Raw genomic sequence first — 72,089 nt, 5'->3', positions numbered from 1 at the left:
AGGCACCTGGAACAGTTCTTTGCTCAAAAAGATAAGTTTGGGGAAGATGGAATTACGAAGTTGCCTGAAAAATGGCAGAAGGTAGTGGAACAAAAGGGTGAATACGTTGTTCAATAAAGCTCTTGGTGAAAATGAAAAATGTGTCTTTTATTTTAACTTAAAAACCGAAAGCACTTTTTTGCCCACCCATAAAAGCAGGAGACTGGGACTTGGGGTGGGGCAGGGATATAAGTTATGAACTTCACGTGGTTGACTTTGACACACAGGGAAGCGGAGGCTGTAAATCAAGGTAGAGGCCCTCACTACCCCTCACCACAAAGAACTCAGCAATCGGAAGCCAGATGTGCAAGAATTAAATGGTACAGTATCTCCCCTACATATGAACCTTCTAGCTGGGAACTGTCAAAGATGCTAACGTGCGTTCCCATGTCCACTCACGTAAGTTAGTTCAGGAATCTGGCGTACATTGTCGCGTGTGTGCATCCTCTACAAGTGGTTGTGCTTCTGTGTACTTTATAGAGTACAGAAGTACAGTATCTTTATTTTGAGGTCGATCTGCAAGAGGATGACTTCATTGAGCTCCTTGCTGTGCGACACGAGGAACTGATGGAATTGGAGGCCCAGAGAAAGAACAAAGAGAGGAAGAAGTAACTGAAGAACTGAGGAGAGTCACGACGCAGGAAATGGCAAGGGGATTTTCTTTATTTGAGGAGGCACTGTTAGCTTTCGAGGCACAGGACCTGAACGTAGAACGGTACACAAAGGTTGCAGCAGCCGTTCAGAATGCAATCCAGTGCTACAGTGTCGTCTGTAATGAGAAAGAAGAGCTACTACCCAGACATCACTGGATCATTTTTTTTTCAAGGTAGAATTGAATCCAGCAAAGAACCAAACCTTGCCATCATGTCAGGCGTGAGTGAAATTGCAGCTTGTCCTCCCGTCTCCTATTGCTGACGATCCTTCAGCTCTACCGTCTCCCACCTCCTCTCCCTCCTCCAGTCAGTAACCCTTCTTGCCTGTTCACTCGATGCCAGTCCCTGTATGCCAGCTGTTGTACGCACTACTGTCCTTTTCAAAGTACTGGACTGTGAGATTTTAAATGTTTTATTTTTTGTGTTTGTTTTTGTATGTATTATTTGTGTGAACAGTATTGTAAACCTATTACAGTACAGTACTATGTAGCTGATGGTGTTAGTTGAGTACCTAGGCTAACTTTGTTGGACTTATGAACGAATTGGATTTAGAAACATGCTCTCGGAACGGAACTCGTTTGTATGTAGGGGACTTACTGTAGTTGGGAAGGGAAATTAAGAGATTTGAAATACATCGTGTGAGTTCTAAAAGAAGGGATTACTCAAGAGAAAACCCACAAACTGGCCAGAAACTTCAAAATCTTGCAAGAAAAGAATTTCAAAAGCCATTCTTCAAGAGAAGAGACAGTTTGCATGGGAGATGAATTTTCTGCTAGGACATAGGAAGATTCTTTTTTTTTTTAAATAAAATTTAAAATTTATTTATTTATTTTTGGCTGCATTGGGTCTTCGTTGCTGCGTGCAGGCTTTCTCTAGTTGCGGTGAGCGGGGGCTACTCCTCGTTGTGTGCGTGGGCTTATCGTTGCGGTAGCTTCTCTTGTTGCGGAGCACAGGCTCCAGACGTGCAGGCTCAGTAGTTGTGGCGCACGGGCCTAGTTGCTCCACAGCATGTGGGATCCTCCCAGACCAGGACTCGAACCTGTGTCTCCTGCATTGGCAGGCAGATTCTTAACCACTGTGCCAAGGAAGATTCTTACGGGGAGATTTCTGTCATTATAAATTATGGACTTGGATTGATTTGTAATCCAAAGAAGCCAAAACCACAGTCTTTTTCTTTATCATTTTTTAAACTTACTATTTCTAACCTTTAGTTACATAAATCTCTGCTATTATTTACATCTGAAAATAGCAGTGTGGATTTAGAAGGCAATATATGTTCCCAAACCATAGCTTTGGTTTGGGAATATTATTGTATAATGGAATTTGTAATGCTGCAAAGATCATGCTGGTTCTGGGACATCCTAGAGTTTTCTAAGGTTTGTGGGTGTGGAGCTGGTACTGGGATAATCCTTTATGTCCTTTAACTCTCTGGATTCTTGAAAGAGTAGGACAAATGATAGATGTATGTTGGAGCCACTTTGGGTACTAGCGGAGTGCAGCTTCTGACCCAGGTTGGAGAAGATAACTGGGCACCGTGCAGGGACTAGAGTGAAAAGACTCAATGCATAGTTGGGATGTTTAATATCCTTTGTGTGAAAAGACATAAGACTATTTGGGAAACTTAATTTATCTGTGGCAACGAAAGATTTACTTGAAAATGGAAGGGGTTTATATTATTAAATTTTATAGGATTAGCTGCAAATTTCAGGGTATTTTAAAGCTGATACTGATTATCTGGTTCCCATTAGATAACTTTCTGGCAAGTTTGGGTGGACATAATGAATCTAAGTCAAGAGATAATTTGATAATTTTTATTTTTATTATTTCCTCAGTGTATCTTGTGACATAGGGAAAACTGATTTGAAGTAACTTTCTCACCCTCAGGGGCTTCTGGAGTTGTAAGAACAGAGACATTCATAATGGTCTTCAGGGGCCAAACTGCTTTTCTCATTGATCCTGGGAGTGGTAGAAAGAATCAGAGTTGAGCCGTCATGGACATGTGGCCAGAGCTTTCCTGATACACAGGCTGCAGTTGCAGCCCGGCTCATCACACGTCCAGCCAATCAAGCTATTTGGGTAAATAATAAATGAATAAAAATGTTGGCTTCGGGAATTCCCTGACTGTCCAGTGATTAGGACTCAGTGCTTTCACTGCAGTGCCTGGTTGGGGAACTAAGATCCTGCAAGCTGTGTGGTGCTGCCAAAAAAATAAGAAGTTGGCTTCTAAGGGTTCTGTTAATTTCCCCAGTTTACATTGGGGAACCTTTAGGGATGTTAAGTAACTTACATGCCCAAGGTCATATAGCTAATAAGTGATGGAGGTAGGATTCAAATCTAGGTCCCTATATAGGTCTATTTATCCAGAGCCTGTGCTTTTAACCACTCCTCTGTTCTGCCTCTGTCTTATTTGAATCATTTCTTCAGGCAAAGTTGACCATCCCTTTTCTATGCTGTCTAGTATATCTACTTAGTACGTCTCACGTCTTTCCCACCTGTTCATGAATTCCTTGGAAGCAAAGCTCCTAGTAATCACTGTACCTAACACAATGCGTGGCACAAAGCAGGTATGCAATAAATGTGTAATGCATGGGTGGCTATTATAATTCTTCTCTCCAGACTCTTTTATCTAGCTACTTACACATGTCCACTAACTTGTTTAGTAGGTATCTCGGCCACGTCCAAACCCCATCCTTCTCATGTTTCTGGAAAGTTATGCTTTACCTAAGTCTTGCCATCTTAGTCAATGGTACTTACTTCCTCCCATTTACTCAGGCCAAGACCTTAGAGTGTTCTTTAACTTTTTTCTTACTCAATTCTCACATCCACGGGTAAATCCCGTTCATTCTACTTTAAATGTATCATTTGGACCCTACCACCTGCTCATCACCTTCACTGCAATTATTCTCATCCAAACTATGCTCATTTTTCACCTGGATAATTTTATTACCCTGCCAAGTGATCTCCCCTCTTCCATCTTTGCTTCCCTACAATCCATCCTCGCCTATCAGCATGTTTTTTGTTTTTTGTTTTTTTTTTTTTTTGCGGTACACGGGCCTCTCACTGTTGTGGCCTCTCCCGTTGCGGAGCACAGGCTCCGGACGCGCAGGCTCAGTGGCCATGGCTCACGGGCCCAGCCGCTCTGCGGCATGTGGGATCCTCCCGGACCGGGGCACGAACTCGTGTCCCCTGCATCGGCAGGCGGACTCTCAACCACTGTGCAACCGGGGAAGCCCGATCAGCATGTTTTTATAGTTGTAGTGAGATCGTATATCAATCCCTTGAACAATAGCCTCACTGTCTTATTTAGAATAGAAGCCCAAGTTGTCCCAACGGCTTATGAAGCCCTACGTGACTTGCCCCTCCGCATTATCCCCCCAATCGCATCTCCTGTACTTTCTCCCTCACTCTCTCTGCCCCAGGCTCACAGGTCTCCTTGCTCTTCTCAAATATGCCAAACAGAAGCTTGTCTCGGGGACTTTGCACTTGCTATTCACTCTAGAATGTTCTTCCCTGTATATATGCATGACTCGCTCCCCCAGCTCTTTTAAGTCTTTGTTCAAATGTCACCTTCTCAGTGGATCCTTCCTGGATTACTTCCTCCCCTATCCGTGGAACTCTCTATACTTTCCCTTACTAATGTTTCTTCTTGGCATTTGTCACCTTTTAGTATGCTCCATAAATTAAACAATAATTTATTTTGTTTACTGTTTGTCTTTCTTCACCATAATAGAAGCTCCTTGAAGGTAGGGATCTTTATCTCTTTTGTTTACCGCTATTTCCCTAACATCTAGAACGGTATCAGCTACATGATTATAAGTATTTATTAAATACTTTCTGAGTGTATGAAATAAAAGGTAAGGAAACTCATCATGGAGTTTGGGAACTGCATGTTCAGAACTTTTGGGTTTTGGTTATTTTATGTTTCCAATGACAAAAAAGAATTTATTTTTTTTCTTTTTTGGTTTTAAAGAAGTTTTATTTTTCTATTCATTTATTTGTTTTTAATTTTTATTGGAGTATAGTTGATTTACAATGTTGTGTTGGAAGTTTGGGGTTAGATTCACTCTACACATTTCCAGCTTCAACCGTCTATGGTTTTGTGACTCAGTGGTCTTCTGATCGATGTTCCCCCTGCTAAGTTATAGGCAGATTTTCACTGAGAAAATTCATCACAAGAATTATTTCTAGAGAGCAATAATCACTTATCTAGAGTGACCTTTTGTTGGTCAGTTTAGTAACAGAACTTTCTACAAGTAGCAATTATGTACAATTACTTTCCCTGTTCATGTAACAGTCTTCTCCATCATGAGAATAACTGATGGCATTCTTTTTTTTTTTTTTTAATTTTATTTTTGGCTGCGTTGGGTCTTTGTTGCTGCTCTTGGGCCTTTCTCTTGTTGTGGCGAGCTGCGCATGGGCTTTTTCTCCATTTGCGGTGAGCGGGGGCCACTCTTCGTTGCTGTGCGCAGGCTTCTCATTGCGGTGGCCTCTCTTGTTGCAGAGCACAGGCTCTAGGTGTGCAGGCCTCAGCAGTTGTGGCTCGCGGGCTTTAGAGCACAGGCTCAGTAGTTGTGGCACACAGGCTTAGTTGCTCCGTGGCATGTGGGATCTTCCCGGACCAGGGCTCGAACCCGTGTCCCGTGCGTTGGCAGGCAGATTCTCAACCACCGCGCCACCAGGGAAGCCCTGATTGAGTTCTTTACAGTTGTTTTGTCCTGACCCCAGGCAGTGGTTACTCTTCCACCACATCCTCTCCGAAGATTAAAGCCTGGTTGAAAAGCTGAAACCCCCAACCTGCTCTTCAAAAAAAAAAAAAAAAAAAAAAAATCAATAGGTATCTAAGGGGAGGTGAGGGTTGTGTCAGTTTAACACAATCCATCCTGACAAAATAAGTTAGAGTTTAGGTTTGAAGCTGTAGGGGCTTCAGTGGTTGGAGGAGGTTTGAGAAAAGCTATCGAGCTCTGTCTCATCTTCAAGCTTGCAGCTCTGTTAAGCTCAATCATCTAAGCTACCCTTCCATTGTACTCTCCCTGATAACACGTTAGATGGATCCTCAGATCTTCTCAGAAGTTCTTCTAGCTGTTGTCAACCACTCTCTCAACTCCCAAGCTTGAACCCTTTCCTGCCCTTTCTGAGCCTATTTCTCTATTTTCCCACCCCTCCTGTTTAGTTGATGGGAGTAGAACTTGCCACAGGAGAATGTGGAAACCACTGGTGATGGATTCCCTTCATTTTCCTTTCCCCAGTCTAAAAGCTGATCACATTTTGTACTCACCTGAACATGTTTTTTCCTTTTGTCTCAGAATATTTTTCAATGCAAATCCATGCACTGTCCTTTTGATCCCATTGTCTTAAAGATTTGCTTCTTCAATTATCCCCTTTTTTGTATTTTTAATGTCTCAGTCTCCTTTGCCCCTTCTCCTCAGCTTCTATGACTTGACAATATGTATAAATACACCTCCTAGCACAGTGTCTGGAAATTAGCAGGTGGTCAATAAATATGACTCTAATGCTTCAAGTTTCCCTTATCCTGAGAAAGGCTGACATCTTTTCTTGACACTGAACGTTCCCAAACTGCCACACTATTTTCTTTCCTTCTCAAGCTTCTTACAAAAACATCCTGTATTCCCAGTCTCTTCCTCCACTCCTTCTGCTCGTCCAATTTTCACCACATTTCATAATCAATCTAATTATGAAATCAAACGGGGACTTCCCTGGTGGTGCAGTCGTCGGGAGTCTGCCTGCCAATGCAGGGGACACAGGCTCGATCCCTTGTTGGGGAAGATCCCACATGCCGTGGAGCAACTAAACCCGTGCACCACAACTACTGAGCCTGTGCTCTAGAGCCTGCGAGCCACAACTACTGAGCCCACGTGCCACAACTACTGAAGCCCACACGCCTAGAGCCTGTGCTCTGCAACAAGAGAAGCCACCGCAATGAGAAGCCAGCGCACCACAACAAAGAGAGTAGCCCCCGCTCACCACAGCTAGAGAAAGCCCACGTGCAGCAATGAAGCTCAAACACAGCCAAAAGTAATAAATAAATTGATTAATTATTAAAAAAAAGGAATCAAACACTCTCTCTTAGTCTTCATCCAGCTTGACTCCTCTATGGCATTTGACAACACTGACCACTTTCTCCTTTTAAATTTTTCTTCTTTTTTGGATTGTTTTTTCTCTTCTGAGTCTCCTCTTTAATTCTTCTTCCTCACTTTTTGTTGGTGGGTAATCTTCTGCCTCCACCAGTTTTTCCTTAAATGTTGGAAAAGCCCAGATTTCTGTCCTTAGCAAGTTTTTCTTTTATTATTATTATTATTATGGCCGTGCCGCATGGCATGTGGGACCTTAGCTCCCCAACCAGGGATTGAACTCATGTCCCAGGCAGTGGAAGCGTGGACTCCTAACCTCTGGACCGCCAGGGAATTCCCAAGTTTTCCTTTTTAATGTGCACACCTTCTTTCTCATCCACACCCGTGCCCTGAACTTACACCTGTTTGCCCCAAAGCCATTTCTCCTTTCAGACCTTTTTATTCACAACAGATACGTTTCTACCTTCTGGATAAACTAGAACTGTCTCACACTCAATAAGACAAAACTGAGCACACCATCTTCCTCTCATGCTTTTTCTTTTCTTCCGCGTGTCTAACTTGAGTACTGCCGACTCTCACCTCGATCCCCACAGCTGTGTGTGTATGTTGTGTCTTCTTCATCTTTGCATCCTCTGCTTCATCCCCCAGCTCTTGGTACATTCAGTTTTGTTGAATGAATTAGTGATTAGCGAACAGAGTCACCACCTTCAATCTTATTCATTTCCCTGAAGTTTGCTCTTCTCAGGCTCAGTTCTTCCCATGGTGTGTTCGCGCTGCCTCGAGCGCAGTGATATATATAGTCTGTCTCATTCCCTCCTTGGCTATATCTATTCTTAGGGACGATTCATTTTAAAGAGTGCTTTATGCTTTATGTTCAGCCTTCCTGTGTTCTTTAAGGTATGTCTCGTGTGTATGCACACCCATATACATATGTGTGCATTTCTCTATTAACTTGATCATTAACTGGTATATTTAATCCACTTACACTTATAATTATTTATATATTTGGGTTTTTAGCTACCATCTATTTGTTATGTACTTGACCCACCTATTTTATATTCCTGTTTCTCTTTTATTGCCTTCACTTGCATTATTTTTCACTACTTCATTATTTTCCCTCTATTAAGATGTCAGCTGTACATTCTTTTATTATTCTTTTAGTGGCTACCCCAGAGTTCAACATATATCCTTGATTATTACCATCTAAAAAACCATAGTACTTCACCTTCCCAACAATGCTTGAACCTTGAATTATTTTACCTCCATCTACTCTCCCCATCTTACCTGCTATTATTGACGTGTATTTTCATTTCTTTTTCATTTTCTGCTTTATTCACTTGTATAACATTTTAATTATTTTATGAGCATGATTCTTTTCATAATAAAAAAATAAACATTCTAAAACCAACTCATTTACCAAGTTAACAACCCCTTTGCTTTCACTGGCTGTTTGCTTCTCTCTTCGGCTAAAGCAGTTTCTGAACAGAGAAGGGGAGTACTGGGGTGCCAGAGCAGGCCCAGCACAAGCTGCCTGGGCGTCCCTATTTACAGATGAAGAAATTGAGATCCAGAGAGGGTTGTAACACATGCCGAGGGCGCCTTCTCCTTGGGCAAGACTTCCTGGTCCTGAGTAGCTGCAGCTCGAGTCCTGACCTGGGGTTCGTGCTGACCCGCTGTGCAGCTCCCCTCTCTGGGCCTCAGATTCCCCCTGCACACTGGCAGGACCAGACTCAATAATGGACAGGCCCTACCACCTTGGACAGTCTTGGATTCCAGGTTCCAAAGACCTGTTCCTTTCTCAGAGGAGAAGGGGCTGATGTGACACCATCCCTCCCATGGCTGACCTCTGGATACCGAGGGCACGCATCTAGGACAGCATTTCATTTAATCCTCTCAATAGCTCGATGGGGTGCAGCTGGTGCTATCCTAAGTTACAGAGGAGGACACTGAGACTCAGAGAGGTTAAGTTACTGGCACAAGGTCACGCAGCTAGTGAGTGGGATAACTGGAATGCAGTCCTGGGGTGCAGCCAGGAGGTGGTGGCTGGGGAGGAAGGCTGAGAGCAGGTGCCACATCCCACACGTATGGTCTTGGGCAGGCCCACTCCCTCCACTCCTTCCAGAGGCAGCTCAGCCCATGGGTCCCTCTCCACAGGCCTGTGCTCATCTTTCCTGGAATGAGCTCATGTCTGTTCAGATTCTGTTTTGGGGAGAGGAAGGGGAGAACAAACAAGGAATTTGCTTTGAATGCCTATTTTTTTTAATTTTATTTTATTTATTTATTTATTTATACAGCAGGTTCTTATTAGTAATCTATTTTGTACATATTAGTGTATATATGTATATACACTATATACATATAGTGTATATGTATATACACTATAACAGATATAGTGTATATCTCCCAATTCATACCACCACCACCACCACCCGCCACTTTCCCCCCTTGGTGTCCATACATTTGTTCTCTACATCTGTGTCTCTATTTCTGCCCTGCAAACCAGTTCATTTGTACCATTTTTCTAGGTTCCACATATATAGGTTAATATACTATATTTGTTTTTCTCTTTTTGACTTACTTCACTCTGTATGACAGGCTCTAGATCCATCCACGTCTCTACAAATGACCCAATTTCATTCCTTTTTATGGCTGAGTAATATTCCATTGTATATATGTACCACATCTTCTTTATCCATTCGACTGTTGATGAGCATTTAGGTTGCTTCCATGACCTGGCTATTGTAAACAGTGCTGCAATGAACATTGGGGTGTGTGTGTTTTTTTGAATTATGGTTTTCTCAGGGTATATGCCCAGTAGTGAGTGGGATTGCTGGGCCATACGGTAGCTCTATTTTTAGTTTTTTAAGGAACCTCCATACTGTTCTCCATAGTAGCTGTATCAATTTACATTCCCACCAACAGTGCAAGAGGGTTCCCTTTTCTCCACACACTCTCCAGCATTTGTTGTTTGTAGATTTTCTGATGATGCCCATTCTAACTGGTGTGAGGTGATATCTCATTGTAGTTTTGATTTGCATTTCTCTAATAATTAGTGATGTTGAACAGCTTTTCATGTGCTTCTTGGCCATCTGTATATCTTCTTTGGAGAAATGTCTATTTAGGTCTTCTGCCCATTGTTGGATTTGGTTGTTTGTTTTTTTTCAATACTGAGCTGCATGAGCTTCTTGTATATTTTGGAGATGAATCCTTTGTCTGTTGATTCGTTTGCAAATATTTTCTCCCATTCTGAGGGTTGGCTTTTCGTTTTGTTTGTAGTTTCCTTTGCTTTGCAAAAGATTTTAAGTTTCATTGGTGTCATTTGTTTATTTTTGTTTTTATTTCCATTACTCTAGGAGGTGGATCAAAAAAGATCTTCCTCTGATTTGTGTCAAAGAGTGTTCTTCCTATGTTTTCCTCTAAGAGTTTTATAGTGTCCAGTCTTACATTTAGGTCTCTAATCCATTATGAGTTTACTTTTGTGAATGGTGTTAGGGAGTGTTCTAATTTCATTCTTTTTCATGTAGCTGTCCAGTTTCCAAGCACCAATTATTGAAGAGACTGTCTTTTCTCCACTGTATATCCTTGCTTCCTTTGTCATAGATTAGTTGACCTTAGGTGCATGTGTTTATCTCTGGGCTTTCTATCCTGTTCCATCGATCTATATTTCTGTTTTGGGTTTTTTTTTTTTTGCGGTACACGGGCCTCTCACTGTTGTGGTCTCTCTCGTTGTGGAGCACAGGCTCCAGACGCGCAGACTCAGCGGGCATGGCTCACGGGCCTAGCTGCTCTGCAGCTAGTGGGATCTTCCCAGACCGGGGCATGAACCTGTGTTCCCTGCATCAGCAGGTGGACTCTCAACTACTGCGCCACCAGGGAAGCCCTATATTTCTGTTTCTGTGCCAGTACCATACTGTCTTGATTACTGTAGTTTTGTAGTATAGTCTGAAGTCAGGGAGTCTGATTCCTCCAGCTCTGTTTTTTTTCCCTCAAGACTGCTTTGGCTATTCGGGGTCTTTGTGTCTCCATATAAATGTTAAGATTTTTTGTTCTAGTTCTGTAAAAAATGCCACTGGTAATTTGACAGGGATTGCATTGAATCTGTAGATTGCTTTGGGTAGTATAATCATTTTCACAATATTGATTCTTCCAATGCAAGCACATGGTTTATCTCTCCATCTGTTTGTGTCATCTTTGATTTCTTTCATCAGTGTCTTATAGTTTTCTCAGTACAGGTCTTTTACCTCCTCAGGTAGGTTTATTCCTAGGTATTTTATTCTTTCTGTAGCAATGGTGAATGGGATTGTTTCCTTAATTTCTCCTTCTGATCTTTCGTTGTTAGTGTATAGGAATGCAAGAGATTTCTGTGCATTAATTTTGTATCCTGCAACTTTACCAAATTCATTGATTAGCTCAAGTAGTTTTCTGGTGGCATCTTTAGGATTCTCTATGTATAGTATCATGTCATCTGCAAACAGTGACTGTTTTACTTCTTCTTTTCCAATGTGTATTCCTTCTGTTTCTTTTTCTGCCATGACTAGGACTTCCAAAACTATGTTGAATAATAGTGGTGAGTGGACCTCCTTGTCTTGTTCCTGATCTTAGAGGAAATGCTTTCAGTTTTTCACCATTGAGAATGATGTTTGCTGTCGGTTTGTCATATATGGCCTTTATTATGTTGAGGTAGTTTCCCTCTATGCCCACTTTATGGAGAGTTTTTATCATAAACCGGTGTTGAATTTTGTCAAAAGCTTTTTCTGCATCTATTGAGATGATCATATGGTTTTTATTCTTCAGTTTGTTAATATGGTGTATCACATTGATTGATTTGCATATATTGAAGAATCCTTGCATCCCTGGGATAAATCCCTTGATCATGGTGTATGATCCTTTTAATGTGTTGTTGGATTCTGTTTGCTAGTATTTTGTTGAGGGTTTTTGCATCTGCATTGATCAGTGTTATTGGTCTTTAATTTTCTTTTTTTTGTAGTATCTTTGCCTGGTTTTGGTATCAGTGTGATGGTGGCCTCAAAGAATGAGTTTGGAAGATTTCCTTCCTCTGCAATTTTTTGGAAGAGTTTGAGAAGGATGGGTGTTAGCTCTTCTCTAAACGTTTGATAGAATTCACCTGGGAAGCCATCTGGTCCTGGACTTTTGTTTCTTGGAAGATTTTAAATCACAGTTTCAATTTCATTACTTGTGATTGATATGTTCATATTTTCTGCTTCTTCCTGGTTCAGTCTTGGAAGGTTATACCTTTCTAAGAATTTGTCCACTTCTTCCAGGTTGTCCATTTTATTGGCATAGAGTTGCTTGTGGTATTCTCTTGTAATGCTTTGTATTTCTGCGGTGTCCGTTGTAACTTCTCCTTTTTCATTTCTAATTTTATTGATTTGAATCCTCTCCCTCTTTTTCTTGATGAGTCTGGCTAAAGGTTTATCAATTTTCTTTATCTTTTCAAAAAACCATCTTTTAGTTTTATTGATCCTTGCTATTGTTTTCTTTGTTTCTATTTCATTAATTTCTGCTCTGATCTTGATGATTTCTTTCCTTCTCTTTGTATTTTGTTTGTTCTTCTTTCTCTAGTTCCTTTAGGTGTAAGGTTAGATTGTTTACTTGAGATTTTTCTTGTTTCTTGAGGTAGTCTTGTATTGCTGTAAACTTCCCTCTTAGACCTGCTTTTGCTGCATCCATAGGTTTTGGATTGTCATGTTTTTGCTTTAATTTGTCTCTAGGTATTTTTTTATTTCTTCTTTGATTTCTTCAGTGATCCCTTGGTTATTTAGTAATGTATTGTTTAGCCTCCATGTGTTTGTGTTTTTTACCTTTTTTTCCCTGTAATTGATTTTTAATCTCATAGCATCATGGTCGGAAAAGCTGCTTGGTATGGTTTCAATTTTCTTAAATTTACTGAGGCTTGAATGTGACCCAAGATGTGATCTATCCTGGAGAATGTTTCGTGCGCACTTGAGAAGAAAGTGTAATGTTCTGTTTTTGGATGGAATGTCCTGTAAATGTCAATTAAATCTATCTGGTCTATTGTGTCATTTAAAGCTTGTGTTTCCTTATTAATTTTCTGTCTGGATGATCTTTTCATTCGTGTAGGTGAGGTGTTAAAGTCCCCCGTTATTATTGTGTACTGTCAATTTCCTCTTTTAGAGCTGTTAGCAGTTGCCGTATGTATTGAGGTGCTCCTATGTTGGGTGCATATATAATTATTATATCTTCTCTTGGATTGATCCCTTGATCATTATGTAGTGTCCTTCCTTGTCTCTCGTTAACATTCTTTATTTTATTTTTAAAAATATTTATTTATTTATTTTTGGCTGCATTGGGTCTTCATTGCTCTGCACGGGCTTTCTCTAGTTGTGGTGAGCAGGGGCTACTTTTTGTTCTGGTGCACAGGCTTTTCACTGTGGTGGCTTCTCTTGTTGCAGAGCCCAGGCTGTAGGTGTGCAGGCTTCAGTAGATGTGGCACTCAGGCTTCAGTAGTTGTGGCTCACGGGCTCTAGAGTGCAGGCTCAGTAGTTGTGGCACTCGGGCTTAGTTGCTCTGTGGCATGTGGGATCTTCCTGGACTAGGGCTCAAACCCATGTCCCCTGCACTGGCAGGCAGATTATTAACCACTGTGCTACCAGGGAAGCCCTATTCTTTATTTTAAAGTCTATTTTATCTGACATGAGTATTGCTACTCCAGCTTTCTTTTGATTTCCATTTGCATGGCATACCCTTTTCCATCCCCTCACTTTCAGTCTGTATGTCCCTAGGTCTGAAGTGGGTCTCTTGTAGACAGCATATATATGGGTCTTGTTTTTGTATCCATTCAGCAAGCCTGTGTCTTTTGGTTGGAGCATTTAATCCATTCATGTTTAAGGTAATTATCGATATGTATGTTCCTATTACCATTTTCTTAATTGTTATGGGTTTGTTTTTGTAGGTCCTTTTCTTCTCCTGTGTTAGAGACTTAGAGACGTTCCTTTAGCATGTTTTGTACAGCTGGTTTGGTGGTGCTGAATTCTCTTAGCTTTTGCTTGTCTGTAAAGCTTTTGATTTCTCCGTCTAATTTGAATGAGATCCTTGCTGGGTAGAGCAATCTTGGTTGTAGGTTCTTCCCTTTCATCTAATATATCATGCCACTGTCTTCTGGCTTGTAGAATTTCTGCTGAGAAATCGGCTGTTAACCTTATGGGAGTTCCCTTGTATGTTGTCATTTTTCCCTTGTTGCTTTCATTAATTTTTCTGTCTTTAATTTTTGTCAATTTGATTATTATGTGTCTCAGCATGTTTCTCCTTGGGTTTATCCTGCCTGAGACTCTCTGCACTTCCTGGACTTGGGTGGCTATTTCCTTTCCTATGTTAGGGAAGTTTTCAACTATAATCTCTTCAAATATTTTCTCGGGTCCTTTCTTTCCTCTCCTGGGACCCCTATAATGCAGAGGTTGTTGCATTTAATGTTGTCCCAGAGGTCTCTTAGGCTGTCTTCATTTCTTTTCATTCTTTTTTCTCTATTCTGTTCCACAGCAGTGAATTCCACTATTCTATCTTCCAGGTCACTTATCCGTTCTTCTGCCTCAGTTGTTCTGCTATTGATTCCTTCTAGTGTATTTTTCATTTCAGTTATTATATTGTTCACCTGTTTGTTCTTTATTCTAAATGTTTGTTATTTAATTCTTCTAGGTCTTTGTTAAACATTTCTTGCATCTTCTCAATCTTTACCTCCATTCTTTTTCCAAGGTCCTGGATCATCTTCACTATCATTATTCTGAATTCTTTTTCTGGAAAGTTTCCTATCTCCACTTCATTTAGTTGTTTTTCTGGGGGTTTATCTTGTTCCTTCAACTGGTACAAAGTCCTCTGCCTTTTCATTTTGTCTTTCTGTGAATGTGGGTTTCCTTCCACAGGCTGCAGAATTGTAGTTCTTGCTTTTGCTGTCTGCCCTCTGGTGGATGAGGCCATCTGTGTAGTTCAATTTTCAAAAGGCATTCTTTGTTTTATACCACTACTACTGATTTATATTTATCTACAGTTATCTTTCTGTAGCTTATTACTTACTGTATTTCTATATTTCTATCTCTTAATCAATATTGCCAAAGGTTTTAGCAGTCTTTTCAAAAAGCCAGGCTTTTTCCTTTGTTAATGTAATTTTTTGTCGTTACTTTCTGCAGTAGCTCCTTCCTATATTTTGTTATTTAAAACATTCCTAAGCTGATAATTTAGCTCATTGTTTTAAGCTTCCCCTTTTTTGTTATCCGCTCAGTAACATTTTCAGTGCATCCTATAAATATCGATATGCAGCATTTACATTTTGTTTTAGTTCTGAGCATTAGTGAATTTCCACATGATCTCTCCTTTGATGCAAGAGTTCTTTACATTGGGCTTCCCTGGTGGTGCAATGGTTTAAGAATCTGCCTGCCAATGCAGGGGACATGGGTTCGAGCCCTGGCCCGGGAAGATCCCACATGGTGCAGAGCAACTAATCTTGTGTGCCACAACTACTGAGCGTGTGCTCTAGAGCCCACAAGCCATAACTACTGAACCCCACGCACCTAGAAACTGTGCTCCGCGAGAGAAGCCACCACAATGAGAAGCCCACACCCAGCAACGAAGACCCAATGTAGCCAAAAATTAATTAAAATGAAAAGTTATTTATATGGACATTTAAAAAAATAAATTTATTTATTTATGGCTGCATTGGTTCTTTGTTGCTGCACACGGGCTTTCTCTAGTTGTGGCGAGTGGGGGGCTACTCCCCATTGCGATGTGCGGGCTTCCCACTGCAGTGGCCACCCTTGTTGTGGAGCACAGGCTCCAGGCACGTGGGCTTCAGTAATTGTGGCACATGGGCTCAGTAGTTGTGGCACATGGGCTTAGCCGCTCCGCGGCATGTGGGATCTTCCCGGACCAGGGCTCGAACCCGTGTCGCCTGCATTGGCAGGCAGAGTCTTAACCACTGCGCCACCAGGGAAGTCCCTATATGGACATTTTAAAGTCTCCAAACATATAACTTAAACTTTTTCTTGTGGATTTTCCAATAAAAAATATTGTAGTCAGAGAACTTAATCTATGTAATACTCACTTGGTATTTAAAACTTCATTACAGTATACATTAGCAATTATTTTGTTTTACATCCATTTCAGAATATGTATTCTATTACTGTGAAGCATGAATCTTTATTGCCCACAAGTTATTAAATTATGTTGTGTACATTTGTATCCTGAATTCACTAGATTCTGCTCTAGAGTTTGAGCCCTCAGTTCCAGATAATAAAAATATATTTTGCCTTTATTTCCTTCCATTTACTTCTCTTGGGACTCTGCAGTGGAGAAGAGGCTGGATATTACTTGGTTATTCCTAAACTAGTGGCCAAATGGTCTTAATATTATCATTTTAATTTCTTAACTTTGTTAGCAAATCACTTCATTTCCAACAATCTAGTAATTTTTTAAGTTGTCAATTCATTTAGACTACTTTATATCTTCCTCCAAATAATCTTTTAAAATCTTGCCTTTTTCTTCCTCTGAAACTTTTTTTTAGTAAGGTGTTAGGGAACACCAGGATTCATCTGTTCACAGAATTCTGAAGGAATGGTAGGGCATCCAGGGCTCCAGCATCCTGTGTTCAGCTGTACTGCTTCTTGCTCGTGCCAGGCTCTCATACTGGCCCTGCTGCTACAAACCATGGTTTTGCTCGTGTTTAGATTCAGGAGACAGCATATTCCTTCAGGAACCTTCAGAACCTCAGAAAATACAGTCATTTACAAGAGACCAGAGATTTAGTGTCAGCATGTGAAACTTTGCAGGAGGATCAGCAATAAAAGAACGATTCGAATTTTCAACACACTGCACTGTCTCTCAAACTTTCCTTTATGTATAATTCTCTTGACAGATTTTCACCTATTGCAATAATGCAGACAAATCAGTGAATTAAATGTAATTTGTTGTTACCTCCAGAATTTTATCAACTTCCATAAATGTTATAATCCAGGGGAAATTATTTTTTGATGCTGTGCCGTTTCACCCAGGACAAACTGTGCTTAAACCTTAGATCAGTGGCTCAGAAATGTATGTTAGGATAGTCTCTTCGGCAAACTCCAGACTCGGCTCTTACCTCAATTCCACCTATGGCTCTGCTAACCATGCCAAGCCTTCTCTATCTTCATGGAAAACTATCATGTCCTCCCAGATTTTTCTGTATGGATGATCTTTAGAAGTCTCAGGAACCTGAAGCTCTGGAGAGTGAATGGGTTAAATGGAAAGCCCTAGAAACCAGGGAACTTGGCTGCCCGTGTTACTTTCTAAAATTTCATGTGTGCATACTTCCAGAAGGACAATGGAGGGCTGGAGTTAAAACCAAACCAGTCAGCTGTAACATCATTACTGACCAGAACGAGAATCCCCTTGTTGAGCCGTTAAGCTTCGGCTTTGTCATCCCACCCGCATTCCTCTGGTGAACGCTGGCACACAACAGGTCGAGAAACAGAGCAGAAGAAACCAGCACAGAAGGCAGTCTCCCTTTTCATGCTTTAATCCCATACCCCGTGCTCCACTTTTGGAGGATGGTCTCCCCAGTCCTTGCCACTCCCACACAATCAGAGCAGGTGAGGTTCATAATTATTCAGCCTCACCTCCATGGAACCTTTACCAGGCAACAGAGATCCTTGGGCCATGAGAGTCTACTCCTTAGTCCTTAATTACATGAGAATGAAATCACGTAAGAAAAAGCAAACAACGCAAATACATGAAAGCCTTTACTCCTGGTAAATTCTTCAGGGTCCCAGGTTTCCCTGACATCAGAGAATGAGGCAGGGCGGATGGGGTGGGGTGTCAGGAGAACAGTCTGGATGGCCTTGGCCAGCAGCAACAGCTTTTGCTTAGTTTCCACAATTCGAGCTCAGATCTTCTCCAGCTCTCTTCATGTAAGTGAAGTGACCCCATCAATCAGGATTCTACCATCATGACAGTGCCTTTGTAAGCTGACACCACTTCCAAATCCCCTCACAAACTCATGGGAAGAGGGTCGGGTGGGCGGGCGTGTATATATGTGGAAATGTAAATGACTTCAACATGGTTTCAATTAGGCGTTACTGAATCCCTCAGCACCCAAATGCTACATCTCACAGATGTAGCACTAGGGACAAAACCGAGAGCCTGGCAGAACAGTAGGAGGGCTGGGCAGGGGCATTCTAAAAGGAAAAAACCCACAAGGAAAGAGGCTTCTGACTAGGCCCCCCTTTCAAGCTGCGTCTGGCACCTGGTGTCATTTTGACGATGGGGAAGGGAGCAGCCTGACAAGGTCCACATGAAGCCGCCTCGATGTTTTTGCCCGTCAACCACTACTCGCATCTCTCCCGAGAATCAAAGGAAAGTGCATGGTGAAGCAGTGTATCAGGGAGAGAGTTGTACAGTTAACCTGTGAAAGTGCAGCAGAGCCATCAGGATGTGGGTCTCCTGCCTTGAGTTCAGGGCTGTGTGCTTTAAGATCTGAGCCCAGGAAGGACAGAATCCTAAAGGCTGGTCCCTTACCAAACCTAAGGACCTGTCCTGGGCCACTTTAAACTTGAGGGCGTTAGGCGTCTTTAGGATAGTTAACAGCTTATTTGGGGGCAAATATAGTAAACACAACCTCTTAAGTCTTCTAATTCTCCTACTTCACACCTGTGAGGTCGAGGCAGGAGCACTCCAGTCACGGAGAGGCCTCAATTCAGGCGAACTTTGGAAAGAATATCTCCTCAAGGTGTAGAACATAGTTGAGAGGTTCTGCCCGGGTGGGGTGGGGGGGGGGGTGATCTAGTTGTGGGAAGAGGTTACTAACGCACATCTGGGCAGGTGAGGGAGACTCCCTAGAAAAGGTCTTCCCAGGCCGACAAGATGGCTTCTCCCAGACCACCCCTGGGAAAGAGTCGAAGGCAGGTGTCCGCACGTGGGGACCAGGCTAGGAGGTCTTTCCTGAGTGGGTCCTCTGGTGCCTGATTAAGTGGTAGCCTCTGCTGAAGCTCTTCCCGCAGGTCGGGCATGTGAACGGCTTCTCACCAGTGTGTGTTCTCTGATGCCTCACGAGGTGGTCTCTCCGACCGAAGCTCTTCCCACACTCGGTGCAGCGGCAGGGCCTCACTGAGGCGTGTCCCCTCAGGTGCTTGGCAAAGGCGGCACTGTGGTTGAAGCAGCGCCCACACTCGCTGCACAGATAGAGCTCCTCGGCCGCGTGCGTCTTCCGGTGGGCCAGGTACCGCCTGTGGTCACTGAAGTCCTCTCCACACTCTCCGCACAAGTAGGGTTTGCCTCCAAGGTGGATTCTTTGGTGTGTTGTGAGCACGGATTTCTGGCTGAAGCTTTTGCCACAAATAGTACAGAAGAAGGGTTTCTCTCCCGTATGTGTCCTCTGGTGCCTGACAAGGTCTGAAGTCCAGCGAAAGTGTTTTCCACAATCGTCACACCTATAGGGTTTCTCAACAGGTGGAGTTCTCTCAACCTGGACCAGAGGTGAGGTCTCATGCAGATTCTTCCGGTTTAGGGGATATTTATAAGGAGCGCTCATTTTGTGGACCTTTTGGTGCCTGGCGAGATGTGAGCTCCGTGTATAACTTTTCCCACACTCCATACATTTATAGGGTTTCTCTCCTGTGTGAGTTCTCAGGTGTCTAACAAGGTGGGAGTTACAAGTGAAACTTTTACCACATACAGTACAGTCATGATGTCTCCCTAACAGGGGGTGGACAGGCATAGTTTCCTGAAGATTCGTTAAACTATTAACTTGAGAAATATTTGTGCCAAATCTTCTTTCGTTAAGTCTGCCTGGATCACCCTCCAAGACTATTTCCCAATCTGGAGTCTGGTGAATTTCTGCATCTCCCAAGATAGACCTGTGTAGATCCTCCAAACTCAGATCTGCTTGCTCAGGACACTCCTCATCTTCACTCCTATCTCCTGTAGAAAGGGAGAGAGGAGAAAAGAGGAAATTATAGAGGTAATGATGCCTCACACACAATGGAGAGATTTTTTAACAGTTTTGGGAGGGCAAGACCGTAAAGAGAGAAACCCACGTTTCTTAAGTGTAGAGGTTGGGAAGAAGGAAATAACCAGTCAACTGAATGCCTGTCGTGTGCCAGGCACTTTCTTATACGCTCCCTCAGGCTGTCAACAGCCTTCGTGTGGACAAACATTATTATCCTCCTTTCACAAATATGGAGGTTGGGGATCAAGGGTTTACGTGAATGCTTAAAAAATGGTATAGCTGCAATTCCAAGAGTTCCCCTTTTTTGTCTGTCACCATTTTGCAGTACAGATCCCTCAAACCAATGATAGGCGTGAAGAGGGGAAAAGGATAGAAGAATTTGGCTTCAGAGGGAGAGAGTGCTGTCGGCTGACATGTTAGAAGAACCAGTGAGAGGGCTTCCCCAGAGGGACTGCCAGCTCGGGGGACAGATCCCCTTTGTCACTCCTCACCTGTGTAGGTGAAGCTCAGGATTTCTGGCTCTTGAGGCTCCTGCGCCTCTGGGATCTCTGGGATCAAAGGCTCTTCTTCTCCCATGTGGGAGATCTCGTCTAGTCTGGGGATTGGAAACGCTGCTCAAGAGAGGGAAAACAGGACATCACGATTGGTTCAACTGTTCCCCATGTCAAGAGCAGATCTTTTCTGTTTGGCAGATTGCAGAACAATCACATAGGCAGGTCAGTCCATCAAACCTCAGTCTCTTTAGCTGGAGCACCTCTGACGAGTACTGCCTATCTCTTGCCTTTCACCAGCAACTCAATAATCACACAGCCGTCAATGTTACCCTCTTTTCCCAGATTCAAGTAAGTAGATCGTCTCCAACCTTTATTGCTTGTTTCATAACTTATATGCTTACCTACTCACACTAAACTTAAACTCATACTAAAACTATAGTATTGCAGCTGTTTTCTTATTAGAGGTTTCCAACTACTTTCTAGGCATTTTCTCTTCCCTCTAACTTCGAAGGACACCATCTTCCTCGGCTGTCCTTCAGTGTCACTGGTGGGGTCGGCATAAGAGAAGTGTAGTACGTACAATCTAAGGTCTAAGACACCCTCAATTTCCAACAAGAAAAAGATCTCTGTGCTCAGAACACTCTAGAAACACTTGAAATTCCTTACACAAGGAGACCACAATTCCGCAGTCTTCTTCCAAGACATATTCCCCATAGAACTCTTTCTGTGTTGGATCCAGATCACTCCACTGGTCCTGGGAGAAGCATACAGCCACATCCTTGAAAGTTACCAATCCCTGAAACAACACAAAGATTCTACTAAAATGGCATGCTTTATGGAGCCTCATACTTTGTTCCTGGAATAAAGGTCATTGGTACAGGCAGAATCCATCCAGGAGACAAAGAAACTCAAATGCGACACTCGGTTCCCTTTCAGGACATCTGAGTTTCATCCTGTCGCTGCTTCCCAAGTTTCTGCTTTTGCAACTGGCCCGCTTCCTGCTCCCTCCAATCCCACTACTTTCCCTCAGCACTAGCCTATGTTCTTCTTTCTGAGGATATTGTTTAAAATACAAGAAAGGTCTTAGAAGTCACCATTCAACTCCCTATTTTACACGTTAGTGCACCTGCATTTCTGCAAAAATTCATCTTTTCCAGGAAGCTTTCCCTAACTGACCTTACCTAATCACACATCACTTACATAGTCTATACAGCATAAACAGGACTTTCTTCTTCAGCTAGACTACAATCTAAAAATAAGGATGGGGGGCTTCCCTGGTGGCGCAGTGGTTAAGAATCCGCCTGCCAATGCAGGGGACACGGGTTTGAGCCCCGGTCCAGGAAGATCCCACCTGCCACAGAGCAACTAAGCCCGTGCGCCACAATTACTAAGCCTGCACGCTAGAGCCCGCGAGCCACAACTACTGAAGCCCACGAGCCACAACTACTGAAGCCCGCGTGCCTAGAGCCCGTGCTCCACAACAAGAGAAGCCACCGCAATGAGAAGGCCCCGCACAGCAACGGAAGAGTAGCCCCCGCTCGCCGCAACTAGAGAAAGCCCACATGCAGCAACGAAGACCCAATGCAGCCAAAAAGAAATAAATTTATTTAAAAAAAATAAATAAATAAGGATGGGGACTTCCCTGGCGGTCCAGTGGTTAAGACTCCACACTCCCAATGTAGGGGGCATGGGTTCGATCCCTGGTCAGGGAACTAAGGTCCTGCATGCCACGCAGCGCGGCCAAAATAAACAAATAAATAAATCAAATAAAAATAAGGATGAATTCTATTCCTTTTTTCTCTAGCCACATAGCTTAGTTGTGGGGCTCTTGACCATGGTGAAGTCTTCATGAATGCCATGGCCTGACTGAATGCAGTCCCTGGAAGAGGATAGCACCCAAAATCAGAAATCGTTTTTGCAGGACAGTCAGTTATCCTTACAAATGACGATCAAGTTTATTCCTTAAAACCAAAAACAAACCCTCACTTGACAACTTCAAAGTTGTACTGGGGTGTTACCAAATAATCCCACTTTGTTAGTCCCTCTGCTTGGTGGCAAATCAAAAGGCTCTGGAGCCCGTAGATCCGACTGAGATGTTATAACTGATCTCATTAGCTGCAGTTCCTCCCCTTCCAGACACATGCAGAACTGAGAACTTAAACTGGTAAAGGAGAGTGGAAACTTGTGTCCCGTCTGACCTGTTCAGTGTATATGCCCAACGGTTCCTCAAATTCTCCATGGTATAGACAGAAACTAGGGTGCACCTGTGATAGAGCAGTAAGAAGGGCAACCATCTCTGGGTTTCCAGGGTTCCTCTCTTCAGGAAGGGCTGGGTCCTGGGGCACTGGAACCTCTAAGAAGAAAAGAAGGCAGAGATCAGCAGTGTGCAGGGCAGCCCTAAAACTGGCAAAGAGCTGAGCATCCCCCATGGTCTCTGGTGGGAAGGTGGGAGTCAAGACACAGGCCTAAGGGCGGCTTGAGTCATCCCAACGCCACCACCTGTAACACTACGGGAATGCCAGGAGAATAACCAACAAAAGTGCTATCCAAGGTAGCCCTGCTTACGGGTACTCTAGCTAGTACTGCCTCCTCTCAACACCCTGTACTCTGTGGCTTCCTCCCCTTATGATCTAGCCAGCCTCCTCGGTATGGGAGCAATATCCCCCTCCCCTCACTCTGCCACGATCCCCCCTTCCTGCTGAGGCTCCCACCGCTCTCCTGCAGGGGCTGGAACTCCAACTCCTGGCACAGGCTCTGCTCTTCTGGTGCCCCCAGATCTGGGCTCTGTGTGGTCTCCTCATGGGACTCCTCGGGGGTCAAGGTCTGTGCAGGATCCTGAAGCTCACTAGGTGACTCGGGCTCTGCTCCTGGATGCACTGTCTCCTCGGACAGGACTTCCTGGCCGTGAACATGGACAGTCACCTGGGAATAATTCCAACTTCCAGTCACCATGGAGTCAGGAGGAAAGTCTTGGTTGTCATCAGGGCTTATGTTAGGAGAAGCTGCCAACAGGAAAACTCCCAGAGGGACCCAGACGAGGAGGGGAAAGTCCAGTCCCACTGGGGCGTGCGAGGAGGAGCCGAGGTTATCCTCGCCAGGACAAGGGGGGACATTCAGATACTGCCCTGCTTTCTCATTTCCCTCAACCCTGCCTGTCACCAGGGCTATGAGGTCCCATCCTTCCCATCTTCGCCTACCCCACCTGCGGCTCGCCTTGCTGTGTGCTTCCCTGTCTGTCGTCCTGAAAGGGGGATCTGTCACTGAGGGGCTGAGAACCTCTGAGGAAGTCACGGAATTCTCCTCCCCAGGAAATGGAGGTTCAACATCCGAAGGGAAAACCAAAGCCGTATCACCTTGTGTGCTGAGGCCACAAAGATGGTCCCTAGGCAGGTGTTTCAAGAACCAGGAAGTCACACTCATACACACACAAACACACACACACTCCTCTGTCCCATGGAGCTTATGGATCTAGGTACAACCCAAGGGCAGAGCCAATTCAATTTATGGGGTAATTTACGTAAGCCCTACCCCTAAATCCATGCTCCCAGCAAATAGACCCCCTCCACATCACACAGATCAGGACTCCCCCTCCTCACCCACCGCCTTGGTCTCCTGGGTTGTTTCTGCAAACCCTCCACCAGCGTCACGGCCTCCTCGCCACTCTCTGGCCGCTGGCCCCGCACCCAGCTCTGCAGTTCTCCGGGCAGGACAGTAAGGAATTGTTCCAGCACAAGCAGCTCTAGGATCTGCTCCTTTGTCCTCCTCTCTGGCCTCAGCCACTGATGACACAGTTCTCGGAGTCGGATGAGAGCTTCCCGAGGGCTTGCTGCTTCCTGGTAGCGAAAGCGCCGGAAGTTCTGGTGCGACGTCTCAAGCACAGGGTCATCCCTCTGTAAGACAGACTCTGGCCTACAGGTGAAATCATCTTCCAATTTCACCATGAGAATCCCCTCTTCTTCCCAAAGATCCTGGTCCTCCGGTTCCAAGGCTGTAGCCATTGTCTGGCTCTGGGGTGGTCTCACACCATCGAGAGCTCACACAGTCGTTCCCCCCGTCTCAGCCTGGGCACCTCGAGGAGTTTCTCCCAAGGGACCTGGGTAGAGAAGTAAAGACAGACAACACTATGAGCGTGAAAGTATACACAGGAATAACAGTTCTGAGCTCAGTCATAATCCTGTACCCATAACACTCCCAAACTTAAATCCCCTTTCCCCTAATCTCCATAACATATGTTGTAAATAGATCTAGTTGGAATAGCATAAGCTATGCCTGAAGGTATGTTCTCCCACTCCTTTTCCTAGACAAGGTTCACACCCCATAGAAAAACAGAAAAACACTGCATTTCTGCATCATGAAATATGGGAACCTAAAAGGAAAATGGCTAGGAGAAAGGACAGTCATAACTGCCTGCTAAAAATGCGGTACTGACCACGATCTGTTTTACACACACACACACACACGCTGACATATATATTAGGATATATATTCTGAGAAGAGACACATTGACAGGGCTGAATTAGAGAAGGCTTTGTGGAGGTTCATTGCGAACTGAATCACACTCCGTATTCATTTATTCTGTAAACTGGGGACTCTCCGAGATTTGAGAGGATTGTATGCGATAACAGCAAAGAAAGCCACTTATACACAGTGGCTGGCACATAAGCACCCCCAAAAGCGATCCTCCTCCTAAGACATCTTTAACTGGAAGACCTACAGACCCTCAAAACTGAGTGCTCAAAACTAAATTCACGATTCCTACTCCCAAATCCACCCCTCTTCGTGTAATCCTCTTGGCTGAGATCATCACTTGTTAAGTAAACACTCAACGTTATCACCTTTGGATGCAACTTTGAATCTTACCCATTGCTTACAGCTCACTAAACCAATTGTACCTCTTAAGCCTCTAAATCTGTTTCCTCCTGATTTGGTTTGGGTCCCCATCTCTCGCCTGGACTACTGCCATAACTTCCTAACTGGGATCCCCGCAGTACTCAGCTATGAGCAAAACGCAACAGACTCAGCTGTGGAGCTTTTGTAAAACACAGCATCACACATCACTCTTCTGGATATTCTGAGTCAAGTCAACCTAGGGAACTGTATGTTTAGAAATGCTACATGTGGTTCTGATGTGCATCCTAGCTGAGAAACACTTAGTGCATGTAAGGTTAAGAGAGAGTCCTGGAGTCAGATTGCCAGGGTTTGAATCCTGGCTCTATTGTTTACTAGATATGGGGTCATGGTCAAGTTCTTATTCTCCTTATGCCTGTTTCCCCTTTACAGAATGGAGGTAAGGATGGAATCCATCTAATAGGGTTACTATGAGGAATACCTGTGAAGTGCCTAAAAGTGATGGGGCCCCAATGTTAACCATTATCTTTCTGAATAATAGTTCCAACTGCATCACTCAACATTTAAAAATGATTTCATACTGTTAGTAAGATCAGTTCCAAGATCCTTGGCATGGTACATGAAGCCCTTCACAACCAGCCTCAATTTATTTTTCAAGCCTCATATCCTCCCCTCTTCTCTGTATCACCTGCTATAATGAATGCATTGCTGACCTCCCTACAGTAGGGCGCCTTTCCAGGCCTCCAAGTCTGTAAAAGTCTGTTCCTTTTGTATGGAAAACTCCCACCACCAATGCTTCACGTGTGTTCCTACTTCTTCTCAACAGGTCCCCTCTTCTTCATTCCCAGGATTTACAGTTTCGGTCTTAATCAGTTCTCCTCTGGATTACTGCAGATGCCTCTAAATGTGAGCTATCTGTCTCCAGGTTTGTTACCTTCGTCACCATTCATCATATCACAAGAGTGACTGCTCTTGGCAAACCTGGTCCTGTCCCTTCCTTATTTAAGATCCTCAATCACTCCTGTCTTGGAAGTGAAATACAAACTTCTAAGTATTATGTATTAGGTTGACCTTCATCTTGGGTTTCTTTTTTTTTTTTTTAATATTTATTTTATTTACCTGGCCTCACCAGGTCTTAGTTGCAGCACACAGGATCTTTCAGTTGCAGCATGTGGGATCTAGTTCCCTGACCAGGGATCAAACCCGGGCCCCCTGCATTGGGAGCATGGAGTCTTAACCACTGGACCACCAGGGAAGCCCCTTCATCTTGTTATTCCTTTGCCTTCCTCTCCAATCCTTTCAAACACACACACACGTGCACATTGTGTGCATGTAAAGCACACAAAAGGTCTATGCTCTTTGGCTTCTGAACATGCCGTTCCTTCCAACTCTTTACCCTTCATTAGGTTAAACTTATTTATCTTTCAAGACGTAGATAGGTAAGGCTTCATGTCTCCTGAGATGCCTTCTTTGACCCCATTCTCCCTGCCCTTAGACCTGGTTAGAAATCACTTTGCTTCCCTAGCTATCTGGACACATCTGTATCTCAAAATCTGCCACATCACACAGTCATCGTTCATCTTTCCCCTGAAACCCCTTGAAGTAGGCGACTGTCCTTCAATCAATTTCCAATACCTATAACAAAGCACACAATAAATGCATCTAAATGAATAAGCCTCCACTTTGAAGTTTTCTTCCTACATTAACTGTAAGAATCAATCGTTTCCTCCATAAGTTTCTACTCTTTTTTATTCACCAAATCTTGTCAATCCTACCTTCTAAATCTTTCCAATTCATGCATCTCATCTCCACTGCCATTCCCCGAGTGAAGCCGTTATGACCCACTAAAAGGCGTTGATAGGACCTCTTAAAAAGTGACGATATCCTCGGCCCCTACGACTGCACTGGCACTTACATGTGGAACGAACCACTTGGTTCAGATTTTACCAGTGGACTTCCAGGTGCCACTGCCTCCAGACCACTCTCCACATGCAACCTGAGGGTTCTTCATTTTCTAATCTTTTTATGCTTCACTACAACTGCCTCAGGTCCACCTTCAAGGTCAACGATCCACTCTTAACAGCTGTAACATGCTGTCTAATGTGCTGTTGCCCATCAACCACCAAATTATTATTTAAATCTGTATCTCAAATCATTTTTCATTCAAGCTTATTTCATTTTTCCATTACCCGCAAACATTCACTACATAATCTCATGGTCTATAGTTCTGTAATTTACAGATCTTCCTGGGCTAATTTACCTTCTTACTACATCTGCTCTATCTCATGGTGGTTTGTTTTTGCAGGTGGTTTGTAATTTTTTTACGTTTTATGCCCATTTCCTTTGGGAGAGCCCTAGGTTATAAAAGTGAGCCCTTTGAATGAAATTTCCTTTGCTTCCATCCAAGTACTAGTGGTTTCAATATCTCAATTTCTCAGTCTTCCTGAATTATGCCGATAGGGTCTTACTTAGGCCTACCTAAGCCTGTGAGTGATTTCTGTCCCACCCAAGGCTATGGAGGCCTACAATTCCTTGCCCTTTTGCTTGATCAGTAGACAGATTTTCACGGAAGGAGTAGCTCTTCAAGGCTCCGGGCTGGCAGATACTCAACTCTATATCCCTCCCCCATCCCCACCAGTGCCCCATTTTCATATCTCCTTGTTGGAGTATAGGTATTAGAACCCCAAACTTTAGAAGTCCTTATTTTGGTTTGAAATCTCCTCGGGCTGTGGTGGAGTTAGACTGTGCTCACTCCTCCAGCTTTTATTTCTGGAACGTAGACATTTGCCTTTAGTTTGGGGGCAGGGAGGCAGGTGAGTGCAAGCATTTAAAAATGGGCAAGAGCCATATCCACATCAATACCACCTGCAGTGCTGCGGTAAGGTCTGAGTGGTGACCCTTCTAACATACAAAATCGGCCAATGGCTTCACACTGTCCACAGGGTAAAATCTAAACCCCTTACAATTTGATTCCCAAGGCCCTGCAAGACCTGGCCCCTGCCCACCTCTCTTCTCCAACGACTGCTACTGCATTGAAAGTTGCTGCTCAAATACACTGCTGTATCTCTTTTCTACGCCCTCACTAGGTGTTCCTGATGCTGTCGACTGCCTGAAATACCCTTTCTACCCCTTTTACTTGGTTAACTCTACTCATCCTTCAGATCTGCTTTCCCCAGATGCCTTCCCTGGTCCTCCCAGATTGTTTCCACAGGAACTTGGACCCTGTATCGCAGCACACACATATATCTACTTTTTGTGTGGTAAGAATTGTTCATCCTCCTGTTTAATTCACCAGACCATAAAGCTCCGGGGGCAGGGCCACACAGCACCCAGCTCAAGGCCTGTCACACAACAGGTTCTCAGGCAGAGACCACGGTAAGTCTTTTTAAGTCTTTCTCTGGAAGGACAGATCCAATATCTTATTAATTCTTATTCACTCATTTGTCCAGTTGTGTGCCAGACAAATGAATAAATAAGGGAAGAAAACACTTATTATTTGGATTGCGAGTAAAACAGAATACTCTTAGTGGTTCCTGAAGTGAGGAAAACACAACTCATCACAAGGACTCTTCAGGCTGCCTTGGGAGGATCCACATACAAGTCACACAAAGCTGTGCATTTGAAAAAAAAAAAAATCATTTTCCTTTGAAGATGTGAATCAACCTTAATATGCACAAAACCGGACATCAAGTAACTTAACACAAACACAACACTGATTATTTATCCAGACAAGCCCCCAACATCTGCAAGGCAGGAAAAGAAGATGGAATTGATGCTCAGGGTCTCTGGCTTAATGAAGGGATTTCTATTAACTTAAAAATGGGAGAACTTGCCCAGCGAAGCAGGCTAGGAACTCTCACTGTTTTCACGTAGCACAGTCCACGAGATGCCCTACTACAGATTCTATAAAGTATGCGCTGACAGAGGGTTCCTGCTCTTACAGGGCTTTGCTCGCCAAAGAAAAAAAGAATGTAACAGCATCACATAGAACCTGCTGCTTTAAAGTGCTCTTCAGAAATCACGGATTGAGATTTCCTTCGCTTGTTTTGTATTTACTTTGGCAGCCTCGGAAGATGAGATGGCGACAAAAGGTCAGCAACAGCGGAATGAGGGGCGGCAGAGTCGTCCTTGTTGGGGCAAGAGATGGGAAGGAAGAGAAGGCGGGCAGTGCTGTGAAAAGAGCACCAGATTAGGTATCCAAAGGTGTACGTTCCAGCCCACATCCCCACAAACCTGGAACCGCTCTAAGGGTTTCCTGAGACGAGGTACACAAGAGCCCTCGTAAAGGGTGAAGCCCTCTTCAGACAACAACTCTCCTCTCAGGGTTAGCTGAGACCTATGAGAGCTTGTGAACTAGAGCATGCTGTGCAAATGTCAGGTGTCAGTACTAGAGACAGAAAATGGGCTTTGCATTTTATTCCGCCATTTACGGGGTGGGTTACCCTGCAAGTCTGCCTTGCAATTCGTTGCCTTCTAACGCCTTCCCTCAGTGTCTGTCCTTGGAAGGGTTCCACAGTGACAGACAAAAACCCAACAACAGGATACTATAGAGAGACCGTGAGGCCAGGCCAGGAAGAGTGAAAGACCTGTTTCCAGAAGGCTCTAAAATAATGTCTGCACAGACGCTTCACAAGCCTCAGCCTGGGCTGGCCCCACCACCTAGCCTCTTCAGTGTTTCTAGGACGTCTGGGGCAGGACTGCGGAGGAGATGTGGGAAAGGCAAGACCTTTCTCCAGTCTGTGGTCCAGCTGTCTCTGTCCGTATCTGAGTGGGTCCCATGCCAGTTAAGGCCCTAACTCAACCCTAAAGACCAGAAAAGAAAACTGCACGCAGTGAAAAGATACCTGGGTTTCTATCTTAAAATGTTATTCCTACTTGGAGTGATCTTTCTGGACCCTAAATGACAAGGTCTGTAGTCTTACAGCATCTTCCTAAAGGAGAGATGGGATCTACTTACTGGCAAATAATTAATCTTCAGAAGAAAACAGTGATCAGAGAGGTTCGAATGATGATATTCAGCAGACATTTAAATTCTTTCCAGTCTCCCTTCTCCTCTTTGACTCTAACGCGGGCCCAGAGCCTGGAGATTTGAATCAATGATCGCTGGGACTAACCACACGCTTGCAACTGCTCCTCTCATTGCTCTAGAAAAAATAATCAGCTAATAAAAATTGTTAACTGCCCTTTTCTACTCCTGTAGTGTTCTTTAAAACTAAAGACTATCCACTGTGATCCTCCTACTGGAAAGATTCTTTCATTTTACTGTTACTTATCCTTATACAGACGTTTACCCATACTTTCCACGTAACGGTTAGGGGCTCTGGAGCCTTAGTCTGGATCCCTCCCCTCACCTATTAGCCAGGTGACACTCCCTAAGCCTCAGTCCAATCTCCAACATGTGGCAAATACTTCCTACATCATATGGTGGTCTTAAGGATCAATGAAGTAACACATTGAATCGCTCAGCACAGAGTTTGGTATATGGTAGATGCTCTATATATTCTGTTCTTTCCTTCAAATTGCTTTAAATCCTTTTGGGAAGAAGATTTACATGATAATCAAACAGTCCTTTATTTCATCATAATTCAAAACAAAATTTTTTTTAATGCACAGGGAAAATCTTGGTCTGTTTACTGTTACATCAAAAGTAAAATGTTAAGGGAGTTCCCTGGTGGTCCAGTGGTTAGGATTCGGCGCTTTCACTACTGTGGCCTTGGTTCAATCCCTGGTCGGGGAACTGGGATCCTGCAAGCTGCGTGGTGCAGACCCCCTAAAAAAAAGTAAAGTGTTAAACCAGGAGAGAATTCTTGCTTTGAAAGCACTTATAAGCTAAGATTAAACAAGATCCTTGGAACCAGATGGGATGAAAACTTAAAGATAGGTTTTCTTGCCTAAGACCAGAGTAGTGATACTTCTGTTTACCAATATCACAGTCCTGTCCCCTTCCTCTAACTGGGAAGAGGCAACCTGAGGCAAACCCAGTTAGTACAGGCATACCCCATTTCACTGCGATTCACCTTTATCACGCTTCATAGATAATGTGTTTTCTGTTTTGCTTTCTTTTACAGCTTAAAGGTTTGTGGCAACCCTGCAACAAGCAAGTCTATCAGTGCCATTTTTTCAACAGCATTTGCTCACTTGATGTAATCACATTTTGATAATTCTCACAATATTTCAAGCTTAATTATTACTATGTTTGTTATGGTGATCTGTGATTAGTGATCTTTGATGTTACTATTCTAATTGTTTTGGGGTGCCACAAACTGTGCCCATCTAAGATGGCAAACTTAATCAATAAATGTGTGCTTTCTGACTGCTCCACTGACCAGATGTTCCTCCGTCTCTCTGCCTCTTCTCGGGCCTCCCTATTCCCTGAGACATAACAATGTTGAAATTAAGACAATTAAAAACCCTACAAGGGCCATAAGTATTCAAGAGAAAGGAAGAATCGCATGTATCTTGCTGTAAATAAAAAACTAGAAATGATTAAGCTTGGTGAGGAGGGCATGTCGAAAGATGAGACAGGCTGAAAGCTAGGCCTCTTGCCCCAGGTGGACAAGGTGGAATGCAAAGGTAGGTTTCTTGAAGGAAATTGAAAGTGCTACTCCAGTGAATACACAAATGATAAGAAAGTGGGGAAAGTTTTAGTGGTTTAGATAGAAGCTCAAACCAGCCACAACAATCCTTTGAGCCAAAGCCTAATCCACAGCAAGGCCCTAACTCTCTTTAATTCTGTGAAGGCTGAGAGAGGTGAAGCAGCTGTAGAAGAAAAGTCTGAAGCTAACAGAGTTTGGTTCATGAGGTTTAAAGAAAGATGCCATCTCTGTAACAAAGTGCAAGATGAAGCAGCAAGCCCTGGTGCGGAAGCTGCAGCAAGTTATCCAGAGCTAGCTAATTCATGAAGGTGGCTAAAATAAACAACAGCCGTTCAATGCAGACAAAACAGTCTTCTACTAGAAGAAGATGCCATCTAGAACTTTCATAGCTAGAGAGAAGTCAGTGACTGGCTTCAAAGGACAGGCTGATTCTCTTGTTAGAAGCTAATGCAGCTGGTGACGTTACGTTGAAGCCAATGCTATTTACTATTCTGAAAATCCTAGGGCCCTCGAGAATTATGCTAAATCTACTCTGCCTATGCTCTATAAATGGAACAACAAAATCTGGATGACAGCACATCTGTTACAACATGGTTTGCTGAATACTTTAAGCCCACTGATGAGACCTGCTGCTCAGAAAAAAAAAATTTCTTTCAAAATATTACTGCTCATTGAACAAGGTACCTTGTCACCCAAGAGCTTTGATGGAGATGTACAATGAGATTAACGTTTTCATGCCTGTTCACACAACAGCCATTCTGTAGCCCATGGATCAAAGAGTGATTTCAACTTTCAAGTCTTATTATTTAAGAACTACATTTGGTAAGGCTAGAGCTGCCATAGACAGTGATTCCTCTGATGGATCTGGGCAAGGTAAACTGAAAACCTTCTGGAAAGGATTCACCATTCTAGATGCCATGAAGAATATTAGTGATTCATGGGAATAAGTCAAAACATCAACATTAACAGGAGTATGGAAGAAGCTGATTCCAACCCTCATGGATGACTTTGAGGGGTTCAAGACTTCAGTGAAGGAAGAAACTGCAGATGTGGTAGAAACAGCAAGAGAACTAGAGTAAGAAGTAGAGCCTGAAGATGGGACTGGGTTGCTACAATCTCATGATAAAAACTTCACAGATAAGGAGCTGCTTCTTATGGATGAGCAAAGAAAGTGGTTTCTTGAGACGGAATCTACTGGTGAAGACTGCTGAAATGACAACTGAGGATTTAGACTATTACATAAACTTAGTTGATAAATCAGCAGCAGGGTTGGACAGAACGGACTCAGTTTTGAAAGAAGTTCTACTGTGGGTACAACGCTATTAAACAGCACTGCGTGCCACAGAGAAACTCTTCATGAAAGGAAGAGTCAACTAATACCGCAAACTTCATTGCTGTCTTACTTTAAGAAATTTCCACAGTCACCCCAACCTTTAGCAACCACCACCCTTCAGTCAGCAGCCATCAACATCAAGGCTAGACCCTCCACCAGCTAAAAGATTATGATTCACTGAAGACTCAGATGAGGGTTTGCATTTTTTAGCAACAAGTATTTTTAAATTATATACATTTTATTTTTAAGACACAATGCTATTGCTTAATCAATCGACTCCAGTACAGTGTAAAGAGAACTTTACAGTACAGTGTAAACAATTTTTTGGAAAACCAAAAAATTCCTGTTTTTATTGCGATATTTCCTTTATTGCAGCAGTCTGGAGCTGAACCCGCAATATCTCCGAGGTCTGCCCATATACCCAAGAGGTCCTCTGAAAACCTAACCCAAAAGGCAGAGGAAATGAAAGGGAATACCTTCACTGACTCTTTGCCTTCTAACACATCATGATCAGTGTGCTTCAAACCATGTTTAAAAACTATTTAAGATATTCTTGCCATTTAAATTTTTTCTTCGTTAGAGTCAACATAGATTTAGTTAAGATTCTATTCAGTGATTCTTCACTAGATTTGAGTAGCAACGGGAGAAGTAGCTCAAAGGTTATTATAAGGTGTAAAAAAGAGGAAGACAGGAAGAAATAAAAGGAGAGGCCAAATAAGTAGTGGGTGGTACAGGGAGTCAGAGGAGGCTAAGACATAAATATCTTCTGTCACTAAATTTTATAGACTTTGCAGTTAGGATCAAGGTATAAAAATGTAATTGAGAGTAAATATAAACATGAAAAATTTAAATAAAGCTATAAAAATCATAACAATTCACTTTATTTTCAATTAAAACGTTTCCTACAGGTACGTACACAGGCCCAGGAGGCAGTGCTGGATCGCTGTTGATAGTTCTCCCTTCAGAGGTGGATGAGCTGTGTTCCACCTCCTAGAGGTGTGTCATCTGGGACAAGTCACATCAAATCATCTTGAAAATGGAGATGATTTTCTACCTAAAGGCAGAGAGCTGGATCATTTTTTGAGAAACTATCCAGCTTTTTGATGGTAATAGAGGGGCTTTGAGGGGTACAAGGATATGTGGCCTCTTTATTGAGTACCTGGGCCATGATGTATTAGCCTGAAGATGGTGAGAGGAATTTACTCAAGAGTTGAGAAGGGCTAGAGGCCAAATACAGGTTCTGAGACCAGAATTAAATATCCTGCCACCATGATCATATTGGGTAACCTCCAACATGAAACTAGGCTTTTTAAACTTACAGGTTTTTACCCAGGGGTGGTTAATGGCCTGAATAAAGCAGGCCAATCTACATGCCTCAGTTTAAAACAGAATGTCACAAACTAATCTGAAGTAGGAAAAGGGTGCTCACCAAACCTGACACCCACCCTGATGAGGGCAGCAGCTTTTATCTGGAAGCCAGAGTTAAACTAGCCAAATACACTTAATCCATTACAGTGAACACGGTCAATGCCGATCACACAGAGGAAACATTACTTAATGAAAGGAAAAAAAAGGATATTTTATAAATATAGCTTGACCTGAGGTATAAATGTGGATAATTCAGAAGTTACTTCAAAAGTCATTCACTATGTTTTTAGTTTTTAATTAATATTCTCTGTCAAGATACTCCCTGCCCTGTATCTAGATGACTTCCTTCTGGCTTTGCCCAAGGCTCCCTTGCGTATGATGAGATGAAGGACGACGGGATCCATGCCTGCTGGACCACAGGAATCTGAGGGGTATCAGGTTTCCACTGCAGAGTAAGTCATGGTCCAAAGTAGATGCCATTCTTGCTCTGGGCCACTGTTTAGTGTCTTTTGTCTCCCACTGTGAGCCCTGTCCCTGAAAGCAAGGACCTCCTTATATATTTTTGTATTCCCTGTTCCTAACACTTCGTCAAACACCTGGTTAAAAAGATGCTCGATAAATGTGTGTTGCATTTATTTAAGCTGTTGATTTCTCTTCCCCCAACTTGAATACAGACACTGAAATTCAGAATCAGTGGGTGCCAGGGCTTCTGGGGACAGTTACAGGAATTTGGCATTAGCATTTACTCCAATCCCCTGAGGGAATCAGGTGGCACAGCCATACACTACTTTACTATGTTACACAGGATTAGTGGAGGAAAACTTCTCCAAAATAAGAAGGCAGGGGATGGAGTTCATTCATCCCAGAAGTATCTACTGAGCATCAATTGTGTGTCCCACACAAGTCAAGGTGCTGGGCAAAGAAAGATGAAAAAAGCACAGGCCCTGACCTTAAAGAATTTAACATGTAGTTAAAAAATAGCCGGGACTTTGGCATAGTAGGAACTCACAGCAAAAGCCTAGAATATGGGCATAAGCGATATCATAAAAATAGAAGCTCCTATCAAGAGAATTAAGAAAATCAAGGGAAAAAACTCACCAGTATTTCAGCTTCAATTCAGCTTAAGAAAATGTAGCACTTCGAGTTTCTTTGAAGTACACTTTCTTAGTTTTACAAATCAAAGAACTCAGACCTAAGTGGTTAAATTACCCACACAAGATCATCGTACTAGTTTCAAGCACAGAAGTACTCACACACAGGTCTTTTGATTGTCCAAACCACTGCAATGTTTGTGTGAAGAAGTCTGGCCAAAGGCAGCGGTTCTCAACGTGGGGAAGCCCAGACCAGCGCACCAGCACCAGAGAACGTGTTACAAATGCAAATGATCAAGCCCCAGCTCTGACCTATAATCAGTAACTCTGGGGGTGGCCCCAGTAATCTGTATTTCACAAGCCCTTCAGGGGTTTAAGATGCTTGGTAAGTCTGAGGACCAGTACCTAAGGCAAAGGAGAAAAATCTGAGGTTCGAGCAGAAGGGATCCAACTTTTCCAGTGCTGGCCAAATTTAAAGGAGGAAAGGAGTCTAGGACTGCTATATGTGTTTTACGTCCGTGACCAATTAGCTGGAAAAAAAATGTTGTAAACCTGTAACTTACCTCATCTGCATAGTTTATAATGCCCAAGAGTCCCTCACTTCGTAGTAAACCTTGCTGTGCCCTTGAAATGACTGTCTACTGCAATATGGTATACAGAAAGAGTGCAAAACGGGTACAGCTGGAGGAGAGAGGGGACAAGATTATGAATCCCAGGTGCTTAGCCCTAGGAGAAAAAAATTTCTTTCCTCCCTCCAAGCCTGCCCACCCTCTTAGGCTAGATAGTAATAGCAGAAAGCTACCCAAGACAAATGGCTACAAACCCTAACTGTTCCGCTGTCATACATTTCCCAGCAACAAGCCTCCCATGGCTGTCCCACAACCTTTCTGAAGTGGCTTTCTGGATCAAGGGCCATGGGGCAGCTTGGAAGAGAAGTTGGAGGGATGAGGGACTCCACTAGCTTTCCTTGTGGCTTCTGAGTGAGGCTGCCCTGGGTGTCACCTGCAGAATGTGGACAGAGAGAAAAAGCAACAGTTCTAAGCCTAGCCTCTAAGTAGAGCCTGGATGTGGCCCTGCTCCCCAGGACCAAGGCAGACAGGGTTATCAAGGCGCCTAGAAGACAAGAACATCAAGGGCCAGAAAAATAAAAATCAGGCTGGCACCTTTCTGAAAAACTAACATACAAACTAACAAACTTTTCGCGAAACCAGGTAAGAAGCAGGCCCCATATACTCCCGCTGAGGGTAGCGGTGGTGTCGAGAAAAGTGCCAAAACTGGCTGTTAGGGGTGGGGGAGGGAAGTTGCAAGTGGAGACTGCAGTCATTGGCTTGAGAGGAAGCTCGGGTCCGTCACGGTGCAGCTGAAAAGCCACAGGCCAGGTGGTCTCCAAGGCCTAGCACGATCACGGGCGATAAAATCACGGGCGATAAAATCACGGGTGAGGGTATCTGCGTGTGTTGCGGCGTAGTTAGTGGTGGCAAGTGATGGGGCTCGCCTGGGCAGGGAGCCTTCGGGGCGATTCTCGAGACAGCTGAGAGGCGGGGTAAAAAACTGCGGGAAATGAAGGGGCCTCGACCACTCCTCCCACGGTGCCGGGGGGCCAGCTGGCACGGAAGCAATGGCAGGGCGGTACGAACTAACTGCGTTTCTGCAGGCCTCAAGAGGGGGCGGAGGGCGGTGGCTGCAAAGAAAGAAGCCTGGAGCGCGTTCCACGTATCCGAAGGTTCTAGCTTCGGCCGCCAGGAAACACGGGGACCACTACGCCTCAGCCCCCTCAACATACTGCCGCCAACCCCTTCCACAGGACAGTACGATTTCCCCAGGCTCTAGGGGGGCGGGGTCTCCGACCCCTCCCCCTCCTCCCCGCTCAGCCCCGCTCAGCCTGCTTCGGCCCGGCCCGGCCCGGCCCAGCCCCCAGCACTCACGGCTCCGACAGCTCCGGCGGCTCCTCCCCTGCCCCGGCTTCTCCCCAACCCACTCCCGGCCCTAGCAGCGCCGCCAGATCCGAGCCGCGCGGGGCCTGGCGGGTCGGAACACGTGGGGCCTTTGCGCCCGGAACCGGAAGCTGCCCTTCGCCCCGCCTCTTCGCCGCGCTGGGGCCTTTCTAGGCTCTTGGGAGGTTTGCTTGTTTCTCTGTGCCCCTAGCTCGTGGAGTTGCCGTATTCCCAGGGGAAGCGGGTGGGGGTGGGGGGGGTGGGGCCTCAGCTTCCGCCCGCTAGCCCGCCCCTCTCTGCATGGGTGGGGGGGCCCTCGATTAACACACGTACCTTCTGCAGGGGGGGCTCCGTTCTGTTTTGGGTATTTGTTTTAATTTTGATGCCTATATCTTGACTTGTTTTTCTTGATTTTTTTTTTCCTTTGCATTGTCGGCGAAGCATGGTAGAAAAGAGCAGTTGTGGGTTTGAATACCGGCTCTTGTAGTCGCCGTCAGTTGTAGGGGTTCCGACAAATTCACACCTGAACCTCAGTGTCCATCTTCTGAAATGGGCGTAGTAATACCGTTACTCTGCAGGCTAAATGGTACATTGCATGTGAACTGATTGGAGCTTAGTAGAAGCTTAGTAAGAGAATAGTTATGGCATCATGGTTCTCCTGTATTTTCCTTGGGCATTTCTTTGTGTTTCTTTACTTTGAGACTATCTTCCCTGATCTCATTTGTTCATTTTTGTGTGGGCAGTGACGTTTCTGCCTGTACCTGCAGTTTTCCTTCTGTTCCACTCCCTAAGTCACCACTCTCCACGTGCCATGTCAGGGCCTTCTCTTCCTGAACTATGCCTTACACATTTTATTTTCATGGGACACATTGGTGGGATCTGGTTATTGTGTTTGAACCCAAGGTATTAATCACTTTTGGTGGAGGGAGACGAATTTACAGTTCATGAGAGCCTGCTGTGTGCTAGATGTTTTCTCTTTGTATCTCATTTAATATTTTTAAGTATTAAGTTCATAAGTAATACATAAATTTGTTCTTCTAAACGTTTAAAACATTACAGATAAAGCTAATGACTTTTTACTAATCCTGGCTTGCTCATCTCTCTCACCAAAAGTTTCTTCTTATGAACCTGTATTTATCTTCCAGACATTTTTCTGTACTTTTACATACAATACATATATGTATTAATAGAAAATATATAGTATTTTGTGTGTGCATACGTGTATGTGTGTGTTCCTGTTGGAGTCCTCAGTTTGCTGTTTTCTCCTAGCAAGGGGCCTTGGAGATCTGTCCACAGTACGTACAGTTCTCCCTTATTCCTTCTACTTTTCTGCGTAACATTCCACAGTCTGAATAGCCATTCGCTTAGTGATAATATATGTTGTTTACAATTGTTGTTATTATGGACAATGCTATAATAAACATACTCTGCATGCATACATGCAAATGTCACTAGGAGACAAATGCTGAGAAATGTATACACATAATAGCTGTGTATGAGACTATTTCCCCCGATCCGTGCCATTATTTCATGTTGCCAAATTTGTATATCTTGGTCAATCTGTTGGGTAAAAGTGATGTCTTATTGTTTTACTTTACTTTTCCATAATTAATATTGTTAAAAAGAAATAAGCCCAATGGAGAGCCATTTGCCTCCAGTACAGCAAACTAAGACTTAATCGAAGTTTCAACTCTTCCCAGAAATGTGATCTTTAAAATAATCAATCTGAAATTACTTCATCAACACTAGTGAGGTGATCTGTATGATAAAGACCCCTGCAGTTCCCTTACCCCCAAAGAAGATAGCTTGGCCCGAAAGAACGCTTTTTTTTTTCTTTTGCTAATACAGCTGTCCATGTATCTGGGAAGGGGATTGGTTCCAGGACCTCAGTAAATACCAAAATCCATGGAAGCTCAATTCCCTTATATAAAATGGTGTAGTATTTACATAAAATCTATGCATATCTTCCTGTATACTTCAAATCATCTCTAGATTATTTATAACATATAATAAAATGTAAATGCTATGTAAATAGTTTTAAATGCTATGTAAATAGATGCTAGGGCACAGCAAATTCACGTTTTGCTTTTTGGAACTTTATGGAATTTTTTTTCTGAATATTTTCGATCTGCGTTGGTTGAATCCATGGACACAAAACCCACAGATATGGAGGGCCAACTGCACCCTCCTTCTGCCTATAAAAACCTTCCGTTTTGGGCTTCCCTGGTGGCACAATGGTTAAGACTCTGCCTGGCAATGCAGGGGACACGGGTTCGATCCCAGGTCCAGGAAGATCGCACATGCCGTGGAGCAACTAAGCCCGTGTGCCACAACTACTGAGCCTGTGTGCCACAACGACTGAAGCCTGCGTGCCTAGAGCCCGTGCTCTGCAACAAGAGAAGCCACCGCAACGAGAAGCCTGCGCACCGCAATGAGGAGTGGCCCCACTCTCCACAACCAGAGAAAAGCCAGCGTGCAGCAATGAAGACCCAATGCGGCCAAAAATAAAATAAATAAATTTATTTTTAAAAAAAACGAAAAAACCCTTCCATTTTGTACAACCGCTCAGACTGCCCTTCTATTTACTGGATGAGATGCTGCCTGATTCATGAATCATTGAATAAAGCCAATTAGATCTTCAAATTTACTTGGCTGAATTTTGTTTTTTAACAGTAGTGACACTGAACATCCTTTGTATGTTTATTGGTAACTTGTAGTTTTCCTATGAGTTTGCCCATTTTTCTATTGGGTTTTTTGCTCTTTTTCTTTTTTAAAAAATTTACTTATTTATTTATTTTTGGCTGCATTGGGTCTTCGCTGCTGTGCGCGGGCTTTCTCTAGTTGTAGTGAGTGGGGCTACTCTTCGTCGTGATGTGCGGGCTTCTCATTGCGGTGGCTTCTCTTGTTGTGGAGCATGGGCTCTAGGCACCCGGGCTTCAGTAGTTGTGGCTTGCGGGCTCAGTAGTTATGGCTTGCGGGGTCTAGAGTGCAGGCTCAGTAGTTGTGGCGCACGGGCTTAGTTGCTCTACGGCATGTGGGATCCTCCCGGACCAGGGCTCGAACCTGTGTCCCCTACATTGGCAGGCGGATTCTTAACTACTGTGCCACCAGGGAAGTCCTGCTCTTTTTCTTATTGTTAGATGTTCTTTATGTATTCTAGATACTAATCATTTAGTATACATGTTGAAAATATTTTCTTCAACTCTATAGCTTATTTTCTATCTTTGTTTATAGTATTTAAAAAAAAATTTTTTTTTGGCAGCGCCAGGTGGCTTATAGGATCCTAATTCCCCAACCACAGACCAAACCCCAGGCCGTCGGCAGTGAAAGCGTGGAATCCCAACTGTTAGGGGAAACACTGACCAAAACCGCCCAACCTCGCCAGGCAAGATAGTAGCAACTTGCATGAGTTATCTTACCACAGGAGGTCCTGGTAACAAACAGAACTGACAAACTACCACCAACCGGAAGAATTTGGGAAAGGTTAAAAGGAGAGAGGAGATGCCAGTCCGTATGTCCTACCAACCTCCCAGAATTCTTCTCACTGGAAATCCATCTTGGCTGAGCAATACGCTCACCACCAAGAAGGACCCTGAGTCTGAATGATTGGCCAGAGACAACCTGGAAAGTAGCTCATTCCCATAAAACCTGAGACTGCAAGCCACATGGCAGAGCAGTTCTCCTGGGTTCCCTTACCCTGCTGCTCTCCACCCAGGCGCCCCTTCCCTATAAAGTCTCTTGCTTTGTCAGCACTTGTGTCTCCTCAGACAGTTCATTTCCGAGTATTGGACAAGAGCCCACTCTTCGGCCCTGGCAGGGGTCCCCCTTCCTGAAACACAACCACTGGACTGTCAGGGAATTCCCAGTATTAAAATTTTAAATTTGATACTGTCGACAAAAAAAAGATTCACAGTCTAAAAGTTGAAAGTTATGTTTATTTGGCGGAAATATTTAGGACTTCACGCCCAGGAGGCAGCATCTCAAGAAACCCTGAGAGAACTGCTCCAAGGAGGCGAGGTGGGGAGCCAGGGTATATAGGAATTTTGCAGCAAAGGGCAGGTAGTCTGAACTTCAAAAGATTATTGTTAATTAAAGAAAACCACATAGCTCAAGTTAAGGAATTTAGCGTTTTTCTCTGTATGGGAAGAGGCAAGAGTCTGGACTCACTGAAATCATTCCTTTGATGGGTACCTCAGCTATCTGGGGCCAGTATCCCATGTTTTCATATCCTGAGTGTCCTCAGGGCTCACTGCAGGGAGTGGCTGCAGTCTGAGCTCCGCTGGATGGCAGGTATTCATTGTTTCCTTCCTGAGTTCCCTCAGGGCTCACCAGCTCACTGCAGGTGGTGGCTGCAATCGCTGATGACAGTGACATCCTTTGTTTACTGATATGGCAGGAAATATTCCATTTCTCAATACACACTTTCTCTTAGTGACTTTGAATTTTGGGTCTTATTTAAGAACATCTTTTCTACACAAAAGTCATCACGGCTTCCTCCTATTTCTTTTTCTATTTTTTTTGTTCTTTGTACAGTATTTTTGTGGATGGTATAAATTGGGGATTCTAATCTAATATTATCTATGGTAATTAAATTCCTCTTTCAAGACGTGGAGTATGGGATATTTACAGAATAGAACTACAGAGGATATTATCCATGCATGATGTAACGTGTTCTGTCAGTCCAGTTATCTGGTCCCTCATATTGTAACGGCGCACGCAGGACATTATGGAGACTTGGCCGGGACAGAACCCTTCCCCCAGGTCCTCTGCTTTAGCTCCACTCTGAAGTACCTAGATAACAATATCTGATGCATTGATATTGTTACATTTACTGAGTTGTTTTACAAATGCTAAAACCCCCATTAAATGGAAGAAGTTAGCTACTTGATGACCAAGAGCACATAGCCCCCAGACCTACTGGAATAAGACGATGCTAACCCCCGTTAACTAACTTTCCCCTGGAGCTAACTTTTCATGTGGTGTGTGTGTATGATATGAAGGAGTTTGGAAGGAAAGAAATTTAAATAACTTACATTATAAATCATGATTTAGTTTCTACAGAGGAGAAGTACAGTGTGCTATGAGAGCTTATAACTAAAGGTCCTGTAAAGCAGATAGGGTAGGGGGGTCCCTGGAAGAAGAGAACTAGACATAACATAAGAGAAGTCATTTTATTTTATTATTATTATTTTGGCTGTGCCGCGCATCTTGCCAGATCTTAGTTCCCTGACCAGGGACTGAACTTGGGCCCTCCACAGTGAGAGTTAAATCCTAACCCTTGACCGCCAGGGAATTCCCGAGAAGTCATTTTAGGCCTAAACCACTTTGTGATCTAAGCCTGACCAAAATGCCTGCCCTTGCAAAAGAATAGATCTCAGTAATAATGATTTTAAGGGAACAAAAGAAGGTAAAAACAAACAGCTATTACCAGGCCAGGGTAAGCATATCAGAGACAATGTATCAGCTGTAAAGACTCCCAGTTCTGTTTCAAAGGTAAATATCAGCCCGAAGTACATTCTTGAGCTGTTTTGCAGAATTCAAACCCCCTGGAACACTCAACCACCAGATTAACTGGAACCTAAGGAATGGCGCTGACCTTTGCTGACCTTTTCTGACTTTGATCACCTAGAGCCTGGACTCTGTCAACCTTTGCCCCAATTCTATGCTGAATTCTCCTCTGCTCAAGCCCCTTCATGAATATGCATACACGGTCCAAACCCCTTCATAAGTATGCATTCACCTTCCAAGCCTCTTCATGAATATGCATGAACCCTTAGCTTAAACCTGCCCCAATTTTGCTGTTCAGGGAGATACTGCTTTGGGAAAGACCCCCAGTGTTCTCCTTGTTTGCTGTGAGTAATCAATCCTTCCTGCTTCTAATCTTTGGTTTCGTTCTGTCTTTTGACGCGACACCCACCAAGAGGCAAACCCAGTCCTGGTGGTAGTGCTGGTAGGGTTAGGGGAAGCTTCCTTGAGTAGTGACCTTTGAGCAGAGCTCTGAAGAATGACCAGGCAGGCTGAGATTGGGGGTGGGGTGGGAGGTAGGGTGAGTAAGAGAGAATACTTGAAGTGATGGGGGACAGTGTGTGTGCAAGGGCCCTGAGGCAGGAAGGAAGGAGTTCGGGGTATTGGAGAAACTGAAAGAAGAATAGTGTGTCTGGGGCCAAACAGTAATAGAGAAATGTGTGAGGTGGGCCTCATATTGTGGACAGGGATCAGATCTGATAGACCAACGGTCTTATAGACCAAAATTAACTGCTAAAGGTGATGGGCAGTCATAGAAGGGTTATAATTAATTAATTGACATATTTTCATAAGTTTCTTCTGGCCACTGAGGAGAATGAAGGGGTCCAAGAGCGGATGCGGAGAGGTAATTTAGGAAGCTGTATTTTTGTAAGTTGTATTGAGGAGCAAAATCTGCCACCCCCAAAATGTGACTTTATGGCATGAGGAGACTTCGGGCTGACGATTTTTAAGAAACAGAGAACTCAAGAAGTCTTTCTCTTTATCTCCCCCTTAGCTGCCTCAAGAATTTAGATAAAGGGCCTGTGGGGTTCCAGGGCACAGAGGGCTTTTTTTGTCCCCTGTTTCTTGTAGGCCAGACTCCAGCCTCCATGACCTTCCCTGAGTTCCAAGATTAAAGGCAAGATTAAAGGGACCAGAGAAACATCAAGATTAGGAGACCTGACCACCTGAGATGAGATTAAGGGAGGGCAGGCCCTGTGCACACCTGATCTTATGGGCAGCCCCACCCTGGAACTGTTGTTATAAAACCCTCATCAGATCCTCCTGGGTTGGGACACATAACTTTTCAGGGCAGTAGCCTGCTGTGGCCCCCTTTGCCTGGCAAAGCAATAAAGCTATCCTTTTCTACTTCACCCAAAACTCTGTCTCCGAGATTCAATCCAGCACCAGGGCAGAGAAGCCAAGCTTTTGGCATCATTTCCAGAATAGAGCTATCACCAGAAATGTCTGCAAAGATTATGGACTAGGTATGGTGGGGAAAGCTGGCAGGGCCTAGAGATCGGAGCCCACTCTGGGTCCCATTGTCTCTGCTTGGCCCACAAACATTTGTTTACTAAACATTTGCTTTTCCATCTCCTTGTGAATTGCCTTCTTCCCCTTTGAAGTCCCAAACCACTACCCCCAACCTATTTTGTCTTTAGCTGAAGATGATTTTTAAGGTAAGGGCTTTGGCCTTTTTGGCAAGTTACTCGGTTTTCCAGGGTCTCTCCCATGTGTACATGTTATTAAACTTTTGTTTGATTTTCTCCTTTTAATCTGTCTCATGTCAATTTGTTTCTTAGACCAGCCAGAAGAACCTAGAAGGGCAGAAGAAAATCTCTTCCTCCCCAACAAGGTCAAGGGCTTGGACTAAAGCCTCAGTGTGGAGACGAGGAGGTTATTTCTTTAATAATATTTGATGGAGAGCAAAAAACTAACTTTTAGGAAAACAGCTGCTTCTGCACTTAGGATAGAGAGAGATTATTTTCCAAAAAATCAAAGAATGAGTTCAGCCGTCCTCCTCTTGGAGTTCTACTTACTTAGTTGTTCAGTCCAAGACTAGCTGAATACCAAGTACACAAAGTGGATGGCTCTGAAAGAGCTATATATATAGCTGGAGTCATTTAAACTTGCAGGGAGAAATTTTAATTCACAGCATGGTGAACCAATTTTTCAAGCACTAGATACTTTGGTAAATACATAATTATCTCCAAATTTTTCTGTAGTGTACTTCAGATTTTCTTGTCTTAGATTTTTAAAATTTTATTTCTAAGTTAGCTGGGTATTGTGAATACCTGATAAATACAGATGAATTTAGAGATACACCTCAAGGAAGAGAGCAGGGAATCTTTAGTCTAAGGCACATTGAGAAAAGTGGTCTGTGGCCAGAGAAGCTTGGGAAAGGCATATACTCTGTCCTCCTCTTGGGGTTTTGTAGTGCATATGAGGATCATTAGAACGGAAAAAGTCAAGTTGAGTTTATTGCTTGACAAGTAAGAGAGAGCTGTATCACTCAAATGTGACTTCTGTCTTTCTGAGTGTATGGTCGGGCCACTCAAGATGGCTGTTCTCTTGCTCTCTGTGAGCTCCCTGCCCGACCAGTGCCTGCTTCATCTATATCTTATGCACAAGACTGACCTTCCCACTTGCCCCAGGGCCCCCGCTAGTGCTTGTTCTTATCAAAGTGGCGGTGAGGGGAGTGCCCCTCTGCTGGTTTCCCTGGTAACTAATGAGTCCACCTGACATCACTTTCTCTGTAACTGGTAATTTCTCCTCCGGGAACAAAGGCTGCCACCAAGTCCTGCCCACCTCTCTGCACACTGTGGGGTGTCCCTCTAGGACCTTGCTTCAGATGTGTAAGATTCTCCCATCCATTAAACCACTGATGTCTCTGTTGCTGACTCTGGGCTCTTTGGTTGTTCTTAAAGCTAGGCAAGTGCAGGCCTTGTAGGCCTGTGGGGTGCAACCCAACACAGAGTTAAAAAGGGACAGGCTAGATCTAGGATAAGGAGAAGTTTTGCACAAATAATGCATGGTAATGAAGCCATCATTTAATTGGTTAAGAAGAGGATTGCAAAGTCTCCTTTGGGAATGTTTGTAGCTCTGATTTACATCAGTAATTATGGATACAGTTCCTTTTTTTTTTTTTAATTTAGTGAGAAGACTGGCATTTCTCTCCATATGTTACAATTCTCTTTACTTTTTAAATTTATTTTATTTTATTTTTATCTATTTTTTTGGCTGCGTTGGGTCTTTGTTGCTGCGCACAGGCTTTCTCTAGTTATCGTGAGCAGGGGCTACTCTTCGTTGCGGTGCGTGGGCCTCTCATTGCTTCTCTTGTTGTGGCACACGGGATTCAGTAGTTGTGGCTCATGGGCTCAGTAGTTGTGGCTCGCGGGCTCTAGAACGCAGGCCCAGTAGTTGTGGCACACGGGCCTAGTTGCTCCGTGGCATGTGGGATGTCTTTTATTCTTAAGGGGAGAACCTCAGTTTTTCTTAACTTATTCTTTCTTTTGTGTAAAGCTACTCAGTCCCAGTACTGACCAGAATATATTCAATTAGATATCCTGTTTAAATAAGAATTCTTTTGATCCATGTGTGGAATAAAATAATAAAACCCTAATGAACTCATCTATATGTTTTGATCAGGCCATCCTCTTGTTATATAGTATTCAGCAAACTTCTTATCTATCTTGTAGTATTTGGATATTTAAATCAGACTGCTAGATCATATATCATGATGTAATTTAGGTCTGAGAGCTGTAATGGGAAACAAAGCCCATTCATAATAGTATATTTATAAATATAGTTGGAAGCTGAGGCGGTCCTTGAATGAAGTGAATTACAGGAAATCACTGCATAAACTCTGAGAGAAAAATCACCACGTGTAAGAAATGTGTTAGGTAGGGTTGGCTTATCAGCAGTGATGATAAGTGATGTTCCAGGTACAGGATAAAGTGATGCCTGTCCACTGTCCTGACCCAGCCTTCTTTCCCTTGCCACCCTCATGTTCTCTTCTTGTATGCTTGTGCGCTTGGAGAATGAGAGGACCAGGATTAAATGGAGAACTTTATTATGAGGGAACCAAATAGCCATAGGAACTGTTATTAGGAATTGTTGGGGAAGGAAAATGTTCCTCCTACCCTTCTAGGTTCTTTGACTGGTCTAATAATCAAATTGACATAAGAGAGATTAACAGGAAAGAAACAACCAGAAGTTTAATAACACGTATACCTTCCGTATACATGGGAGAGACCCAGGACACTGAGTAACTCACCAACATGGCCAAAGCCACTGAAACTGTGCAACCCAGATTGGGACTTGAACCCAAGGTCTTTTAATTGAGATCACACACCTGGTCTCAGGACTTAATGAAGCTCAGGTTCTTGATGTCTCACTGCAGAAAGAATTCAGTGAGAGGCAAAGTGATAGGTAAGAAATAGATTCATTTAGAGAGAAACACACTCCACAGACAGAGTGTGGGCCATCTCAGAAGGCAAGAGGTCCCGAAATATGGAGTGGTTAGTTTTTACGGGCTGGGTAATTTCATAGGCTAATGAGTGGGAGGATTATTCCAACTATTTCAGGGAAGGGGCGGGGATTTCCAGGAATTGGGCCACCGGCCACTTTTTGACCTTTTATGGTTGGCTTCAGAACTGTCATGGCACCTATGGATATGTCATTTAGCATGCTGATGTATTACAATATGTGTATGATGAGGTTCAAGGTCTACTGGAAGTCCAATCTTCCACCATATTGGACTTAGTTGGTTTTAACCAGTTTTTGTCATGTCCTATGGCTATGTCATTCCTTTAAAGATTGTGCCCTGCCCCCTTCCCTCCTGTTTCACCACCACCTAAAACACCATCTTCAGCTAAAGACAAAAGTTGTTGGGATTGGGTGGAGCCAGTTAAGGGAGGTTACCAGGAAAAGCAGAGTAAAGGAGGGTAAAGTTGTTACACAAATTTAAGTTCTTGCCTTCTGCATTGATAAGAGTTTCTAGAGACAAGGTCATCCATCCTCCCTCTTCCTGGTACGGGGATGGAGACCCTTCCAAATGAACATTTCCCTTACACATGTAAATGTCTCTTACAAAAGGGTAACTTCTACTTAGTTTTCAGAGCTTCTCCCATGTCTGCACTTTCTTTAAAATAATCAGCCTAAAATAATCCTTATGCCAAAGAGACATACAGTGAGTCCCTACATATGAACCTTCAAGTTCCGAACTTTCAATGATGCAAACATGCACTCGCATGTCCAATCACATAAGTTAGTTCACGTGTCTGGCGTACATTGTCACATGCGTGCACCCTCTACACAAGTGATTGTGCTTTTGTGTACTTTACTGTACAGTACTGTGAGGAGTACAATAATACAGTGTCTTTATTTCAAGCGCAGGATGTCCTAAAGCAAGTGTAAAAGCAGCGGCGATGTAGCTGGTACTGCTAAGAAGTGCCAAGGGATAAGGATGGAAACAAAAGTGAAAATAATTGAGAAAGTGGAGCAAGGCGAAAAGGTGGAACTGGAGGTCCAGAGAAAGGATGAAGAGAGACAAGAGGAAGAAGAAGTAACTAAAGAATCTGATTTTGGACACACAGAGCAGTGAGCAGTAGCTTGCAGTGAGCAGTAGCTGGAAGCGAGACCTTAGTTCCCTGACTGGGAATCGAACCCTGGTCACCTGGGTGTAAACCAGGAGTTCTAACCACTAGAGCCCGAAGGCCAGAGGCTAAAGCCTACATCCCCAGTCCTTGCCTGCCTTGACAAGAAAATTCTGACAAGGAGGTGGAAGGTAAAGAGAAAAGTAAAGCATTTATTGGAAAAGCAGAGTACGTGCAGAAAGACGCATGGGCGAACTCTGCGAGAGAGTTGTGAGAGTGGTGCCTTTGGAAAGCTTAAATCACTTATAAGGGGACAGTTTTCTGGGTCTTTGTCTTCCCTCTGGCCAATCGTCTTGTTTTGCCTCCCTTGCTAATTTGTCTCAGGACCCTCCCCTAAGTGTGCACACACCCCTCAGCCAAGATGGATTTTAGCGCAAGGGCATCTGGGAGGAAAGTAGCAAGACTTATCGTGGCCTGGCGTCCCCTGCCTTTTGACCCCCAAGTAGCCATTCTGCACATGTGCAGTGTCTCCCTTGCCCCAAGGAGGGGGAATATGTGATCTCTTGGTCCTTCACTCCTACAGGGTTTAGCCCCTCTCTGTTCCTACCATGACTGTTATCTTAAGGTGTCCACAGGAGACAAAGCATGGCTATTTACCCTGTTTCTGTTGTTATTTCTATTTCAAAGAGCAAACAGGAGGCTGACTGTAAATGCCTAACCTGGAGCCCACCTATCTCCTGTCTCAGGAAATGCAAACAGGAGGCTAGTTGTAAGTGTCCAGCCTGAAGCCCACCTTTTTCCTGCCCCATGAAATGTGAATGGAAGGCCAGTTGTAAATGCCTGACCTGCAGCCCGCCTATCTCCTGCCTCCAACCGAAGAGATTCATGATGCAGGAAATGGCAAGGGGATTTTCTTTATTTGAGGAGGCACTGTTAGTTTCTGAGGCACAGGACCTGAACATAGCACGGTACCTGAAGGTTGCAGCAGCCGTTCAGAACGCTGTCCAGCGTTACCGTGTCATCTATGATGAGAAAAAAAGAGCTACTACCCAGACATCACTGGATCGTTTTTTCAAGAGGGTAGATAGAATTGAATCCAGCAAGGAACCAGAACCTGTGCCATCAACGTCAGGCGTGAGTGACATTGCAGCTTGTCCTCCGTTTCCTATTGCTGACGATCCTTCAGCTCTACCGTCTCCCACCTCCTCTCCCTCCTCCAGTCAGTAACTCTTCTTTCCTTTTCACTCAATGCCAGCCCCTGTATGCCAGCTGTTGTACTGTATACTACTGTCCTTTTCAAGGTACTGGACTGTAAGGTTAAAAATGTTTATCTTTTGTGTTTGTTTGTTATGTACTATTTGTGTGAAAAGTGTTGTAAACCTGTTACAGTACAGTACTATGTAGCCGATTGTGTTAGTTGGGTACCTAGGCTAACTTTGTTGGACTTACACACAAATTGGACTTACGAAGATGCTCTTGGAACAGAATTCGTTTGTATGTCGGGGACTTACTGTATTTTGGGGCGATAAATTCTGCTCCCCTACAGAATACTCTCCAGGCTGACTCACCTGGGTGTCATGATCTGAGAGAACAGGACTAGAGGTTTTTCTAGCAAGCACTGGAATATGTGGTGTGAGGACAAATACAAATATAAGAGGCTAATTCTCCCCGTTGAAAATAAGGAAAGAGACTTCTTTCTTCTCCCTTTTCTTGGGGCACATACTTTAGAAAACTTCTAATTGTAACGTTTTTCTTTGTCTCGTTGTAATGTATATACATTTTTTTTAGAAGCTAAGTAAGCCTCTTGCCAGCTTTCTGACCCAGAACTGTCTTTCTCAAGGACCTGGGAGCCATCCCTTTGAAATGTAAACTGCAAGGGAGATAGAGCTCTCTCTCACAGTTTCTGTGGGAGGGTAGAAGCCTAACTTACTTGGGTGTTTTCCTCCAAGTTGCAAAACTCTCTCCTGTCATAAAGATATGAGAAGTTTGTTTTTCCTCTGGATAAATCCAATTAGCGAACACAGATGGTCACTCCAATTACCAGATGAATCTAGGATGAACTATGTCTTACAAATTGTGCTATCAAATCTTCTTACTTGGAGACTAGTTATTGTTTATCTTGAAAATATGTATGTAATGGATTCTGTTTGCTTGGTTATATGAAAGGTTGAGGTTTCTTTCTGTCTTAGCAAACTCGCAGCGGGCTGCCTGTGATACGCATCATATTCTGGTTTCATGCTTACTTAATAATAAAAGTATTTTCTTTCTCTACTGCCTTTGTGGAGAGGTTTTCTGGGTTGGGAGATTTTGTTTTTAATTATATTTCCCCAACAATGGATAATGGAGGAGAAGCAAGATTTAAAATGTCCAGAGCCAGATGCAAGAGAAAGAGTGAGTCTGTGAAAAATTCTTCCTATAATCGGTCACATGAGACTATAAGCAGACAGTATCAATGATGTCTACTCAAGGCAGAAATTCTCTACCATCAGGTGTATTCTCTACAATGCAGCACATACTATCACAAAGGCAGTGCAGCAGTTTATCTTAAACTTGACAGAATCATATACATTTATGCATTACAAATAATACGTTGTGAAGCTAAAAGTGACTTCTTTAAAACATAAATAAATTAAAAATGCATTTCAGTTAACCATGTTAGAGGAAATCTAAAGGTATACACGTTACGTTTTTCTTAAAGATGGCCTCCCTCTATGTGCTTTAGCTACCACAAGTCCGGGTCCATCGTGCAAACACCGAAAAGATTAAACCATCATCTCCCAGGAAGATGACTCACGTTAGACTTTCCTCTGAATGGGCAACCATCACTAAGAAAAAAATCTTGGTTTTTCCTAGCTCTCAAAACATGAAATGCCATCTTTTGTTTCAGAACTCAAGTGCCTCAGAATGGCTGGTGAAATTTCTGGGCTTTGAAAATAATTACTAGGTACAAAAATGAGAAGTGGTGTACAGAATCAGAAAGGAGTTCGAAAATTTCCCAGTGGCCTTTTAAAAGTCAGATCAAGTCTTCACTACATTTACAGATTCAGAGTGTTATTCTGGTGTGTCAGTTTTCTGCTCTGCAGTGGTTTCAAGCTGAGATTACAAATTTAAGCACAAAATTTGTAGAGGACCCAAATCTGATGGAAGTATGCATTTCTCAAAGTTAAAAATAAAGATTTTTTAAAATTATACATTTTTTAAAATAAAATAAAAAATAAAGGTAATGATAATCAAAGTGAAGCAACCTAAGAGTCCATTGACAGATGAATGAATAAAAATGTGGTGTATACACACACACACACACACACACACACACACACACACACACACACACAGGAATATTACTCAGCCATAAAAAGGAAATAATGCCATTTGCAGCAACATGGATGCACCTAGAGACTTTCATACTAAGTGAACTAAGTTAGACAGAGAAAGACAAATATCATGTGACATCACTTACTTGTAGATGAAGAAAGTGAGACACATAACAGTGAAGTAACTTGGTCCTACAACTAGTAAATGACAGATTTCAACCCAGAAAACATAGTTTCAGCATAGTTTGAAACCCATAGTTTGGGTTTGAGAAAATAGCATTTCTGGAGGAAGAGGAGGCATTTGTAGAATAAGAGGTACAAAAAGAACTGCAAAATGGTGTTATGAAATAGAAGGAACTGTTAGATTCAAATCTATTCCTGGCTTCTTCATGCCCCTTTGCCAGAGCTAGATGACCCTCTTTAGATGCCGTTCTTCATCTCATTCCCATGATCAAACCTGACCTGCAGCAGGAGAGTGGTCAGCTCCTAACATTGAAGTGGTTCGGTTCCTAGTCTCAGTGAGTTCTGAAGACTGAGCTTTTGCCTGCATCCTGAGACCCACATGTTTCCTTCATTCTTCAGCCTCCCCCCAACCCCAACTCGAATCTGTAGTAACTGGGCTTCTCCAGGATCCCCTCTCAGGGTTGGAGTCTTGTTCCGACACCATCCTGGTAGCTGACATCTTTACTGCTGGTTGATTATCAATTTGGATGCTGAACGCCTACCTGCTTGGCTCCTGAGTATCATCTGCCCCAGATTCTCTGTTATGGTCTCTTCTCATCTCTTGGAGTCCTCTGAAGTTTTATCTTATTCCATCTGTTATTCTTCCAATGGCTATGTTAATTGCCAACTTCAGATTCTCCCCAGCTATCTTCTCTGCTGTAAACAACCACGAATCACTACTATTTCTTGGAGTCTGGCAGAAAAGGTAAATAAGATAAATAGGAGCTAGCACATATGTAGTAAAATAGCTTGGGATCACAATAGACTATATAAAACAGACAAAACGTTCATAACACTTGTATAGTGCTTTTAATTTCCCAAGTGACCTAGCTCTAGTTAATTTCACAACAACTTTGTGAGGGAAACAAGGTCCTAAGTGCATATTTCTATAAGACAGAAATCTAATGTAATTCTGGGATATGTAAACATTAGGAACAAATGAGCTCTTTGCAGTTGTTGCACTGAATCATCACTTGTGGTTTTGACTGTCCTGTGCTATAAGTTAGGCACAGGTGATCAAATTCAGGGTAAATGGTAGGAATCAGCATCTATAAGCCTATAATGGTTGAGGATACCACTGTTTTCTACTGTAGAAAGACACCCAGGCGTTGCCTTGCATGAAGTCAGACAGTGAAATGTTCTGATCAGAAGTTTAGCAGTAGCAAGGTAGTCACCTGTCCAAAATCATCTACCTCTGTTATCTACCTGAAAATCTACCATTGCAGAGTAATTATTTTGGGCCTTAGATTATTCTGTCTCCTACAATTCTCCTTTAAATTCAAACATCCAAATTAGTAGGGTAACACTTAAAGTTATTCCTGCAGATACATCAATGAGCATGTTATCAGTTAGCTAAGGAAACTAGACAGGTGGAGTTGATGATAGTAGAGGGTGAGCCAGGAGCAGTGACAGGGATTCAAAAGTGATAGAGACACTGATGCCATACTGCTATTACATAAGTAAGTAAATTGGACTTCAGCCCTAACTTCCTAGAAAACCAAGGTCCAAGCAGGTAAACTTCTTTCCTTTTATAAAGCCTCAAACCCAATGTTTAACCATTATAATATTGTGAACTAAAATACTGCCGGCCATATCAGTAAACAAAGGATGTTGCAGCCATCAAACCACCACGTTACAGCCGCCCCAGGTGGTGAGCCCTGAGGAAACTCAGGATAGAAACAGGATGCCCAGGGACTTCCCTGGTGGTACAGTGTTTAGGAGTCTGCCTGCGAATGCAGGGGACATGGGTTTGATCCCTGGCCCGGGAAGATCCCACATGCCATGGAGCAACTAAGTCCGTGCACCACAGCTACTGGAGCCCGCGCACCTAGAGCCTGTGCTCTGCAACAAGAGAAGCCACCGCAGTAAGAAGCCTGTGCACCACAACGAAGAGTAACCCCCGCTCGCCGCAGCTAGAGAAAGCCTGGGTGCAACAAAGAAGACCCAACTCAGCCAAAAATAAATAAATAAACTACAATGAGATATCATCTCACACCGGTCAGAATGGCCATCATCAAAAAATCTACAAACAATAAATGCTGGAGAGGGTGTGGAGAAAAGGGAACACTCTTGCACTGTTGGTGGGAATGTAAATTGATACAGCCACTATGGAGAACTGTATGGAGGTTCCTTAAAAAACTACAAATAGAACTACCATACGACCCATCAATCCCACTACTGGGCATATACCCTGAGAAAACCATAATTCAAAAAGAGTCATGTACCAAAATGTTCATTGCAGCTCTATTTACAATAGCCAGGACATGGAAGCAACCTAAGTGTCCATCAACAGATGAATGGATAAAGAAGATGTGGCACATATATACAATGGAATATTACTCAGCCATAAAAAGAAACAAAACTGAGTTATTTGTAGTGAGGTGGATGGACCTAGAGTCTGTCATACAGAGTGAAGTAAGTCAGAAAGTGAAAAACAAATACCGTATGCTAACACATATATATGGAATCTAAGAAAAAAAAAAAAGAAAAAGGTCATGAAGTACCTGGGGTAAGACAGGAATAAAGACACAGACCTACTAGAGAATGGACTTGAGGATATGGCAAGGGGGAAGGGTAAGCTGTGACAAACTGAGAGAGTGGCATGGACAGATATACACTACCAAACGTAAAATAGATAGCTAGTGGGAAGCAGCCGCATAGCACAGGGAGATCAGCTCAGTGCTTTGTGACCACCTAGAGGGGTGGGATAGGGAGGGTGGGAGGGAGGGAGATGCAAGAGGGAAGAGATATGGGAACATATGTATAACTGATTCACTTTGTCATAAAGCAGAAACTAACACACTATTGTAAAGCAATTATATTCCAATAAAGATGTTAAAATAATTAATGAATTTATTTATTTATTTTTTAAAAAAGAAAAGAAACAGGATGCCCACCATCTAGCCATCAACTGCTGCAGCCAACCAGGTGGTGCACCTTGAGGAGACTCAGGATGAGAAGGAACAGGATGCTAGCCTCAGACAGCTGAGCTGCGTATCAAAGCAATCATGTCAGTGGGCCCAGACTCTCGCATCTTCCCATACATAGAAAAGGGCTAAATTCCTGAAATTGAGATGTCTGGTTTTCTTTAATTAACAGTAATCTTTTGATGGTCTGACTACCTGGTCTTTTGTTACAAAAACTCCTATACATCCTGTCTCCCTCCTTGCCTCTTCAGAACAGTTTCTCAGCGTTATCTGAGATGCTATGTCCCAGGCTTGAAGTCCTCAGAATGTCCGCTGAATAAAACATACCTCTTAACTCTTAGGCTGTGCAGTTTTTTTCAGTTGACAATATCAATTTTCTTAGAAATGTAAAGTTTATTTTTACTTCCTCACTTAGCTTTGGTACATGATATTCACCCCGCTTGAAATGTCCTCCTTCCTCTTTATCAAGCCCTATCTCACCCCAAAGTGAAGAGTCTACAAACATGAAGATTCTATTCAATGATCATTTCCTTCACAAATTCCCCCCAATACACTATTTGTTCTTTAGTCTTCATGACTTAGGAAAAAGGCATAAAGATCTTCTAAGCCAAGTATTCCATGTGATTACAATCCTGGATAAACAGGACCAAAGTAATAGTCACTAAAAGCAACCTTTCTTTAGTTTAATAAATATCTGCTCTACAAGAACTTAAGCCCCACTCACATTTCTTCCAAATAGTTTTCAGGCAAATAAATCCCTGACTTCACCATCCCTTCCAGGTCTCAAGATATGACAGAACAAGCCTGAATTCTAAGAGGACACATGAAATTAGTTCAAGTTAAGCATTCAGAGTCATCTCAAAAAATAAAATAAGATTAAGAAAAGTCCAGATCACTGGGGGATGTATGGAGGTGGAAATATATGGAATCATAAGGAAAAATTCTTACTGCAGAAGAACCAACTTGAGGAATTCCCTGGTGGTCCAGTGTTAGGATTCCGTGCTTCCATTGCAGGGGGCATGGGTTCGATCCCTTGTTGGGGAACTAAGATCCTGCAAGCTGTGCCATGTGGCCAAAAACAAAACAAAACAAAGAAAACAAAAAAAAAAAATTCCTCATACCTTTAATTAAAGTGCCTCCCTATAAGGCTCTACATGCAAGATGCAAAGTCACTGTTGGCTGTCTAATTCACTCAGACACTTATTGGGATTACACTCTCTAATGGATTTGAACCTAAAAGGAACCACTCAGTAAAAAATTAAAATAATTTGTCTCTGGGTGAGAGAAGTTAAGTGCTTTTATATGTCTTTTCAATTTTACAATTATTTTTGTGATGACCATGCATTAATTTATACTTAGAAAAAAAGTTGTGAAAGGGAAAAAACAGTACGCCTTATTATGAAAATTGGCAAAAACATTGAAAGAAAGGAATCATGAAATTTCAGGGAGGTAAAGAGGGCCTTGAGGAAAGTGGAGAGGAGTGAAAACTGTTGGGAGAGGATGTTTTGGGTGGATTTCTGTTCTGGCAGGAGAGGAATCACATACTGAGAACTTGGCAAGAAGAACCTTCAGCCCTAGAAACTCCTGGGAATAGTTCCCCAACAGCTGCAGGCAGGCCTGCCTTAGCCAAGCTTGTCCGAGCTTACCCTGCAGCTGCAGGCTTACAGGGTGATGAGGCTCTGGAAGCCCATTTTTTTTCAAATCTTCATCTTCAGGTCTTGCTTTAAGAGACCATACAAGATGTGATTGGGTTGGATTTCCCAGGAAATAAAGTTGAACAAGCAAATAGCTTTGGAAGAGCATTTTTAAACTTAGAACATAAATATTTCTTCTAGAGTGCGTGATAGGCAGCTATTAGGAGAAGGAGAAGGCGCTAGGGCTCTTATGAAGAAGGTGATGGAACCAAGAATATTGTGGAAGGTAAAATATGAGACCGTGGGCAGAATAAATATTTTAAAGACCACATCGTTTTACCAAGTATCGCTTATATTATCTTCAACTGCGTGTTTCTGCACAGAAGTATTTTAGGCTGTAGTGAAGTTCAGAGAAAATACACTGGAGGAGGACAAGAAAATGGAGGGGACTGGAATGGAGGGACAGATCCTCAATGGCAGGGTGCCATCAAAGATGTTGATTGGGGCTTCCCTGGTGGCGCAGTGGTTGAGAGTCCGCCTGCCAATGCAGGGGACACGGGTTCGTGCCCCGGTTCCAGGAAGATCCCACATGCCGCGGAGCGGCTGAGCCCGTGAGCCATGGCCGCTGAGCCTGCGTGTCTGGAGCCTGTGCTCCGCAACGGGGCAAAAAAAAAAAAAAAAAAAAAAAAAGATGTTGATTGGTTTTTAGGTAGCAATTACCTTAAATTCTTCTATCTTCTACCCGTCCCTCCACCCACACCCCGGACAAGAAACACTTTATCATTCTGAGCTATACAAATCTCACATTAACTTTTATAATTACAAACAAGTCATGCAATGGTGTAATGGCCAAAAAATAAAGAAAAAGGAGGAACTGGGAAAGAGAGGCTGGGACTGCAGTCAAGTGTCGCATTTCTTTTTACTTTCTCATTATTTATAGAGAACCTGAAATTCTCTTTGGAAATGTTTCTGATCTCTCAGATTCTGTGGAATAAGAATGTCATATTTATCAATGCAGTTATTTAAACAAAAATTTTTAAAATTTTTATTTATTTATTTTATTTTTGGCTGCTTTGAGTCTTCATTGCTGCATATGGGCTTTCTCTAGTTGCAGTGAGCAAAGGCTACTCTTCTTTGCGGTGCGAGGGCTTCTCATTGCGGTGGCTTCTCTTGTTGCAGAGCATGGGCTCTAGGTGTGCAGGCTTCAGTAGTTGCGGCACGTGGGCTCAGTAGTTGTGCTTGTGGGCTCTAGAATGCAGGCTCAGTAGTTGTGGTGCACGGGCTTAGCTGCTCCGTGGCATGTGGGATCTTCCCGGACCAGGGATTGAACCTGTGTCCCCTGCATTGGCAAGTGGATTCCTAATCACTGTGCCACCAGTGAAGCCCCTAAACAAAATTTCATGACCGGAAATAGTTTGTATGGCATTTTTATAATGAATGTCCACTTATGTTGGAATTTAAATGGAATTGGGATAATTAATACACATGCATGCCTGATATTGTTCCAGAGGTCGCTGAGGTTCTGTACTTTTTAAAAAAATTAAAAACAAATCTATTTCATTAACTAGAACAAGCTCTGTTGTTCTGTCTTTAAGGTCACTTATCCTTTATTCTATCATTGCATTCTATTGTTAAGTCCACCCAATGGCTTTTTTTTTTTTTTTTTTTTTTTTTTTTTTTTTTTTTGCGGGGATACGCGGGCCTCTCACTGTCGCGGCCCCTCCCGTTGCGGAGCACAGGCTCCAGACGCGCAGACCCAGCGGCCACGGCCCACGGGCCCAGCCGCTCCGCGGCATGCGGGATCCTCCCGGACCGGGGCACGAACCCGCGTCCCCTGCATCGGCAGGCGGACTCCCAACCACTGTGCCACCAGGGAAGGCCCCCAATGGCTTTTTTATTCCAGACATTTTCCTTTTCAGTTCTAGAGTTCGCATACTGTTCTTTCGAATATTTCCATTTTTCTGCAGAAATTTCCCCATCTGCTCATTCATTATGGCCATATTTAAAAAGTTAAATATTATATTTATAGTATCTGTTTTAAAGCTGTTGCTAACTTCAGTGTTTGCGTCATGCACTATGAAGTGCTGAGGGTATGCTCCAGGTGGGTATAATTGTTTTCTAACAATATTTTTGCAACTGCTGAAGTGGTAGGCTGTCAGCAAGGGAATGCTTCAATCCAATGAGCAAACACGCAAGCCATAACAAGAAGAAATTTATAGCTTTGGGAAGGAGGCAACCGGATAAAATCCCTTCACCATCCTTTAGAAAGCCCTTTAGGCAAGTTAAAGTGTCCAGTGGCAGTTTGGGTAGTTTTCCCTGGGTTGTATTTAGGACATACAGCACAAGTTAATTGTGCTTCTTCTGTGGCCTTAGAAATATTTCCCCACCAGTATTGTTTCATAAAACTTACAAGTTTATCTGCTGCCCAGTGGGTCATCCAATGAGTCATTTCCATCAGCGGTCTTTGAATGGACTCTGGCAAGACAGATCTTCTATTTGGATCATACCATAAATTAGTTAACAGGCTAAAAATACAACCCAATGAAGCCTTTCTTTATGTGGTGCCCCAGATCGGACATATTTGATAGTTTTCACTAGATCCTCTTTCGGAATGTAGTCCAAATTTGCTCTAACAGTTTCAGGTTGGATAGCTCATAAGGCAGCTCTCCTTGTGGTCTTATTAGCCAAATTATTTCCTTTGATTTCATCTGAATTTGATTTCGAATGTCCACTCACCTTAATGATGGTTAGGACAGTTGGAAGTTGAATGATTCCAACAACCTGTTGACCTAATTTTCATTCTTAATCTGGTTCTCCTCCCAACCTGCACTTCCCCCAAGGTCAAGAATCCTGTTTCCAAAGCATGCCAAAGTCATAAACTATCTCAAATGCATAGCAGCCATCTGTATAGACATTTGCAGTTTTACCTTCTGCGAGGGTGCAATCAATGTAAGTTAGTGGGCTAGTCTCCTGGTTGTAATTCTAGAGACATTCCAGAACATTCCCAGTTTCAGTTTTCTTCCAGTGCTGGCCCGGCCTTCACCAACAAGCATATGAACTAGTTGATGTAAGTCAGAGAAACCAAGTTGATAAGTTTGGGTGACTGTGTTAAATTTCTCAGCAAAGCTGAGGATCTTTGGTTACTTTGGGAAAGTGTTTGATTATGGCTCAACAGTTCAGCCTTAGTCCAGGAAGTCTAAGAATGTTTAACCTCTGGATCCTCAGAAGGCTTAATTATAAAAGGATATGTTCTGACAAGTTTAGAGGAAAAGAGAGTGGAGAGAGTTTCAAAGAAATGGGGAAATTTGGTGAGAGAATTTGTATAGGGGAGTTGAAGATGTAGCGGAGCCACAGGCAGTAGAAGGGAAGGAGGAAGATGGCACCAGAGGCAGAGCCTCAGAGGCAGAGCCTCTGAGGCAGGCACCAGAGGCAGAGCCAAGAAAGAAGAGTCTGAGGCTTTGGAAGCCATTTTATCTTTCTTTAATCATTTGTTTGCCTCAGTTAATCTTAAAGTCTTATTTTTCAGAGAGGCAATTTTAGACTCCTGATAGCATTGGGAAGCCCCAAAATACCAACTGAAATAAGCATTCCACTCAGTTCTGGAAATTTTTGAGCTATTGTAGTCCAATTTGATTTTAAGGAAAATAAATTTAGGGATTGCAAAAGTTCCCCATAAAGGCCACTGCTGTTCTAAATTGCCTTTGGTCGGGATGGTCCATTTAATCAGAAATGCACATGAGGAATGACTATGGTTTTAAACATAAAATCAGGTGGAGTCCCTGTAGGGGAGGCACCTTCAACATACTTAGACAACTGGGATCCCATTTCCTCTAGAAACCTCTAGAAAACTCTAGAGGTTTTTCCTCTAGAGTAAAGAACAATTTTCAAATGGCTTAAGCAGCTTACAGCAGAAAGGCTCAATTTAAAAAGCTTGCACACCAATCCCAGCCAGTCCTAAGAAGACAGCTTGGTTCTAGAGGAGCCAGGCTGAAGTCTTTTTAAAGCCAATCTCCAGAGGACAGCCCTTCCAAAGGAAGAGACCAAAGGCTGAAAACTGGCACAATTTTACTTGAAACAGCCCTTTCCTGAAGGAACTGGGCTGAAAGCATTTTCAGCCAGCTTTGGCTGAAATAGTCTGATATCAAAATCAGACTGAAGTGCCAAATGAGTATTTATTACAGAACAAAGCTTTAACCAGAAAGATGAAATCATTAAATAGATTCTGAATAAAGCCTGGAGAGCTCAGATCCAGGAGAAAGATGTACCTTCAAACTCCAGTGTTGGTAAGGAAGCAGTGAGCAACAATGAGCTCTATTGTGGGTACCATCTCTGTTTCCTCAAAGTCAGAAAATCAAGAAGGAAATTATGGCATTAAAGGACACATTAGGGCTACCCTGGTGGCGCAGTGGTTGAGAATCTGCCTGCCAATGCAGGGGACACAGGTTCGAGCCCTGGTCTGGGAAAATCCCACATGCCGTGGAGTGACTGGGCCTGTGAGCCACAACTACTGAGCCTGCGCATCTGGAGCTTGTGCCCCGCAACAAGAGAGGCCGCGACAGTGAGAGGCCTGTGCACCATGATGAAGAGTGGCCCCCGCTTGCCGCAACTAGAGAAAGCCCTCGCACAGAAGACCCGACACAGCCAAAAATAAATAAATAAATTTATATATATATATATAAAAGGACACATTAGACCAGATGGACTTAATAGATGTATATAGAACACTCCATCCAAAAGCAGCAGAATACAAATTGAAAAATAAAAATCATATGATCATCTTAATAGAGGCAGAATTTTGACAAAATCCAACATCAATGTATAGTAAGAACTCTCAACAAACTGGATATAAGGAGAACATACTTAAGCATAATAAAGACTATATATGACAGCCCACAGCCATGGTCAATGGTGAAAAGCTGAAAGCATTTTTTCCAAGACCAGGAACAAGACACTTATATTCAACATAGTATTGGAAGTCCTAGCATAGCAATCAAACAAAAAGAAGAAATAAAAGGAATATAAATTGGAAAAGAAGAAGTAAAATTGTCACTGTTTGTAGATGACATAGTATATGTAGAAAATCCTAAAGGTGCTACCAAAATACCATTAGAACTAATAAATGAATTCAGTAAAGTTGCAGGATACAAAATTAATATACAGAAATCTGTACACTAACAATGAACTATCAGAAAGAGAAATTAAGAAAGTGATATGTTTTATAATTATATTAAGAATAAAAAAATATCTAGGAATAAATCCAACCAAGGAGGTGAAAGAACTGAGCTTGGAAAACTATAAGACACCGATGAAAGAATTTGAAGGTATACTGTGTTCAAGAATTGGAAGAATTAATATTGTTAAAACAACCACAGTCCCCAAGGAAAATCCACAGATTCAATGCACCCTATCAAAACACCAATGGCATTTTTCACAGAACTAGAACCAATAATTCTAAAATTTGTATGGAAATGTAAAAGACCTCAAATAGCCAAAACAATCTGGAGAAAGAGGAAAAAAGCTGGAAGTCTCATGCTCCCAGATTTGAAACTATATTACAAAGCTACAGTTACCAAAACAGTATGGTACTGGCAGAAAAAGAGACATATAGGTCAATGGAACAGAAAAGAGAGCCCAGAAATGTACCCACACTTATATGGTCAATTAATCTATGACAAAATTGGCAAGAATATACAAGGAAGAAAAGGCAGCCTCTTCAATAATGATGTTGGAAAACTGGACAGCTACCTGCAAAAGAATTGAACTGGACTACTTTCTCATACCATAAACAAAAATAAACTCAAAATGGAATAAAGACTTAAATGTAAGACCTGAAACCATAAAACTCCTAGAAGAAAACATAGACAGTACACTCTTTGACATTGGTCATATCAATTTTTTTGGATCTGTCTTCCTAGGCAAGGGAAACAAAAGCAAAAATAAACAAATGATACTGCATCAAACTAAAAGATTTTATGCAGTGAAGGAAGCTATCAACAAAATGAAATGTCTGCCTACTGAATGGGAGAAGATATTTGCAAACAATATATCCAATAAGGGTTTCATATACAAAATATATAAACAATTCATACAACTTAATACCAAAAAACAAACAACCTGATTAAAAAATGGACAGGGAATTCCCTGATAGTCCACTGGTTAGAACTCCGTGCTTCCACTGCAGGGGGCACAGGTTCAATCCCTGGTTGGGGAAGTAAGATCCCACAAGCTGTGTGGCGTGGCCAAAAAAAAAAAAAAAAATTAGAGTACCTGAACAGACATTTTTCCAAAAAAGACATACAAATGGCCAACAGACTCATGAAAAGATGGACAACATCACTAATCCTCAGGGAAATGCAAATCAAAACCACAATGAGATCTCACCTCATACCTGTCAGAGTGACTATTATCAAAAAAACAATAAATGTCAAGTGTTGGTCAGGATGTAGAGGAAAGAGAACCCTCACGCACTGTTGGTGGGAATGTAAATTGGTGCAGCCATTATAGAAAATAGTAGGGATGTTTCTCAAATACTTAAAAATAGAACCATTATATGATCCAGCAGTTCTACTTATGGGTAATGTTCCAAAGAAAACAAAAACACTAATTTGAAACAATATATGCACTCCTATGGTCATTGCAGCATTGCTTACAATGGCCAAGATTTGGAAGGAACCTAAGTGCCCATCAATAGGTGAATGGATAAAAAAGATGTGTCATATACATAAAATGGAATATTCAGTCATAAAAAGTAATGAAATCTTGCCATTTGTGACAACATGGATGGTCCTAGAGGGTATTATGCTAATGAAATGTCAGATATAGTAAGACAAATAGCATATGATTTCACTTATATATGGAATCTAAAAAGAATACAAATTGGGACTTCCCTGGGAGTCCAGTGGTTAAGACTCTGCAGGGGGCGTGGGTTCAATCCCTGGCTGAGGGAACTAAGATGCCACATGCCACGTGGCACAGCCCCCCCAAAAAAAGGAAATGCTTGGAACTGAATGATAATGAAAATACTATGCATCTCTGGAAGAGGACAAAAACCTCCCCCCTACCCTTCTGGGTGCTTCTGGCTGATCTAAGAATTAAATTGACATGAAACAGATTAATAGGAGAAAAACAAATGTTGGGGCTCAGGACAGGACACCCTATGCTTCAACGGCATATTGATTATTTTGAAGTAAAGTTACTTAAGAAATGACCAATGCAAGAGGGACACTTTTACCCTCCTGTCTCCCTGAAAGCAGGAAATAAGTCTCCCATGTGAAAGGTGCCCTCCCTTTACAGGGAAGTGGAAAGATATCCTTATCACCAGAGATAGGGAATTCAGGGCTGAGAAACCTATATAAACAACACTTGTTACTTCTTTTTTTTTTTTTTTTTTTTTTTTTGCGTTACGCGTACCTCTCACTGTTGTGGCCTCTCCCGTTGCGGAGCACAGGCTCCGGACACGCAGGCTCAGCGGCCATGGCTCACGGGCCCAGTCGCTCCATGGCATGTGGGATCTTCCTGGACCGGGGCACAAACCCGTGTCCCCTGCATCGGCAGGCAGACTCTCAACCATTGCGCCACCAGGGAAGCCCAACACTTGTTACTTCTTTACTAATTTACCAGTGTTAAACATAAGTTTCTTTGTCCTGTCAATTTCTCTCAAATTTTGTTTTTCTTTGTCTGAGAATTACGAAGTTGCCTACTCTGGCCACTTTTTAGGTCCCATATTTATAAGACTTCCAGGAACATGAATTAAACTTGTTTCTTTTTCTCCTCTTTAACTGTCTTGTGTCAATTTTGTTATTAGTCCAGCCACAAGAACTCAATAGAAGTAAAGGGGGGATATTTTCCTCTCCCTGACACAAAGTCTAACACATATACATGGGAGAGACCCAGGAAAACTGAATAACTTGCCAAAATAGCTGAAGCTCTCATCTCAAATACCCATCTTCATCTAAAAACAAAAGAGGACACTAGGGGACTTCCCTGGTGGTCCAGTGGGTAAGACTCCACGCTCCCAATGCAGGGGGTCCGGGTTTGATCCCTGGTTGGGGAACTAGATCCCACATGCTGCAACTAAGACCCGGTGCAGCCAAAATAAATAAATAAATAAATATTTTTTAAAAAGAGGACATTGCGGGTAGTGGTTTGTGACCTGGAAGAGGAGGAAGGTAATTCACATGGAGATGGAAAAACAAATGTTTGGTAAACAAATGTTTGCTGGACTGTGAAGTGACAGTGGGACCCAGAGTGGACTCTGATCTCTAGGCCCTTGCCAGGTTTCCCACCACACCTAGCCTATATTCTTTGCAGATATCTCTGGTGATAACTCTACTCTGGGAACAGGCCCTTTATCTAAATTCTTTTAGGTAGTTAAGGGGGAGGTAACATGAAACACTTCCCGAATCTTCTATTTCTTAAAAATAAGCAGCCTAAATTAATCTTCATGCCAAAGAGACACATTTTGTGGCGGCAAAATTTGCCCCCCTATATATGAAAATACATGCAATATAGCTAAAGTAGTATAATCAAAGGAATTTTTTTAAATGCCTAGAATTGCTCCCTAGAAAATGCTTAGAATTGCTCCCTAGAAAAGCAGAAAGACTGAAAATTGATGTGGCAAGCATCCAATTTAATAAGTTAAGGGGCAAAAAGGAACAAAGAATTCCTGGAGGCATGTTATCTTGTAAAGAGGCTGTCACCCAACTGCTCAACAGAAGGATTAGAACTGACTTATCTGATTGACATGTTTGGGAGAAAAGATTGAACATGTTTGACCCAGCCTTTCTGGAGTTTTCTCTCTCTGGTGAGGGTGCACTGGATCTCAGGCTGTGTTCTCACCATGTGTAAGCTTAGTCGGACAAGTTCTATGTCTGATGAGGTACCCATCTCCGTTTGCAGCACTGCTCATAACCAGAGCGTGTGACCTCTAATTCTTGGATGAAGTATAGGCAAGTCAAAGCCATGTTCTCCTATCAACTCGATCAGCAGTAAAGGAGACATTTCCACTTTCATCTGTCTCTTGTGCCTTACGCCATAGTTAGTTTTATTTATTTTTGTCACTTGACAAGTACTTATGATCTACAAATTATGGGTAGGGAATTGTTTTGTGTATGGGGGAGGGATGTATTTAGGCAAGGGACCCTCCTTTCCCTGGCATTTGCTTTGCATTGCAGGTGGAGGTAGCCGTTCAGCACCCCACTTTCTTTATCAGAGGAGAATTTCTGAGTGCAACAGTCACGTCAACTGAAACCTAAAAGGAGAATGGGTGTCGTATGGTGCAATCTAGGCAGTTTGTATGCTGACTTCTATTTTCCAGGTAAGAAAATTTCATCTGGCTTGATTTCTAGTTTTTTCTCTTATGTTGCAATCAAGTCATATATTTAGGGAGCCCACATTAATTTTCTCTTCATTTAAAGGATTTGAGAAAATTCAAGATGATTCATGGATATTATCTTTTTCTGTGCAATATATTGAGAGGACTGGACAGGAGACACCCCCATGTAAATGGTTAATGAAGCCTCTCTCCACTGTGCTCATTGTCTCTTTCTTCTTTCCAAGCTTTTTAATGTCTTGCCTTTCTTTATCTGTGATAAAGCACAGGATGGATTCCCCCAAATGTCTCACAAGTTCTAATGGTACTCCCTAACTGTGCTTGAAGGGTGAATAATTCTTTTCCATTAACTTGCCTTCTTTATCTATGTTTAAGACATTCCTTATCTGGCAAGGTGGGGTCATGGTATGTGGAGGTAAGTATTTAGCATCCGTTTCTCTAACAGAGAAGTTGTTTTTTCTTTTTTTGCCTCGAATACTTTAATGGAGTTCTTTTCCTTCTCTACATTTCGTTGTTGTTGTTTGTTCTGGCTGTGCCACGGGGCTTGCAGGATCTTAGTTCCCTGACCAGGGACTGAACCCAGGCCTCAGCAGTGAAAGCGCCAAGTCCTTACCACTGGACTGCCAGGGAATTCCCCCCTTCTCTGCATTTGTGATGTAAGATGTATGAAATTTGGTATGATAAGTATATGCCAGATATTGGGGAAGACATGTTTTATAAGCAGCATCCTTGCCATCAGGATGTTATAAGCTCCGAGATTCCTCTGGGCATGTTTTAGTGCTAACTGGCAGGTATTTTAGTCTGCTCAGGCTGCCATAACAGAAGACCATAGAATGGGTGGCTTGAATAGCAGAAACTTATTTTCTCATAGTTCTGTAGGCTGAAAGTCCAAGGTCAAAGTGCTGGCAGGGTTGGTTTCTCGTGAGGCTTTGCTTCCAGGCTCGTAGACGGCCATTTCTTCCTGTGCCTTTCTTACATAACCTCTCTGTCCACATGCTCTGGAGTCTCTTCCTCTTCTTACGGACACGGGTCCCATTGGATTAGGTCTCTCCCTGATTACCTCATTTAACCTTAATTGCCTCCTTAAAGGCTCTATCTCCAAATAGTCAGATAGAGGACCTCAACGTACCAATTCTGGGTTGGGGGGGACACAATTCAGTCCATAAAAGCAGGTGACATATTTCATAAGCTGTCGGGGGCCCATGAGAAGGAAGGATCACTAGACGAATCTCCTGAAGAAAAATCATTGAAAGTTTTACTCTTCCTTATCTCTTGGCTCCACTCCTTCTAGATTAATGGGTTTTGTATGGTGGGAGGGACTAGGAATAAGTGGAGAAGGACTTAGAAAAGATGTTGCCATGGAGATCAGCTTAATCTGTATAAATGTTGGAGACTTCTGGTTTCTGTCAACATGGGTTGTTGGCTCCCTCACAGAAAAACAATCTGGGAGAAACCAAAGAAGCAAGAGGGAAGCATGGCTTCCAGAATCAAACAACAATTACCATGGAACAACAAAAATCATGCATGAAAACCTCCAGGGAAATAGAAGGTTGTCTTTTTTTTTTTCTTGGGAGGAGGTGGATAGGTGCAACTTCATTCCTGGGTCAGGAAGAGGAGGCACTGTGAAGCTAGATTGGAGGAACACTTGTAAATTCCCTTTGCTTTTCACCTGCAGTGCCTTTCAACAATCATTGCCTGCTCTATCATGACAGAAATAAGTAGCGGCAGTTCAACCATGAAATACCAGGGCAGTGCAAAAACCTGGACTGAGTGATGAGCTGATGGAAACAGGTGTGAGCTGACCGGCAAAACATCGGCCTTCCTGCCTTCACTGTTCCTGGCAAACCATCAAGGCTTGTGTATTACAGCCTAGGAGAGCCGGCTCAAAGATGAAATCCAGATCAGAGGTGTTGCCTGATGGGGCAGCAGCAATTAGAAGTGATGACAGGGAATCATGGTAGTTTGGCCCTTTTCCACACTTGGTCTAAACCCTGTCTACTTCTTAAATCAGGAGTCAACTACTTTTTTCTGTAAAGTGTCAGGTCGTAAATACTTTAGGCTTTGTGAGCCACTTGGTCTCTCCCGAAACTACTCAACTTTGCCCTTGTTGTGCTAACAGCCATAGGCAGTATGTAAACAAATGGGGGTTTCTGTGCTCCAATAAACTTTATTTACAAAAATAGTGGGTTTGATTTGGCCCATGGGCCATAGTTTGCAGACCACTTCCTTACCTTAATCAGATTGGTGTGGACTAGTACCTGACATTTGGCTCTTCACCGCCATGAATTACCAGAAGAGCAGTTGATGTTTCTAGGGGTACATGAGTTCACAAGTAAGTAATAGATGAGGACTAAACTTTCTATTAAAAAAAAAAAAAAAAAGACGAACCGAACACCATACATCACTTGAAGTAGAATTACTAATAGTGAGAATTTAAAATGTGCAAAATAAGAATACTCAAAGAGATAAGGGAAGATACTAGAAAAATAAAAAATTCAGAGGAAATCACAAATAAGAACCAAATGGGAAATGTTAGTATGTAAAATATAGTAATTAAAATAAAAAACACAGTAAATTGTAGGATGGATATAACTGAAAAACCACTAGTGAGTTGAAAGACCATGCTGAGGATCCTCCAGAAGGCAAGAGGAAAGCATAAGATAGAACATATTAAAAAGAAAAAGCCCAGAGATATGGAGGAGTCCCAGTAGGAGAGACAAAAAAAGGAAAGTGGTTGTATTTGAGGAAATAATGGAGACATTTCCTAGAATTAGGGAAAAAAATCTCAAATTGAATGGGGTTATAGAGTACCAAACAGGAGAGAACACCGAGACTGTATCCATATGAAACATTTCATATAAAGGAAGACTCCAGAGAGATTAAAGTCCTCAATGTGAAAAATAAAACTGTAATGCCAATAGAAGAAAATATAGGAGAATGACTTTGTAGTCTGGAGTGGGTGCTTTTGTTTTGATGTTAAACTAAAGTTCAAAATCATAAACCACAAGGCAAAGAACTGATAAATTTGATTTACCTCAAAGTTAAGCATTTCTTCTAAACAATGTACACTATGGACAAGTTGACGAAACAAATGACCAATTGGGAGAAGATACTTGTAGTTTTTATAAACAAGAAAGTATCTATATCCAGACTAATTATGGAACTACCATAAATCAACAAGAATATGACAGAGATCCTGATAGAAAAATGAGTGGAAAATAGGCACAGGTAATTTACAGGAAACCCAGAGAACAATGTGCACTTAAAGATATCGTCAAATTAGTCAGTATTTAGAGAAACGCAAAGTAAAACAAGTAAGCGTAGATAGGAAAGTGGTGGTAAAGCAGACTGCAGACTATGAAGCCACAGTTAGGAGGACTAGACTAGATATACTTACAAAAACATGCTTACATCCATGAAATATAGTTCTCAGTTAAAAAAAAAGTGAGAAGTGCAATATGATATATAAAATAATTTCCTTTAAGTAAATTAAAAATATGCACACTGTCAAAGAAAAAAAAATACTGGACAAAGTTAAACAGGCAAGGAAGAATTTATTCAAGGCTATTACCATAGGAGAGAGAGGCCAGTACCCTGTCTGAACTCAGCTCTGCTGAAACAAAGGGTGGAAGTGTTTTAAGCACTAGGGTGAGCTAGTGGACAAATAATAGGAAGTGTTTTTGGCGAGGTTGGTCAATGGGTTATGTCAAGCATATGGAGTTACTTCTGAGTTTGCAAATGTCCTTTCTGTGATTATGCCATCTGTGTTTGCTAATTGGCCCTCATTGAATTAGACTCCTACCCTTCCACAGAGACTGGGAGAAAGGGAAGCTATGTTCTTTGATGATTACACTTCAAAGGGATGGCTCCCATGTCCTTGAGAAAGAATTTCCTGGGTTGTAAAATTGGCAAGAGGCTTTTATAAAGATTTGCATCTCCTATTTACAGTAGCCAAGCCATGGAAGCAACTTAAATGTCCATCGACAGATGAATGGAACAATAAGATGTGGTATATATATATATATATATATATACACACACACACATCAGCCATAAAAGATAATGGAAAAAAAAAAGAGAGAATGGGGCTTCCCTGGTGGCGCAGTGGTTGAGAGTCCGCCTGCCGATGCAGGGGACGCGGGTTCGTGCCCCGGTCCGGGAAGATCCCACATGCCGCGGAGCGGCTGGGCCCGTGAGCCATGGCCGCTGAGCCTGCGCGTCCGGAGCCTGTGCTCCGCAATGGGAGAGGCCGCAACAGTGAGAGGCCCGCGTACCGCAAAAAAAAAAAAAAAAGAGAGAATGAAATAATGCCATTTGCAGCAACATGGATGGGCCTAGAGATTATCTATTAAATGAAATAAGACAGAGAAAGGCAAATATCATATGATGTCATGCATGTGGAATCTAAAAAAATGGTACAGATGAACTTATTTACAAAACAGAAATAGACTCATAGACATAGAAAACAAATTTATGGTTACCAAGGGGAAAGTAGTGGGTGGAGGGATAAATTAGGAGTTTGGGATTAACAGATACACACTATTGTATATAAAATAGGCAAACAACAAGGATAGGGAACTATATTCAATATCTTGTAATAACCTATAATGGAAAAGAATCTGAAAAATATACATATACATATATATGTATAACTGAATCACTTTGCTGTATACCTGAAACTAACATAACTTTGTAAATCAACTGTACTTCAATTTTTAAAAAAAGATGAAAAGAACAGAAAGAAAAATAAAAGAAAAAAAAGATTTGCATTTTTCAAAGGGGCAGAGAAAGAAAGTACAGTTACAAGTTTTCTTAAATAAATGCTCTAAGAAAAGTCAGGGATCAAGAGTTAGGAAAACGTCCCAACCCCCAGTGTAAAGTTTGGTCAAGCTGAGAACATTAAGGCCATCTTGGTCAACACCAAATAGCAATACACATTATACAGAAACTCACACAAATAATTGTTGTTTGTGGGGAGAGGCAAGAAATGGTGGTGGGGAATAGGAATCAAAGGGAGTAAGAGAGATGAGGGCCTTGCCTAGATCAATCCGGATAGTGTGTCATGGCCTGAGGTGTATAGTTCATTAATTCTCTCCACCTGAGAGCCAGAAAAAGGAAATGAAGGAAAGGAAGGAAGAAAGGGGGAAAAAGAAAAAAGAAACAGAGCTTCCTGATCAACCTGGATGTTTTCAACGATACCCTGTTAATCAGATTATCTGTTATGCTCAGGGCTATCATGATAAACTGGTTTTTTAATTTCTTTTTTTTTTCCCTTCTAGTTTTTTTTTTTTTGCGGTACGCACGGGCCTCTCACTGCCGTGGCCTCTCCCATTGCAGAGCACAGGCTCTGGATGTGCAGGCTCAGCGGCCATGGCTCACGGGCCCAGCCGCTCCGTGGCATGTGGGATCTTCTCGGACCGGGGCATGAACCCGTGTCCCCTGCATCGGCAGGCAGACTCTCAACCAGTGAGCCACCAGGGAAGCCCCCACTTCTAGTTTTAATGAGATATAATTAACATACAGCACTGTATGAGTTCAAGGTGCACAGTATAATGATTTGACTTACATACATCATGAAATGATTACCACTAACTAGGGACTTCCCTGGCCATCCAGTGCTTAAGACTCTGCACTTCCACTGCAGGGGGTGTGGGTTTGATCCCTGGTCAGGGAACTAAGATCCTGCATGCTGTGCAGTGTGGCAAAAAAAAAAAAGATTTATTTTTCCTTATGATGAGAACTCTTAGGATTTACTCTATTAACAGCTTTCATATCTACCATACAGCAGTGTTAATTATATCAGTCATGTTGTACATTGTATCCCTAATGCTTATTTATCTTATGACTGGAAGTTTGTACCTTTTGACAATCTTCATCCAATTCCCCTGTCCCCCCAGCCACTAATCTGATCTCTTTTTCTATGAATTTGTTTGTTTCTTTGTTTTTTGAAGTAGAATTTTATTTTCTTGTTTGATTGTTGTGGCTAAGACCTCCAATACTAAGTTGAATAAAAGGAGTGAGAGTGGGCAACCTTGTCTTGTCTTTGAGAGGAAATGCCTTCAGCTTTCCCTGTTTAGCATGATGTTGTCTATAGGTTTGCTAATTTCTTTATCATTGGCAGTATAATTTACTTTACAAATGAATTTTCCCTAGGGCTGTTGTTCT

The 72,089-nt window shown here is 42.7% G+C and overlaps 1 protein-coding gene across 12 annotated transcripts; it reads right to left on the bottom strand.

The window, feature by feature from the left end:
- Positions 1-17,095: 17,095 nt before the first annotated feature.
- On the bottom strand, positions 17,096-37,527 carry ZNF202 (zinc finger protein 202). 12 transcript variants are annotated; one of them, XM_032641072.1, is made up of 11 exons: positions 37,386-37,494; positions 35,468-36,462; positions 33,918-34,055; positions 30,030-30,842; positions 29,129-29,242; positions 23,821-24,317; positions 22,936-23,146; positions 22,423-22,577; positions 20,891-21,020; positions 20,222-20,341; positions 17,096-19,702 (listed from the first exon to the last, which is right to left on the bottom strand). In XM_032641072.1, the coding sequence occupies exons 6-11, from the start codon at positions 24,220-24,222 to the stop codon at positions 18,711-18,713; spliced, it is 2,010 nt and encodes a 669-aa protein (XP_032496963.1). In that variant the 5' UTR covers positions 24,223-24,317; positions 29,129-29,242; positions 30,030-30,842; positions 33,918-34,055; positions 35,468-36,462; positions 37,386-37,494; the 3' UTR covers positions 17,096-18,710. The 12 variants fall into 12 exon arrangements, with proteins under 12 accessions (XP_032496963.1, XP_032496964.1, XP_032496967.1 ...); XM_032641073.1 differs by having other exon boundaries at positions 35,623-36,462; XM_032641076.1 differs by having other exon boundaries at positions 36,024-36,462.
- Between the last annotated feature and the right edge of the window lie 34,562 nt (positions 37,528-72,089).

Source organism: Phocoena sinus, chromosome 8 (genome assembly GCF_008692025.1).
Source record: "Phocoena sinus isolate mPhoSin1 chromosome 8, mPhoSin1.pri, whole genome shotgun sequence".
Lineage (NCBI taxonomy): Eukaryota > Metazoa > Chordata > Mammalia > Artiodactyla > Phocoenidae > Phocoena > Phocoena sinus.
This window is presented reverse-complemented; position numbering and strand designations above follow the sequence as displayed.

Bases quoted from the DNA above. Each gene is read 5' to 3' on its own strand.
- ZNF202 (XM_032641069.1), bottom strand. From the start codon at position 24,222: ATGGCTACAGCCTTGGAACCGGAGGACCAGGATCTTTGGGAAGAAGAG. The intron at 23,147-23,820 runs GTGAGGAGGGGG...AATTATTCCCAG, and splicing joins CCAGGAGACCAAGGCGGTGG to GTGACTGTCCATGTTCACGG. The intron at 21,021-22,422 runs GTCAGACGGGAC...GTGTTGTTTCAG, and splicing joins TGGGCATATACACTGAACAG to GGATTGGTAACTTTCAAGGA.